The sequence below is a fragment of the Astyanax mexicanus genome, chromosome 6 (genome assembly GCF_023375975.1).
Source record: "Astyanax mexicanus isolate ESR-SI-001 chromosome 6, AstMex3_surface, whole genome shotgun sequence".
NCBI classification, from domain to species: domain Eukaryota; kingdom Metazoa; phylum Chordata; class Actinopteri; order Characiformes; family Acestrorhamphidae; genus Astyanax; species Astyanax mexicanus.
Genome location: NC_064413.1, coordinates 40,777,525 through 40,849,613, shown reverse-complemented (window position 1 = coordinate 40,849,613; position 72,089 = coordinate 40,777,525). Strand labels below are relative to the sequence as shown.

Below are 72,089 nucleotides of genomic sequence, written 5' to 3'. Positions count from 1 at the left end.
TAAATGAACACATGTGAAGTTATGTACTTAACAAAAAAAGGTGAAATGGTTTTCCAACAGTCTTGAAGGAGTTCCCAGAGGTGTTTAGCACTTGTTGGCCCCTTTGCCTTCACACTGCGGTCCAACTCACTCCAAACCATCTGGATTGGGTTCAGGTCCGGTGACTGAGGAGGTCAGGTCATTGTTTGTTAAGAACATAAAACTCCACATGTGTTCATTCATAGTTTTGTTGCCTTCAGTGAGAATCTACATTGTAAATAGTCGTGGAAATAAAGAAAACGCACAAGTTTCCACTTTGTATTTTATGTGTTAGGGTGGTTGGGTTGTGCTTGACGGACTCTGTCTAAGATGAAAAAGCAACAGGTTAACAAAGTAAAACAAAGTCGAAACTGTCTTTTTTTGTTATTTTTGGACATCCAGAGAAAACACATATGAACATGGAGAGAGCATCGTAAACTTTCCCCTTTATAATTTTATTAAGGAACAGTACATTGTGAATAAAGTCACAGCTGTGATTTTATGTTCAACAGTTTGTTACAAAACAAAAAAGGAAAGTAAAAAGGAATCAAATGTAAAAAGCACTGAATCTCATACTGAATATGCTTTAATCCAGTCAATTCCTTCCAACAAAATGCAGTTTCACAACACAACAGGTTGCACTATACAATGGTAACAATTGCCTAGCTTGCCTTAACATTATAGGCTACAAATTACTTGTAGTTTATGAGCCATAGAATGGCTGAAGTATCAATTTCAGTTTTTCAGTTTGATTAGAGTTGCCAGTGAGTCAAAGAGTTAATATTTTGTTTGTGTAAAAATGTCATATTGATGTTTGTAATAACAGTACAGTGTTTTTTGCACTAGAATGCTTCTTAACCAATCAGATTATGAGGTTCGAACTAAGTTTTGTATAATTATAGACAAACCAAGATGAAAACTAATTCTACAATTTGATTTATATATACATCAACAGAGACAAGAATAAATGGTATGATTATAAAATACTTGAGAAAGATGTCAATGCAAATATCATGTTGGTAATTACAGAAATATGCCATGTACTAATGAAAAAATATACAAATAATATGCTACTTTTTGGAAATAGTATTTTCTTATTTAAAACGTAAACAAGGACATTTGAATTAATAGCTGTAAGATTTGGAAACAAACTGTGGCACTTTGTGCTTTACACATCTCATCAGACATTCTGCTTAGGAGACAATTAGTCAAAGTTAATTTCTTGCAACTAAAGCCCTTCAATCAATATCAACTTAATTACTCAAGCTGAGCATTAGTAGTAATCTGCTTTGACTAGATAAGGCATTTGAAGCTACTGCAGGTTCGCATACAGCCAATTTTCCTACATCATATTATAAATGTTAAGATAAGAAGCACATTTTTATTATTCACTACATCACGAACATTAGAATGAGGCCTGTGTTAATAAAGCGTGGCTCTCATTCGGCCAGTCTGGCTTTAAATGTAGTACACAGAGACCTGTGAGCACAGGGGGATGGCATGACATTTCCTAAAGGCAGATATATTTTGGTTGAGTTATTTTACTTCCTCACTGAGGCACCCGCCAACGTGTAGCTAACTGTTATCCTCCGATTACGGCGGAAATCTGCGGCCAGTGCGTTCTCATGCAGAGAGGCCTGGTGTCCGGCAGAAGCCAGTGGAAGTATGTCCGTCTCTGCTGGAGATCTACAATCCTCAGCTACGTTCAACAACTACAGCTACAGCTCTGAAGTCACACACTCGGCCTGGGGGGAGGGGAGTGTTCAGGGCTAGATTTATCTATGTGGCCCACTCTCATGATGAGCTCCGACTAACACTGAAGTGAACTCAGCTGGAGGGTGTTGTACTTTGATAAACACAATCACCATTGCTATTCATGAGACAAAACACGACCGTGTACAAACAAGTTTTCTCAGCCCTGCAGAGCTGCCACTCACAAACAGCCCTCCAAACACAGAGTATGACAACACAATTATCAGCCTTTAATTAAGTTCAAAGCGCTCCCATCCTGCGCAATGGGTGCTGAACTGCTGGTTTGGTGTGTGTGTGTGTGTGTGTGTATGTGTGGTTTCTTCACAAACTGCTTAGGTAAGGTGAAGAAAATGCTGCTTTCCAATCACCGCACAAGAAAGGACTTGTCACTGGAAACATTAATGAGATGAGTGTTGCTCACTATCACTGCTGCAAACTTTCAGAACAAAGCAGAGAGAGAAAGAGAGAGAAAGAGAGAGAGAGAGATAGAGAGAGAGGGTTGAATGATATTTAAAGTCGAAAGAAAAACTCCAACCAACACCTGCAGGGCAGAATTAGGCAGATTTCCTCTGATTATAAACATACAAAAAAGATCCCTATATTTCTGGAAACACTTAAAGTCCAGTCCCCCAGAAACCATGCAGTTTAAAGCTCTTCAGAGCCAAGAACCGACCCCTGAAAAAAGGGTCTCCTCAGCCAGCTGGTTCTGAGACTTTCTGACCCTCAGACAGGTTCATCACAGCACTGTCCAAACAGCCCCGTCTAAACATCTCATCAGCTCGCTACACAGTAAGCGCAGCTATCTGGAACACTTAGAGAACCAAACCCAGAGCCAGTGTATAAGCTAGAATGCTTTGTATGATAAAAAAAAAACAGACTGGTACTCGTATCTCCTGACCGTCAGGATCCGTCTCTACTGTGGATCTCTGACCAAGTGTGTGGCCAGTGAGAGAGAGAGGAGAGTGTGTGGCCAGAGTGAGAGAGAGGAGAGTGTGTCGTCAGAGTGAGAGAGACGTGAGTGTGTGGTCAGAGTGAGAGAGAAGCGAGTGTGTGGTCAGAGTGTGAGAGAGGCGAGTGTGTGGTCAGTGTGTGAGAGAGAAGCGAGTGTGTGGTCAGTGTGAGAGAGAGAGGAGAGTGTGTGGCCAGAGTGAGAGAGAGGAGAGTGTGTGGCCAGAGTGAGAGAGAGGAGAGTGTGTGGTCAGAGTGAGAGAGAGGAGAGTGTGTGGCCAGAGTGAGAGAGAGGAGAGTGTGTGGCCACAGTGAGAGAGAGGAGAGTGTGTGGTCAGAGTGAGAGAGAGGAGAGTGTGTGGTCAGTGTGTGAGAGAGAAGCGAGTGTGTGGTCAGTGTGTGAGAGAGAAGCGAGTGTGTGGTCAGTGTGTGAGAGAGACGTGAGTGTGTGGTCAGTGTGTGAGAGACGCGAGTGTGTGGTCAGAGTGAGAGAGAGAGGAGAGTGTGTGGTCAGAGTGTGAGAGAGGCGAGTGTGTGGTCAGTGTGTGAGAGAGGAGCGAGTGTGTGGTCAGAGTGGGAGAGACGCGAGTGTGTGGTCAGAGTGAGAGAGAGGAGAGTGTGTGGCCAGAGTGAGAGAGAGGAGAGTGTGTGGTCAGAGTGAGAGAGAGGCGAGTGTGTGGTTAGAGTGAGAGAGAGGCGAGTGTGTGGTCAGTGTGTGAAAGAGAAGCGAGTGTGTGGTCAGTGTGTGAGAGACGCGAGTGTGTGGTCAGAGTGAGAGAGAGAGGAGAGTGTGTGGTCAGAGTGAGAGAGAAGCGAGTGTGTGGTCAGAGTGTGAGGGAGGCGAGTGTGTGGTCAGTGTGTGAGAGAGGAGCGAGTGTGTGGTTAGTGTTTGAGAGACGCGAGTGTGTGGTCAGAGTGAGAGAGAGAGGAGAGTGTGTGGTCAGAGTGAGAGAGAGAGGAGGGTGTGTGGTCAGAGTGAGAGAGACGCGAGTGTGTGGTCAGAGTGAGAGAGAGAGGAGAGTGTGTGGTCAGAGTGAGAGAGAGAGGAGGGTGTGTGGTCAGAGTGAGAGAGAGGTGAGTGTGTGGTCAGTGTGTGAGCAAAGAGCGAGTGTGTGGTCAGAGTGAGAAAGGTGTAGCGGGCTCAGTGGTTTAATACCTGGTGCTAATTGAGATGTTGAAATATTTTTAATTGGGCGCCAGTTATTAAATTAATTTAATTAGATTAATTAATAAATTAATTAATCAAATTAATTAATAACACAAGACATCTCAGGGTGTGGTTTCTACAGGTGACAGAAATTTTCATAACCAAGTTATCCAGAAAAACACACTGAAATGACAGGTTTTGTAAAATAAAAGTATTTATTAAATCACACAGATATGAGTAAATAATTCATTAAAAAGTCATAATGTAGCCATTATATATCAAATCATAGTGTAGAATAATAAATGAGAAATAAAAGAACAAACACGTTATAATGCTGACATGAAAGGAATAGAGATTAATAGAACTATTAAGTGAATATTTCTAAATAAGGATCTAAATGTAATGAGGTCAAACTAATCAAATGAGAACACTAAAATAAGTAGATAAGTAAGATATTTTACGGCCTACAAAGATCATCCCTTTCGCCAAATAACTAAAAATTAATCTATACTAAGAAGAGAGTTAAGAACAATAACCAAACTAGACTTGACCAACCAAAACACCAATTACTGAGAGAAATACCCAAACTGCCTTACTCTGAGACGTCTACAAAGGGGGGTCCCCATCGGTTCGGTCCGCTGTTTAAACCTCTTGTTCGGCTGACATCCTGCACCCCTAGAAGGTCCGGTGTGGACCCATCCGCAGGGTAAAGATGGTGCTCTGTGGGCCAGCGGCGCACCTGGACGACACCCGCTTCTAGTCTCTGCACAGGGAAGGCCTTCCCTGGGGCTGGCTAGGCTGGCGTACCCTCTCGGTGATCCGTCGGTTGGTCTAGTTGGTTTACTGAACTATATTAACTATCTTGGCAAACAGGAGAACTCCGTAGATCATAAAATAGCTTAGTTATTTAAACTAGGATAACTAATACCATTATGCTTGAAGAAGATTAAATGCACTAGTCTAAGAAAACTAACCTAAGATGACTAACTAACAGTTTATCCTTTCTTCATCTCTAGGCCCTCTCTAACCTCTCTCCTCTAACTTCTCTCTTCTAACTGCTTCCTTCAACCCATCTTCTTCCACTCTCCTCAACTCCAAACTGCTTCTCCTCCAACTCCTCCGAACTGAACTGAACTAAACTCTGAACAGGAAACTCTAAACTGTGTCTGCCCAGTTTAACTATTAGACTCTGTGGCCTGTTTGGCCCTCGAGCTATGATTGGCCCTGTGGCCCAAATGTCTTTGTTTTGATTGGTCTAGGAGCAATTTCAAACTTTGGCAGGGAAGATCTTATGCACAAAGGGCCATAAACCCCCCCCCTCACATGGTCAACATGCTTCAGCTAGTGGTCTATTTTTCTAATAGACCAAACCAAAAGAAAACTCAACTAAACAGTGGATCAAAATACATTCTTCAGCATACCAGTTTGTGAGGATAAATTCAGGAAACAACAATCTTACAATTGAATCACAATAAATGTAATATATATATATTTTGCCCACAAACAGTTTTGTAATATTCAAGATAATCTTAGAAATACATCAATGGATGGAAAGATGGAAAGAGATCAAGAGACATGTTATTATTTAAACCCAATTAAATCACTTAAAAGATAATACATGGTTAAACCACTGATAACCAAATAAAGCTAGATTATCAAATGCTAGTTAAACCTTGTTGATTCAGACTTGAATGTGTAGGAGAATTTAATCAGGACACATCCAAACACATATACCATATACCAGACACATATACCATTATTTAGTAAACATTCTATAAAACACATTTTTTATATAGTCAATATAGATGTATTTTAAGCAAAATCTTCTGAGTGAGAAATTCCTCTCCCTCTGCTGTGTTTAGATAAGCGGTTGGCGTCGGAATTTACGATGGTGGGGGAAGGTGATCTTATCTGCACCCCACAGAATTTGAGCCTGCAATGTTGAAAATGGAATCCCAAGCTTAGAACATTTCTCTTAATTTCATTAATCTTATTTCTAAGAAATAACTAGGCACAAACCCCTAAATTGGTACAACATTTGGTGAATTAACAATTTCCAAGGCATTAATTAAGTTTTGACACTCTCTTAAATCCGCAGTCCCGTCCTAGTGATGGTGTTGCAAATGTTCCAAATGTTTACCTTAACTCCGAGGTTTATGACTTGGAGGAATGTAAACAGAATTTTACCCTAAACTCGCATTTAGGGCTCTTGAGCGAGGCTGAGTGAAGAAATAGTCAGTAAATGTCATTTTGAAATTTAAGGTTGTTTGAAAAAAAAGATTACTCCAAGGTTTTTTTAGAGTGTTCTGGGTTCGAAGTTTCCTTATAGGCCGTAAAGTGGGGGTAGTGTGTGTTTGTGTCCAAGCAATGAAGAAATCCTCTGGTTAATCCACTACATTTCCCCCCCATCGATCGATGGGCCACTGGACGTTGGGTCATCGGTCGATGTCAACGTGGATTTCTGTAGACAGAGCACGTTAGGGTACATCTTTCATGCAATTGGTGTCTTGTTGGTCATGCTTTCTTAAGACAATCTACTACAAGGTCGCTGACAGAGTTTTTGGTCTAAGGGATGTACAATTTCTCTGATGATCAGTTTTTTTTTTTTTGTTGTAGCTATTGGCTTTTGGTTCTGAATAAAATAGTTAATTTAATGTGATAGGGTGGCAACAAGCATATGAAAGGGTCACAAATAGTTTGCTAGCTATTTGTTCCTTTATAACTTTATCAAGACAACCTACCCATAAGGTATGCTTCAATAATTAGCCACTACTTAGTCAACAATTGAGAACAATATAGCGGAACAAACGTAGTCAGAAGGGAAACAAAATATGTTTTGGGCACCTGAAGAGAGGAGAAAAAAAAAATTGGCACCCCCCCTTCTCCACGTATTTATTATACTGCTATGCTAATGGTTTGAAATGGTGATTCAAGCTCTAGGTTTAACAAAATATCCAATTTGTTGTGGGTTATGCTACTCGGATAGGTGAGTTCCAGACAATGAATGTGTGGTACGTTCTCAATTTAACAATTGCGTCAGGCCAGAAAATGGTGGACAATGAACACTCAGTGTGTGGCCCCGTATTATGATTTAACCTAGGGCATTATTGGTCCCGACTTGTCCCATGGGGCTTTTGCATAGTTTAATTGGGTTACAGTGAACTTGTTTGAGAATCAGTTTAATAAAACACTGACGATGCGGGATTTGGTTCCAGATGCGAGGCAGTTTGTCTGCCTTTGCCTGAGGACCAAACCAATGAGACCTGAGCTCGCGAATTGTTTTGCCAGTGCTGTGCTGGGACCTCACCAGTAGCTTGTCAGCAGTGTAGCACAATGGTTGGTATCCAAGCGTGCTTTTTCCCAGTTTTGGGTGTTTCCACAGTTCACCGCTAGAACGGTGAGATATACCAACACCTGAGAAAGTGTGGTTCAGCGAAAAAGTTGTGGCCTGAGCCATTTCAATAGGGTCTGGGGGACGTCCCCCCCATCTGGCAAATGCACCTGCCACAGTGATGAGATGTTTGTTCCTTCAGACAAATTTCATGAGTCTTTTGACCCAATCCATTTGTGGAATTGGCCATATACCACACAGATCTTCTGAAGATTGGGGCTGAAAACACACTAGCCTTTTTCCAACAAGTGGCAGATATGTCAATTGTGGGAATGCTCGGTGTGTTTCCCCCATCATTTTGTGGTCCACCCATGGGTGATCGAGGGCCTGGGCTAGGCTCTCCCCCCCATGGCGCTGAGGCACCACGAATGAAGATGAAGCGTGTGTATCTGGGGCATAAACAAACAGGCCCTTGAGCATCCTGAAAGACGCACAGTAAGTGGCAAGTGGATCAAGTTGAAATGCCAGTGTTCTGAAAGAAGTGTTGCCACATGCACCAATTGTCATGTTAACTTTCCATTTGATTTGAGCATTCCGAAAAGCACATCCATCTGTGTAGATGGTGGGAATGTTTTTACATTCATAAGAATCCAAGGGACTGTGTTTGTCTGGAACCACTGGTGCAGGAACAAGAAGAGAACAATCCTTTTGGTGCACGAACAGAGGATCACAGTTAGTCCGTGGCAAGGAACCTGCAGGTGTTCTGTGAACAGCTGACTTGTCAGCCCATGGAACAAAGATTTCACCGTTGACCGTTGTGTTAAGAGTGAATGACTTTCCAGCTTTTGGGTTGTACTCATCTACAGCCGTAGAGGGAGTCAATGCCCATGAACAGGTGTTTTGTTTTAGAATCATGGTAGGGGATTCTGAGGATGGTGGTTTCAGAACCCTGACAGTGAGCTTCTCATTGATTCCCGTGGAATTTGAAGGTTCAATGAGCTTGTGTGGCTCAATGTTGCTAGCAACATGATAGCATTGAACTCTATCCTGTGCCTTAGGACAGGGCAGGGGTTCGCAAACCTGTGCCCAGATTCTACGATGCTGAAAGTCAATCAATGGTTTGAACCGTTCAAGGAGGTCTTTGCCAAAGAGCAATGGGACGTTCTCCAATGGAGAAATGTGAATTGGATGGGTGAGGCTCATTGGACCGATGGCAACGTGCACCAGGGCTGCAGAATGCAGAGTGATACCAGTGTGCGAATATGGTTGAAGGTGAAGAGCACACTTTTTCAGAGGTATCTTTTTGTTGTTTCGGCGGGCTGTCACCCTCACCTGGTCAAAAAGTGAATTTGACATTAAAGAAATGTCTGACCCCGTGTCCAAAAGAGCTTCATACCCGAACACATCTTCCAGCCAGGTGGCTAGGTAGAATTTTGGTGTTGAACCTTTCTCGGTTAAGAAACCCAAGAAATGTTTAGGTGGTGGATCCTCCAGGCTGAGGGAAGAAGCTTCCTCAGTGTGGTTGTTTTCAGCGTCTGGCTGTACAACCAAGTCTGCATTGGAGTGGATGGATTTCGCACCCCCCCAAGCAGGTTGATCTGGAGCATGGACAATTGGCAAGAATTCAGATTCAGCATTGTCCTGCTTGCGTATTTTGTTACGAAATTGTCTGAGCAGACTGCCGTCTTTAGTGCTCAGGTTAGTTGGATATGTCTCATGCTTGTGCCCTTTAGGTGGACACCAACGTTTGTGGTGCTTTGGGCTCTTTCTCCTGAGCGGAGATTGAAGTTTGCTGGAGCTCTGTGCTCGAGCATGGTGCTGTGAGTGTTTGCCATTCCAACTGCGTTTTATCCTACCTTTCCTTCGATAGGAGGGCTTTTGGTCACTTTGCTTGGCCCAATGTAGGGACGAGCGACGCCAAGAGTGGAACACTCTCTGGTTTTTGTGGTTTAACTGGGTCTTAGGTGGCATTGGAGCCTTGTGTGCCCCTTCTTGCTTGACGTGGGAGGACTGCTCATTAATTATCAGGACGTCATTTGACTCTGATTTTTTATTAATGTTTTGTTGGAACTTAGCAAATCCTCTGAGAGCCAAATCACGCAGCTGCCGGCTTGTTAGCGTACGAGGGCAGGCTGCGACTCCAAAAGAGTGACTGGTGGAGGGATGGAGGTTTCTCACGAACAATGTTTTGAAAACTTCCTCTTCCTCCATTCCAGGCTCATTTCTATAGCCGAAATAAGCGTGCCTGAGGCGGTGATAGTACTGTAGGGGTGTTTCCTGGCGACTCTGCTTTATTGCAAGAGCTGCAGCAAGGCCGGTTTGAACAAGGTGGTTGGAGAACTCATTCTCCAAAGCCTTGCAAAGAGCAGGATAGTCTCTCTTAACCTGGGGTGGTTGGCGCTCAATGAAACGTCCAACTTCCCGACTAGAGGACACCTTAATGAGGTAGATTTTATCATCTACCGTGGCCTTGGGGAAACGGCGTAAGAAGAAGTCAATGTCGCGAAGATACTGGTGGACATCATTAGAACCGTCCGGTTCTGGTTCAAAGCGTGGGATGTTACGCGCAATTTTGTCCAAATCTCTATCAGAGGGTGCTTGAGGTTGCACAGAGGTCCCATGTGGCTGAGAACGCTGAGTGAACCTTGGTTCTACTGGCGCTTCAGCACCTTTAAGGGAGACTAGAGGGAATGTATTTGTGGATGGTTGTTGCTTAGGATCCGGAACCCCAGGGGTTCCTGATTTACCAGCTGGATTGATGGGGGAGTCTCCCTCCATCATCAGCTCAAATGTTAACTCTGTTTGGTCTCGAGTTAATTTGACTGCATTGTTAGCATGTGCTAAATCAGTTTGTAGCTCAACCTGCCTTGCAATAGCATGTTTTAGTTTTTCCTGTGACTGAGCTGCAAGTTGGGTAGCTATGTTGGCTTCCTTTTGAAGCAGCTGCACTTCGGTTTTGAGGTCTCTTTGGTTCATTTCAGACTGTACAGTTTTGTTCTCTAGGTCTGCAACTCTATCATTTAAAGTCACAATCTCTGCTTGGAGATTTTGAATGGTTTTGGAGGAAGCAGCAAGTTGATCCTGTGACAACAGCAGTTGTTTCCACAGTATTAGGGAAATCGGATCCACTTGTTGCTTGCCCTCAAGGATTTTAGATACACACTCATTGAGGCTTTTGGCAATTAGTGCATGGAGACCCCCACTGTCCATTTGTTGGACTGGGACGGTAAGTCCTGGGGGTAAACCAGCTGTAAGCTCTAAAAGAGCTTTTTCAGTGACACACATTTTGATTTACGTAAAGCACGTGGAATCAAACAATTTTGGTGACAAACAAGTTTATTTTATGTACGAGTTAATTAGCATTGTGCCTTTTCTAAGAAGAAAATCTGTAAAAGTGGGTGACCTAAGGTTACAATTAGTAGATTAATTTTGAAAGAATAGTTAGATTTGTTGTCAGTGGTGCTAGTGAACAGTTTAGTAACTGTAGGCCACTATACACAGTATGTCTAAATATGAGTATAGTTATTAACTATGTACAGGATGGGAGAATTTAACTATGTATTAAGCACAGGTGTGCTGGGTATATGGTTGAGTAACTGATAACTGGATAGGTTTTTTTTTTTTTTTTTTTAATGGTTAATTAATTAATTAATTTCAATCAGTTATTAATAATTGATCTTAATCGATCAATAATTAAGCTTAATTTATTTGAAGATGGTTGAATTAAATTGAAAATAATTAATTAACAAAAATTTTATTAACTTTACTTAATCAAATTGATTAAAATGACCAGTTAATTATTTTATGTTGTGATTAGTTACTCAATGGAGATAGCTATTTAGCTTGGTTCAATGTAACATAAAGAGTGATGTTTGAGAGAGCAGACCTGAAACTTAAATTTAACTATTTAATATAAACCGATTAAATGAATGCAGTTATTTGTTTACTTATTTAGAAACCATTTAACCAAACCACAATGCAAATTCCCTTTATTAACTTAACGAAAAGTTTGTTTGAAATTGGCACCCTCTGGCGACAGAAACTCTAAATGCACTCTACAGGATGATAGCAATTACACAAGTACAACACCAGGTGGCGACACAGCTATGTGGCTAAGTGGCTCCCTCTGGTGGTCAAACAAATGAAATGCACCTTTCTGCACTGTATGCAGTTACCCAAATCAAACACCAGATGGCGATGTGGCAGTGTACCCCCCCTAGTGGTGAGGGGTAGTAAAACACCCTTTGAGTTTGAGTGTAAATAGTCTGGCTGTCCACCAGATGGTGGCAGAGGCCGACTGGTGGGAGTGGTCACGCCCACTGATGATGCCACGTTAAGGACCGCCCCTTGGGTCTGGGACCTGGTCAGCAGATTTGACTGACTCAGTCGACTGTGAATAGCAGAGGAGAAGGACACGGCTGTCCGAAAGTTTAACACAGCAGCAACACACTGACTTCACAAGATGAGCAAAGAGGATTTACATCCTGGCGTGGTTAGTTTAATCACGCACACAATAAACTTCCTGCCACTCAGGGTGGTGTTACGTAAAAGTTAGCTACTCTTTTACGCACGTGGAAGTGTCCAGTACTGCAGGATTTTACGGATTTCGCGCAAAAACCGGCAGTTTTAACTGGAGCGCGGAGTCAATGAGCCGGGGATCCGCGACTCATAGCTGCGCGAAGGCCTTATCAGATCAACACTGGCAAAATATGTCTATTTTACCGGAAACAGTTCGAACTTTATGTAAGTACACACGTATATACACGTATATGCACCCGGGTTTAAGGTTACCCACACACGGCGGTGTGTCAACCAAGCTTATTTTACAAATAAGAGTAATGTTTTCAAGAGCGCTCGCATACCACACACACAACTGTACACGTTATACAGACACACAGGGGACCGTGCGCGCGACGCACACACAGCGGGGGACTGGCCAGTCCTGAATTGTAAACAAAAACACGTGTAGCACATGTGCGTGTGTTTCTAACACGCTGGGTTTATGCAGTTAACTCCAGCTAGGCCAGCTAGCCAGCAGCTAACGCATTTAATAATAACAACAAAATACACTTTATTCTGCAACTTACAGCGCTATTTTCTGGAACTGGTTATGAAATGTGTATATTCTGGTCTCGCGGCGGAGAGCCAATAATAATCCTGCCCCACGTTGGGCGCCAATTATGTAGCGGGCTCAGTGGTTTAATACCTGGTGCTAATTGAGATGTTGAAATATTTTTAATTGGGCGCCAGTTATTAAATTAATTTAATTAGATTAATTAATAAATTAATTAATCAAATTAATTAATAACACAAGACATCTCAGGGTGTGGTTTCTACAGGTGACAGAAATTTTCATAACCAAGTTATCCAGAAAAACACACTGAAATGACAGGTTTTGTAAAATAAAAGTATTTATTAAATCACACAGATATGAGTAAATAATTCATTAAAAAGTCATAATGTAGCCATTATATATCAAATCATAGTGTAGAATAATAAATGAGAAATAAAAGAACAAACACGTTATAATGCTGACATGAAAGGAATAGAGATTAATAGAACTATTAAGTGAATATTTCTAAATAAGGATCTAAATGTAATGAGGTCAAACTAATCAAATGAGAACACTAAAATAAGTAGATAAGTAAGATATTTTACGGCCTACAAAGATCATCCCTTTCGCCAAATAACTAAAAATTAATCTATACTAAGAAGAGAGTTAAGAACAATAACCAAACTAGACTTGACCAACCAAAACACCAATTACTGAGAGAAATACCCAAACTGCCTTACTCTGAGACGTCTACAAAGGGGGGTCCCCATCGGTTCGGTCCGCTGTTTAAACCTCTTGTTCGGCTGACATCCTGCACCCCTAGAAGGTCCGGTGTGGACCCATCCGCAGGGTAAAGATGGTGCTCTGTGGGCCAGCGGCGCACCTGGACGACACCCGCTTCTAGTCTCTGCACAGGGAAGGCCTTCCCTGGGGCTGGCTAGGCTGGCGTACCCTCTCGGTGATCCGTCGGTTGGTCTAGTTGGTTTACTGAACTATATTAACTATCTTGGCAAACAGGAGAACTCCGTAGATCATAAAATAGCTTAGTTATTTAAACTAGGATAACTAATACCATTATGCTTGAAGAAGATTAAATGCACTAGTCTAAGAAAACTAACCTAAGATGACTAACTAACAGTTTATCCTTTCTTCATCTCTAGGCCCTCTCTAACCTCTCTCCTCTAACTTCTCTCTTCTAACTGCTTCCTTCAACCCATCTTCTTCCACTCTCCTCAACTCCAAACTGCTTCTCCTCCAACTCCTCCGAACTGAACTGAACTAAACTCTGAACAGGAAACTCTAAACTGTGTCTGCCCAGTTTAACTATTAGACTCTGTGGCCTGTTTGGCCCTCGAGCTATGATTGGCCCTGTGGCCCAAATGTCTTTGTTTTGATTGGTCTAGGAGCAATTTCAAACTTTGGCAGGGAAGATCTTATGCACAAAGGGCCATAAACCCCCCCCCTCACATGGTCAACATGCTTCAGCTAGTGGTCTATTTTTCTAATAGACCAAACCAAAAGAAAACTCAACTAAACAGTGGATCAAAATACATTCTTCAGCATACCAGTTTGTGAGGATAAATTCAGGAAACAACAATCTTACAATTGAATCACAATAAATGTAATATATATATATTTTGCCCACAAACAGTTTTGTAATATTCAAGATAATCTTAGAAATACATCAATGGATGGAAAGATGGAAAGAGATCAAGAGACATGTTATTATTTAAACCCAATTAAATCACTTAAAAGATAATACATGGTTAAACCACTGATAACCAAATAAAGCTAGATTATCAAATGCTAGTTAAACCTTGTTGATTCAGACTTGAATGTGTAGGAGAATTTAATCAGGACACATCCAAACACATATACCATATACCAGACACATATACCATTATTTAGTAAACATTCTATAAAACACATTTTTTATATAGTCAATATAGATGTATTTTAAGCAAAATCTTCTGAGTGAGAAATTCCTCTCCCTCTGCTGTGTTTAGATAAGCGGTTGGCGTCGGAATTTACGATGGTGGGGGAAGGTGATCTTATCTGCACCCCACAGAATTTGAGCCTGCAATGTTGAAAATGGAATCCCAAGCTTAGAACATTTCTCTTAATTTCATTAATCTTATTTCTAAGAAATAACTAGGCACAAACCCCTAAATTGGTACAACATTTGGTGAATTAACAATTTCCAAGGCATTAATTAAGTTTTGACACTCTCTTAAATCCGCAGTCCCGTCCTAGTGATGGTGTTGCAAATGTTCCAAATGTTTACCTTAACTCCGAGGTTTATGACTTGGAGGAATGTAAACAGAATTTTACCCTAAACTCGCATTTAGGGCTCTTGAGCGAGGCTGAGTGAAGAAATAGTCAGTAAATGTCATTTTGAAATTTAAGGTTGTTTGAAAAAAAAGATTACTCCAAGGTTTTTTTAGAGTGTTCTGGGTTCGAAGTTTCCTTATAGGCCGTAAAGTGGGGGTAGTGTGTGTTTGTGTCCAAGCAATGAAGAAATCCTCTGGTTAATCCACTACAAAGGTGTGAATGTGTGGTCACATGTGGTCACAGTGAGAAAGAGAGGAGAGAGGGGCATAAAGAGAAAGTCAGGCAAAGAGAGACATAAAGACATAAAGAGCTAGGAGAGACAAAGAGAGAGAGAATGAGAGAGTGTGAGGGAGAGACAAAGGAAGAGAGAGAAGGGTGAGTTTGAGAGAGAAAGTAAGAGTTAAAGAAAGTGTAAAAGAAACAATGAGAGAGAGAGTGAGAAAGATAGGAAACATGACAGTGAGACAGAAAGAAACATAAATAGAAAGATACGAGACAAAGACAGATCAAGAGATACATAGAACACATGAGAGTTTGAGAGAGAGAGAGAGAATGAAAGACTGAAAGGGAGACAGACAAACACGCTGTGTAAGAGAGACAGACAGTGAGAGAGATAGAGAGAGACACACAGAGACAGAAAAAGCGAGAGAGATGACGGACAGATGGGAAGTTGAGTCCTTGACTGAACTGCAAAAGTGCTGACACAGGGTGCCACCAGTGAGCTGTCTATCAGTCTGCCTGGATTGCAACTGAGATAAACTAGCTTTCGCTCTCTAATGATTCTGAGTAAATGTGGCACGCCCGTGATAAAGCTCTGTGCGTCTCTCCGCTGTGCTCAAGTGACTGATTTCAGCTTCACAACTTCATTACCGGCACCAAGGACACACTTGCGGCCGGGCCCATACCTCTCCACGCGCTGCTCTCCGGCACGCAGAACTCTGGCCCCGGCACCTGACAACCCTGCAAAAAAAGAGCGGGCGCAGGCCATGCAGGCAGGCATAAAATACCAATCACCCTGCCAGCAGAACGTATGGAATGAATCTCCTATCGCCTCCTATTTCATCTGGGTGTTTGCAGCCAACAGACACCGCCGGATGTACCGTTATTGGTGGCTGCAGCCGTAGCCGAGGAGAACACAGGCTCACAAATTTTGATGTCACATCCACTTTTGTTCATGCCACTCTGACCCAAGGAGGGGCCTGTAAACCTGCCTGTGCTTCTCTTGCAGAGGAAATATTAATTATTAATAAAAAACTCTTATTCTCTAAATTTTAGATGCCCTAACCCTCAAAAAATAGCTCACTTTCATAAGGAAAGCCAAGTTAGCTGCACGCAATGCAAAAGTTTGGTTTGACACACCATAAAGAAACTACAGGCAGAAACTGAACTTAAATGACCAGTTCAACAACACAATATGTCCAAGAGTATCCAGACACATTTAAAAAAAAAAAAAGGTTGCAAACATTGCTGACACAGTAAAGTCAACTGCCACCACATCAACACATCAATAGAAAAACACATATCCGTAAAAAAACAATGCTAATAGAAAGCAGGGCTCTAGAGTAGCCACAATTGAACCTAAGGTTTCCGTCCATCCCTGCAGGCACGTAGCAGTATTAGCCGTTATACTGACCTAAACCTTTTGTCATCTGACATTGTGACCAACATTTAACCTGAAATGAATGTCTATTGAGGTTGGTGGCCAGCTGGGATGCTCAATGTTGACTAGACAGCAGCTAGAGGAACCCTTAGCATTGAGCTTAATCCAACACATATTGAGCTGTTAAAATAAAACATTAAGTAGCAATTTATCTAGCAATAGCAGCTTTAAAATAATTTTAATGGTATACTTATTTGTTATAGTGAGAACGAGATTTTTGTTATTACCACTCTGAACCTGGAATGATGCTATTGCAATATGTAACTTTAGCAGAGCTGCTCAAAACCGCTCACAAAAACTGCATAAAACTACATAAAGCAAGTCATATTTGTATTACATTATGTAATATTACTGTTCTGCGTCAGTCCATATGCTTCTTTCACTTAAGATGCCAATTTGGTCAATTATAGCTTGCCCACGAAAGCACATGCGCAGCTGTCCATGACTCAATGCATGATTACTGCAATGTAGTAAAAGTGAATTGCACTCCCCACCTGAAGGAGGAGCCCAGAGCCAAAAAACAATTGCTGAACATGAAAATAAGGTGGTATTGAAACAGGTACCCCACAGTTGAAACTGTGTACGAATTACTAATGCTTACTAATTACTAAGTATCTGAGAATTTAATATGTAGTATAGTTTTAAGTTTTAAAGTTGAATACATTTAAATATCTGCAATACATACTCAGATCAGTTGATATGTGGGTTTGTGGTGAGTGTGGTTACAATGGACACTACCTTTTCACAATGAAAACAGAAAAGGAGGAGCTACTCACGTCTGGAACAAAACCTTTGGATAACGATGCCAGTGCAGAAGCAACGGTGGCTGGAGAACTCTCAAGGACGTATGTTGTCATAGCAGAACTTCATCACTTCCTGTTGGTACAAATCACAGTGGAACATTAATATTTTATGTACTAATCTACCAAACATGGACTATTAAGATTATAATATAGTATATAAACCTTATAATATGAGTGTGGAGTATTTAATTAGAACACAGACACTGATAGAGGTAGAAAAAATCTTGTATCGCCATTTTATGCCATTTTAATTTTTTTTAATAATGTGAATGTGGTGCTTGTTTTTCTCACTGGTATATAATTGGTATTTAATTTAATTGGTACTCCTTTCATATGGTAAATTTAGGTTATTCATCATTTGGGGGATATTTATATGGTTACAGCTCTATGATGATTTTTTATGTAAAAATATAACAATAAAACAATAGGTTGTGTCATTTTAAGTTACTAAAAAAATACACATTGTGATTTTTGTTTTTGCACAGTTCTCAAGCAGGTCCATCTAACTGAAATTTTTTCATAAAAACATATAAGTATATATACAGTACTAGTCAAAAGTTTGGACACAGCTTCTCATACAATGTTTACATTTTTTCATTACATTGTAAATTTAAAGTAAAATCAAATTTAAAGTATTTAAACTGGTAACTAGGGGTGGGCAATATTATATCGTATACAATATATCGTGACACAGAAATATTGTGATATTAAAAATCCATATCGTGATAATAGAGATGTTCTGTCTTAAAAGTAGTCTATTATTTACTGGGAAGCTTTAAGTGTTGTTATTGTATAAATGTTTTAGTTTGCAGTTTATATGCATGCACTAAATATTCTGCAATATTTTTTGCTGCATTATATTATTTTATGCTTTATTATTTATTATGCCACATTATGATTATGCTGTTATACTCTTATACTATATTCCTGAAATTAATTATTTTTTTTCTGTTTTCCTATATCGCCAAGTATATCGTTATCGCTAAAATACCCTGAAATATCGTGATATAATTTTAGAGCCATATCGCCCACCCCTACTGGTAACTATGCTGAACTTTTGCTTTTTCTTGCTCTTCCTTTCTTTGGTTTGCCCTGATGAGAGCCAGTTTCATCCAGTCTGACTTACATTCATTTCTTAAAGTTTTTTTTTCTTAAAGCTCTTGCCAATATTATGGATTAGAACATGACTCAAACAGGGCTATTCACTGTACACTTTACAATTGATTCTCTCCAACACATTAAGAAGACAAAAAATCAAGTAATTAACTCTTACAAGTTCAGCACAGCTGTTAACTGAAAGCCAGGTGACTGCAGGTGTCTCTACCTCATAAAGCTCCAGCCAAGATGTGCTAAAACTAAAATATAAAATATTGTGGGATTGTATATTGTTTAACACTAATGTTTTTTATTTTGTTTGTTTAGTTAATAATTCCTTATTTTCCATTTTTTATTGACTGATAAGATACTGACAGTAATAAAACACATGAATAAGTGTCTGGGGGTAGATGCTACAGAAAGTGAACAATAGCTAGTGTGTTATTTACACTACTACTACTCTTCACAGTGACTGTGTGAAAGGGTGCCAGCTCATGTCTCACTCCCATTGGCTGAGTTTCGTGCACTCCTCACTCCTCTCTCACAACCACAGTTCAAAGTTTTGTAGTGAGTGCGGAAACAGAGCTGGACTGCGGTGGAAACAGCGCCTGTTGTCGACGTGGAGGAGAGCAGAGAGGCGCTGAGTTAGGAAACACCGCTGTGTCAGACACGAGTGTAAGGCTGAGGTGCTCACTGTACAAACAGCGATGAACTGCGGCAGGACGCGCTCCTGACTCCTGACGGGGCTTCGGTTGTTATTCCTCTGTGTTTCTGAGTCAGTATGGCTGAGAAGGGCGAGTTCGGGCCTTTAACGCGGAGCAGGAGACGGGCTACTATCAGCAGCAGCAGCAGTAAAATTGAACTCCTGAAAAGCTCCAATGGAGCTCCTTCAGCCAGCGCCAGTAAAACCAGGTTAAAGAGACAGGACTCTCACAGCAAGGACCCGGCGGAGGAAACACGCAAACACAGCCGCTCTGAGAGCCTGAGGTGAGTCTATGAGCTGCTGAAACACAACAGGGCTTCCCTAGTTTTACCCCCAACTAATTTAACCCTGCTGTGTAACTTCTGTAACTACTGTACCCTTAAAGCAGCGTTCACACGCACCCAAACATCTCCCTCAGTTTATGCAGACTGCAGATTCCCATTCACAGTCTGTGCTCAATTCTACCACAGGTTACTAACATCTTTTTATTGCCCCAGAACTAACTGCAGAAAAGAATGGTCACCTTGAACATATAGTTTAATGCCACCAATATTATGAAAAAAAATTAAGAACAGTTAACTTTTACTTAAAGGTTTGGGATAGGTAACTTACACTTTTTAATTCTTAGTCCACTCAGTGTGTATAGAGTTGTTGGTGTTGATGCACTGGTCATATGTTCATTCATATAAAAAAAAAACATGCTAAAAAAAAGTCCTTCAGGTCCAGTCAATAACCAGAAATTCTACAAGATCGAGTGGACAAAATGTTGTAGTAAACCACTTCGGCCTTTAAGGATTACAAATGAACTAAAAACTGCAATTTTAGTACTTAAAGAAAAAAATAAACAATTCTCCCAAATTCCAAATAAACATATTTTCAGTATTTATTTGCAGAAAATGAGAAATGGCTGAAATTAAAAAAAGATCCAGAGCTTTCAGACTTCAAATAATGCAAAGAAAAAAAGTTCATATTCATAAAGTTTTACACACTGCTTTTGGATAATTTATGCCATCCCTTGTGCAATAATTCAAGCAGTTCAATCTTCCTCTTGATTATATTTCAGAGGTTTTCAATTTGATTAAAGGTTTACTGGTTTACAGCTGGTAAGTAGGAAATGGATTTGGAAAGGAAAATGTACATTTACAAAGGCCTTTGTCTGTAGTAAAGCAGTCTTTGAACTGATTGTGTAACTGCACTCTCTACAGCAGAATTTACACACTTACACACAGCACACTTTCATCATAATCACTAGTAAAAGACACAGAAACACAGAGAACTCCATAACTATTAAAAGGAAAACATTTCTTCAGAGAAATTACAGAATAAACCAAAGAGCGGAGAGAGTGTCCTACACCTACAAAAGACTCTTGGAAACGGGAGAAAACTGGTACAGAAAGTGTCAGGTCTGGCTGACCCACATGGCAATGCCTTTAGCTCAGCTTAACACTGGACCAAGTCTCCGTTTCCGTTGGGAAGAGAAGACTTGAAGGTCTGACAGGTGAAGTTCAGTAATGAAGTCATTGCTAAGATGATAAAATAAAAAAGCAGCTTGTCTTGGCCATACAGCAGGGGTGTTCTAAAATGTGTGACCACTAATGTAAGCACAAAACAGCAAACCAAAAAATGAGTTGTTATATAATTAAAAAAAGTCTTAAAAACAGTCTACAATGAAAGATAGTTCTATAGTCTGATAGTTTATATATTTTTTTATCTCTGAAAAGTAAAAATACTAATAAATCCACACCTGCAGTTTATAACCTCCTCAAAATTTTTTATCATCATTTGCAAATACTTAGAAAAGTACAAATCAATTAAACATGTACTAAAATACTTGGGGCTGAGTATTATCCCATCCCTAAACAATGGTAAAAATAAACACTTTAGAACCAATTCGAGGCTCAATGCTAACATGTGGTGTCCTTTTCATACTGTTTATCCTATTACATTTCAACAATTTAATCAAGTAAGATTGAGGTCTGTTTATTATTTGGACTGAGCTGAATAAATATTGTATAGGACATGTTTAATGCAGTTTTATTATGGTATGTTAACTGTTAATGTATAATCCATCTATTCACTGTATCCACATATGTGACCGTTTTTACTGATTGCTTCACTTGCGTCTTTCCACAGTTGCCACAAGCTCCAGGAATCAATGCTGAGTTCTGCAAGTAGTTTCAAAAACTACAGAGGCATTCTGAACTGGTGTGTTGTCATGCTGGTAAGTCAGCAGTATAGCAATATAAACAGTTACATACACACACAAATCAATATTGTAAATAATCTAGAGAACAGGAAGGAGCTCATTTGCCAGTGACAGTACCTGGATCTACCTGAAATGTAAGAGTAGAAATCCCATCTGCATGTAACTACCTGTCACTCCCTTCCTGCTGTAACAGTGTCAACATACTCGTACTACTATTGCCTCATTCCTCAACATGAGTCACAGAGTCCCTGGTTGTAAAGCTGTGGCCACTGATACGTGAGCACAGACATGAACTTTTACGTCTCTTATCTTGTGATGATGAGACTGTGCTTCTGAATCATACAGCTTCCAATATCCACTGTGGTTCTGTATTGGTGGCTAATGTTGAAACACGTTGTTTGATATGCAATATGCCAAGACACATACACACTATAGGGACATAGTGTAGGCAAGGTAAGTTTATGGCAATTTGTGCATGGCTTACACACATTTTATGTATTTATATATTTGTACACATATTTAAAGTGTCTTATTATAGTGTTTGTCATTTAGAGGAGTCAGCTCCAAAATGTGTCAGTTCAAGTGTCCCAAAATTAATTAGACCTGAAATGATTTGGAGTCATCAATTCCAATGATGATTTATCCAGCTTTTGTTGGATTACTTTAGTCTCTAAAGTACTATTAAAATCATAGAATTAATCTATACAGTATTGCAAAACGTTGAGATATTAATACTTAAGAAACAGGAATATTTTTATTTTTACATTTTTACTTTTTCATATATATTTACCACTATTATCTTATCCATCTGGAAGTGCTGCTATTTTGTATGTTTACATGTGTTCTCTTGAGCACAGGGTACTTTTTAAACACAGAATCAGGAGGAAAAACAAAAGTACACTACATTACAATTTGTGCAGGGTGATATATTGTCTATATCAACAAGGTATATATCAAAATTATACACAATCTTTTAAAATATAATTATAATAGAAAGCTAATAGAACAGGAACCAGTGCAAGTTTATTTTTTATTGTGCAATATGAAGATGTTTAAAATTTTACTATAGATTATTTTCAGTATTCAGTTTCAGTATTATTATTATTATTATTATTATTATTATTATTATTATTATTATTTGTTATTATATTCGTTGTTATTTCATTTTTAATGTTTAAAAAATGGAGTAGACACAATATAAAGGCTTTTTTTAACATGACCCAGAACAGTGAGTAGTACAAACCATTAAAACTAAACACTGTGATACACAATGTGTATAAGCTTTATTCCCATCCTTAGTACTGCCCTTATTTCCATAGTCAGTAGTGTGAATGAGGTGTAAATGGTAAGAGCAATAGATCACAACAGATAGCAACAGATCCCACATCATTTGGAAGTGGCTGTGCCATAAAGCTGACCTGTGCAGTACTTCCAGCCCAGCTGAAACCAAGACTGCATTGGAAAACATTTTATTAGAAACCTCCCAAAGCGTTTTTGTGTGTGTGTGATGTGAACAACATAACGAGTTGCTGAAGGACTGACATTGCTCAAATCCTGAAGGATTTTTCCGCAGCTCTGCTAGAAAGAATGATGTCAGCTGCTCTGACACATTCTGACGGATAGATGCATTAGAAGTTTTGCAGCAATGTGTTTAAAGTTAAAACATTTGGAGATTAAAGTGTTTGTTGATCTCGCTGAAGTAAATGGCAGCGTATTCACTTGGCACTTGATGAATCATTGTTCTGAGTGTCTTTTTGGGGGACACAGTTAGTGCCAAGTGACACCTAAAAATAGATCGCCTGAAACACTCCACTGTCTGAACCTGAGCTGAAAATGGAGAGACGCTAGCCAAGTTCTTGGTTTCAAACTGTGAAGGATGCATTAACATTTTCTGCACAGTGTTGAGGATAGAACAAGGGTATATTTATAGTGTGTGTGACCTCTTTTAGTGATGAAAGTTATCTATTAGTGATTTTATGTTATTACTTCATGTTTAACCTTGTGTCTATGAATTAACCCTCATATTTTGATTGTGTAACCCTGAATGTGTCCTTTATTACATCAAAATATGATGTGCCCAGATCACATGATCAGCTAAGAATTGATAGTGTCTATGAAACTACAGAAGATTTAAATACATTTAATACAGTACAACCTTATCTAATGTCTTAATTCTGGTACACCATGGGAACCTCTTACCAAACACCTGAGCATCCAACTCCTTTTTATATTACAACCTAATAACACCTTAGCAAACAACAGCTAAGGCTGAGCAATATGACTTAAAAACCTAAATCTTAATTTGCCTTAGACAAATGCTGATATATATGATGCAATAAAAACAATACAGGTTTAGTATATCAGAGGGATATCAGTGTAATCCCTCTGGAAACCAAACAATTTCCATAGAAACGGCCGATGCACATCCCTTTTTTGAATATATTTGCATTTCAAAAAATGGTAACCTGTGTAGCAGACACCATATTAGAGTATGGACGTTTAAAAAAAAAAAAAAAATCTTAAAAACATCATCTAGCCCTATCAAGAGTTCTATAATAACACAGAGCTACATCTTAGCAGCAGCCTAACAACACCTTTGCGACCACATATTATCATAACAATCACATAGCTATAGTACAGCAACACCAACTTCAGCATAACTTTACCTACAGCTAGGGGTGGGCGATATGGCCCTAAAATATTATTACGATAATATTACGATTATCATGGTATTTTGGCGATAAAGATACTTTTGGGGATTTGACAAAACACTGAATAAAAAAAAATCAAGAATACACTACTGCAACAAATTGAAAATTTAATTTTATTATTGAATATGACATGATATGGCACACCCCTAACTGAGATATTAAAAAATACAAGAATTTTATCAGATTTGTAACAGAAGTCGATGATCCAGAATGTTATGATACTAAAAATGCACTTCATATATCTCCATATATCCAGGATTAAAGTAAAATAAATAATACTAGACAGATATAAGCTGTCTCTAGTAGATATAATTTTCTTTTACTAAAAACAGCAAAAAAGTAGTACCCTGATGTGATAATTAGTGGTTGGTGATTTGACACGACAATGTATAATATCGTTCACGATATTCAAAGATGTTGGCAATATTATTGCATTCGATACGATGTGTCACACCCTTACATACAGCTATACCATAGCAGCACCTTAGCAACTAATACCTATATGTTTGCAACACCGTACCAACCACCTAGCACTGACTTAGTAGCAAACAAGCTAAAACAACTATATAATAGCAACACCCCAGCAACCACCTGGGATATCAAAGCAACCTGTTAGTAAATATGGTAGTTACCTGTGACAATTTCTGTTCTATTAGTAAAACTTTAATAATAATAATAATAATAATAATAATAATAATATATCATGTGTTTATTTCACATCACATTGATTCGTATGTTCCTCTTCTTCTTTCTGCTCTGTAGGTCTTGAGCAATGCACGTCTGGTACTGGAAAATCTACTCAGGTATGTAAATGTTAAATACAGGATCAGTTTACAGGAGGAGGATTGCATTGTCTATAATCATTCTCACAGAAAGAGATTTGCTTATGGAAAACACTTGTGTGTTTGTTCTAGTTCTTGAATGTCTTAACAAACCCAGCTAAGCCTTACCAGTGAGTATTAAGTGTATGAAGCTTTATGTTTGGAATAGCAGAGATGATCGGACTGCCTGTGTGCCGGAGAGAAGAGCTCACAGGCCCAGCTCTCAAGCTCTCACACAGTGGAAATGCTGAACCCCATGCTGAGGGCACCATATGCTGCCATCATGTTATACACTGCTGCATGCAAGCAGCCAGTTTCCAGCTGCCAGCTCGAATCGCAGCCATGTGCAGCGCTGTGAACGATTTCATATGCAAAACAAACATTTATGAGGCGCAGTTCGAGCAGATGTGCAGCAGAGACAGGTACAGACAGGTAGTGCTTTATTCTAGAAGACAGAAGTAGACACAAGCAGATGTCTGAGTCTGGTTGAGGAAGGAGACTGCAGTAGAATAAACATGAACTAACTGCTGAGTGTAGACGAGTGTATTAAGAGAAATATTAGATACAGCAGTAAGAATAGTGAATGTACTGCATGAAAATTCATTATAGAATCTCATACGAAAGTCTTGGCACCCCTATTTGGTCAAATTACCTGTCCTCACTATCGAGCAATTACCTTGTATCTACTAGTGTTTTAGTACATGAGTCCAGTTCTTGTCTGGAATTGGTATTGTCTCAGGGTGAGGTGGAAATTGTTGTCGAGTCCAGCGCTTCTGTCTGAGTTAATGTTAATTTAGCTCACAGTGTTTAACCCTTTAACAGGCCTGGATTTTTGTCACTTTTTTGTCTATAAAAAAAGTCCAGTAAATCTGCAACTGACAAAATAGAATTAATAAAATAATAAAATTGTCTCTTTCCTGAACTTAATTTTGAAATCAATACAAATCCTAAATACAAATAAAACAGCTCACGTTAGTGCTTTGCGATATGATGATAAATATCGTTAAAACAGTAAGTTCATCAATTATTCATGCAAATATATAAAGTAGGCTACGATAAAATGTATTGGCGTGGTCACTTTGCATAAACTCGGTTTATATAATGATAATAAAGTAATCTTCGCAAAAAAAGCTTCATAATGTGGTTTTGCGACATGACGCTGCTTTACTTTTTTTTGACGGACACGCCGGTTTGCGACATGCTTTACGTTATTAAACTCATGAGAGCTGAATCTCCATTGGGAGACGCATTGTTCTTTTGAAAAAATTAGCTACTGCATCTACCTCATCTGTTTCCATTAGATACATATATATTGCTGCACTAAAAGGTAGTAATTCTCATTTGTGAAAGTTTGGTTTAATGTCACTTTGAAATAAAGTTGGAAAAAAGTAAGCAATGATATTATTTTTATTCGAAGAATAACTGAAAACATACATGGTATATGATTTTTCCCATATCGCCCATCACTAGCACACGTCCTCCAAACCTTTAGTTTTGTTATGTTTTATTACATCTATTTTCAAAAATGCAGAATTTGGGCCGATTTCTGTTACTGATCTGAAATTATTAAGTGAAGTAGAGAGATTTTCAGAATGTAAAAGTTATTTTACTGCAGAAAAAAGGGTATTTTATCACCCACACCTGTAGCCTGTATACAGGACAAGGCATATTAATAGGTTAATTTGTAAGAAAAGCCCATTCATTTGAAAGATCAGAAATGTCAGCTTTGTTTAAAAAAAAACAAACAGTGGATTTATTTTATTTACAATTTATTTATATAGACCTTTTAAGCATTTTTTCTATTTCAATTTCAGTGTCTAAATATCCTTAATAATTCTGTGGTAGTGAACTGTTACGGTGATATGGTATATTGTAATTAGTATTATATCAGTGGCATAACATTACAATAACATGTATAGACAATTAATTGTTTTAAAAAATCTGTTATAGTGACCGGCCTAGGTGGAGCACCATCATACAGGAGAACCCCGTGTTCCAGTGCTCCACCACTCAAGACTGTGGGATTTTATTAATTGGCACTGGCCATTGTGACCTTTGTCTCCTGTGCAGCTGCTCCAGAAAGTCCCATTCTGTTGCCAGTACTTGTGCAGATTATACACAAGCTGTGTATGTGTACAGTTGACCACCTGTATCATTGATGGATGCACCTGAATCTGAATACCACTCTAATCACAGACCTATATATAATATAAGATATATATGTTATATATGTTACAGTGAATGTCTAATGTCTATTCCTGTTTGCTCCATGTTACATTGTTTAAAGGTACGGCATTCTAGTGGACCCCATTCAAGTGGTGTCTTTGTTCCTGAAGGACCCCTATAGTTGGCCTGCAGCGTGTCTCATTATTGGTATGTCAACTATCATGCATTATCATGCAGCCCAGCACATTTTGAGATTATTTAGAGGTTATAACCGGAATAAAGGTTATCTTTTTTGTGTTTTAGTTACAGCTAAAAACGTTTAAATCTTTGTCAGATAAAATATTTTAAAAGAAGTTTTAGTAATGCATCCATATATTTAGAGCAGTGTTTCTAAAAGAAGCTGTTGTGTTTCAGTAATGTGGTTTAGAAGAAGTTATTCTGTTTCAGACTGAAGGGTCTGTAAGTGAGTTTAGAAGTAAGAGACAGTGTTTCTGTTTTCTGCTTATCTTTATTCCTCTTAGTCTTTGCTAAGCACAAACTTCCCGATCCCTGCTTGTCTTGGCTTACAGCGGGTGCTCTAGTGATGTTCTGTGCAAGTGCTTGCCACTCTCGTAGTGTGTGTGTGTGTGTGTTTGAATGGGGAAGTGTGATCCCTTCTGTCTCAGGGTTCATTCTGAGGGCAGAGGTTTGACTTAGTTTTATTGGCAGTGCATTATATTATATTTCAGGTCTGTCAAACATTTGTCATTTATTCTGTGCTGCTTTATAATGATAATAGCAATACTAATAAGTGTAATTGATATAGCACGTTTCTCAAATGCAAGAAAACAGCAAAAAACAACACCCAAATGATTCATTAGTTGACCCTGATAAGAAGCATTATGAGTAAGGGAAAGCTCAAGCTTAAGAGGTCTCAGACAGGCAAAGTGCAGTTACTATAAGCCATCAGGAAACACCTCAAAAACTATGTATTCTTACTTTATGGAAACCATGGAAACATCCAACATCCAAACCACGGAAGTAGAGTCACTCCAGCTTTAGGAAGATACGGTTCCAAAATAATGTCACAATCTTTCAGGGTATTTTTGCTATAGCAAAACACTGATATGTTTTATTTATTTCAAGTATATACTATTGAAACAAAATGTGGTAAATGTTAGGTTTTTGTAATTATGTAACTTGAAATCTGTATGCATTTTGTCTCTTTTATCAACAATAGTAACTTAGCAAGACTCTGATTTTGTATAAAATAATAATAATGTAACAACATATATAATGTATTATAAAAAAATGCTAAAGTGCACAATATTGAGTACATGCATATAAACCGCCAACTGAAAGCTTCACAGTAAATAATTGACTGCTTTCAGGACAGAATACTGATATGGATTTTGGTAATCACAATATTGTGTATTGTCTACAATATGATATGGCACATCCCTAAACAGAGCTGTGATGTGAGGCTCTGCAGGCCTTATAGCTGCAACATAGAAGTACTTGGGCAGGCTTTACTAAAAATGCTTTTTGACTCTCTTTAAGTAATAACATAGTTCAAATCTACCATACAAATGTATATCTTGTCATATTACTAAAAAAAACACAATGTGAAATTGTATGACAGGAACATGAATATTTGACAGTGCAAACTTCATAAATTTCACAACCTTGTTTATAACTAATATATAATACTCTTTCATATCTTTGTTCCAGTTTCAAATGTGTTCATACTTGCGGCGCTGTATACAGAGAGGAAATTAGCCATGGTAAGTTACACTCTCCCAAACTGAGACTATTATACAAGCAAAGAAATGTTCCATTCATGTGAAAAAGCATTTAATCCACTGGGATGCACAAGGTTAACATATAGGTATAGGTAAATAACGATATACAGCGAAGTAAAAATGGAAATATATTAGTTAGGATGACTACAGATTAATATAAGGAATGACTAAATGTGCTCTTCTGATCACATTAAGTGCTTTCTGATCTTTTTTACACAGGGATATTTTAGTGAGCGGTTTGGCCTGCTGGTTCACATCATCAACCTGTCAGTGGTCTTGTGTTTTCCAGTGGTCATCGTGCTCATGGTGCCTTCTGTAACACCAGGTGAGAGGTGGACACTTTTTATATACACAGACGCTGTTACTGGCACTGTCACTTTCATTTGGTCTTTTTGTATAAAGACTACATTTTGTAAGTGTCCTGGTTATAGATTTAGTCAGTTTACTTTTTTTTTTTTATACCAATGCTTATTATCCTTAATTAAATGTAAATCTATGCAACCTGTCTGAGTTATTCTGCAGTTATCTTATTATATTAAAATAATAATATATTCTTAAGCTGTTGGGAATTTAAATGTATCAAGTCTGAGTGGAACATTTGAAAGATCTAAATTAAATCTTCCCCCAGCAAATCCATCCCTAATCCATCAGCATGTAAACTCCAAACAATGTGTTCTTTATACTGTACTGCGTAAAGGTTTGTATAAAGAACAGTGGAATAATTACAAATAATAATAATCTATAAAGAAGTTGGTGGTTTGAAATATGGCACTGTATATATAAAATATTTCCAAAGCTCTTCTTATTATTTATAGTACTTAGTTCAAACACTTAACATTTTTAGGTATATCAGTGATTAAGGATTGTAAATCAGGTGAGCTAAATTAATAACTCACAAAACTATATCACTCAGAATGATTGTGACTTTGTTCTGTATGTATCTGCTTTAATATAATATGAAGTTTTACAAGCCAATTCACTTGTATTTCTCAGATAAATGGTTTTAAATAACATGTTTACGAGCAATACTTCGGTACCTCTAGTAATTGTATGGGCAGTAAACTACACTAAGATTAAACTACACTTGAAAAAGGTCTGATAGTTGGTTGAGTGGAGGTGTGTATATCGTCGCTGTCCAATGAAAAACACTTATCTCCATTTTTGTCGATTTTTAGTTTACTACATAATTTGAACAGACAGATTTGAACTGTCCCTTACAATGTGCCACAATTTCTTGATGAATGGACCAATAGAAACTCTTCAAAATAACCTGAAATAAACTCTTTTTAGATTGACTTCTATTGAAAGTTTACAAGTTTTTTTTCTCTCTCCTGTAAAGTTGCTTTTTTGGAGATAAGAGTTTTTAGGGTTCAAGCACCGAAGGTGCGTAGAACCCTATTGTTTTTGCTAAGATTTTTCTTCTTCTTATTATTATTATTATTATTATTCTTTTTCTCCTGAAAAAACAGTTGTGCAGCCTAAACCGTAAGTCATAGAGAAATGAAACTTGGTAGGTAGATGTAGGATCAGTGCATCTCGGTGGACAACAAAAATGGCACCGATTGGTCAAGTGGTGGCGCTATAAACAAGGAAATTCATTTTTCACAATTTTCTCAATAACTCAAAAACCATAAGACCTACATTCAAAATTCTTTTTTTGATGGATTCCTTGGGTCAATACCAACAACTTTCCAATTTGGACCATGCACGTCCGTCTATATAGATTTTTTGCTAATTTGCATAATATGCAAAACCTACTTTTGCAAACTAGTCCTAGGAATTTTGACCAATCCTGGCATGTTTGGTATCAAAACACTCGTGAGAGCATGCGCTTCAATATTCATTAAGAAAAAGTTGAAATATGTAAACAATATGGCCGCCATATGCAAATTAGTCCTTCCGGATATATGCCCCATTCACTTCAAGAGGTAAATTTGGAGCACTGTTTCTCAGCAACCGTGCAACCTAGCAAGTTGAAACTTTGCATGCAGAATCTATCATACAGCCTCTAAAGGATGTTCAAAGGGCAACTTAATCAATCAACATGGCTGAACACCATCAGCCAATCAGCATTCAGCAGACATTTTGGCAGGCTGAATGTTGCCCAATCTGGATGATATTTGGCAGTTATGTTCAGGTGGAGACACTGTAGTGACCTGCAAAGTGCTGAAACAATCCGCCCACTGGGGGGCGCTGTTCCAAAAAAACGAGTATATGTCAATCATGCTGTACTATTTTGACATCTAATTGTTTTTGCCATATTTAGTACAGTGGCTCTGACAAATTTCTCAATACAACTATGTTTAAAAAGTGCTTTGTTCATTCATAATTGCTAATTGTTTGAAAATAGCTATATTGAAACTACTCTCTGGATATTTGGCCTATCACCTCCATTTCAGTCTTGCTGCACACTGTAGAGTCTCTAGGTAAATGTTCATTAAAAACATTTGTGAAAATTTCACATTCAATACTCTCCAGGCATCAAGCAATCTGTGCGTCCTTGGAATTTCTAACCTAAATTGCTGTAACTCTGCAGTATTTGCTGTAATCTCACAATGTTAAAGACCTCTGTACAATATCACTCTGATGAAGCGCCATTTAATACAGAACTAGATTAAGAATAACTTGACATTACATGTCATATCAGAACATTCACTCCTTTGTGCCTCTTCTCAACATTAATAACAGGTGAAAGACTTTTGATCATTTCTAAATGTGACAGAATGTCTCCAATTGTGTTAGACCTTCTTACACATCACCATCCTATGCTCTAGTAGGCACCATTGTGCTAGTTGGTGCTTGATGAAGCGCCATTTAATTCAGAACTAGATTTATAATAACTTCGTAATTACATGTCATATCAGAACATTCACTCCTTTGTGTTAATTTAAACTTGTTTGGTCAAACATTCAGCTTGTTCTGCAAAGGTTCAAAGGTCAATCTGAACTACCACTTTGTGAACATTCTGGTTGAAGCCACCTGATCAATACCAATAACATGTAGACACCTTTTGACTAGTTCTAACTCACTTAATGAATATCCTACAAAGTTCACTAGATTTACATGTGAATTTAAGCACTGATCAGGTTGAAAGGCCTCTGCTCAACATTAATAACAGGTGAAAAACTTGATAATTTCTAAATGTGACAGGGCATCTCCAATCATATGAGACCTTCTTACACATCACCATTCAATGCTCCAGTAGGCACCATTGTGCAAGTTGGTGCTTGAACCCGATGATTGCCGCTTGCGGCTATATTTTTTTTTTATTATTGGCCAGCGACGATATGTTCTCAGTACATTTGGGACCAGACACAGATCTACATCTATACCTATATGTATCTGAATTTAATTACTGTGTCCACATCTGCTGAAAAAAAGAAAAAAACTAAATCTGATTCAGCTGGACTAAAAAGTGCAGGTATTAAAAACAAAATGTCTACACTATCCTGAATATCTATACTAACACTCAACCAATAACCAGCAAAGCACACCATGTAGATCACACTTCAGTTTAGTGTAAATGAGGGAAAACCTGAGCTATGTTTTAAAGTACTTTTCTTATGGTAGTGCATAAGATAAAAAGTGTATATTCACTGATTTAGAGGCTCAACGAATTGTAGATTATTTCAGGAAAAGCCTGAAAGCACAGCTCCATCCATATCATTAATGCCTGATTGTTTTGTGCTGCATTTACAAAACATCATATCAAGCTAATATCAGGACCTCCTGCAGCTAGTCTAGTAGGGAATGTACTGCCTCATTTCCTCTGGTCCATACCTTTCTCTGGCGCTCCTGTTCCTTCTCATCTGTTAGCACGACGGGAGGTGACAAAGACACTCCATCTGTCGGGGTTTGTGCCGTGCACCACCCTCCTGTATCAGACAGTAAGGTCAAGAGAGAGGCCACCGGGGCTGCTGCTGGCATTACAGCCCAGCCCCAATGACTCTCTCTGGGGCAGAGTTGTCCTCCAGAGCCCCTGCACGCACCATTTCCACCCAGCATATGGCTGCTATTGATAAAGCAGTAGTGGGCCACATGTATGTGTGCATTGCCAGGAATGGGGATGGGGAAGGAGGTTTAGTTTCACAGGGTTTTGGGAATGTTGATGGTGTTAGGAGTGTTTTAGTCTTGATTCAAGCTGTCTTTAAGAGTTCTGCAGTGTCTAGTTGCACTTGAGTTTTGCTGTGTAACTGAGCAATATAAAATCGGATTAGTTTCAGGATTAGACTTTAGTGCCCACGGTGTTCCAAATTTCTGTATGTGATTAGCATTAGCTTGCCTTAGTCACAATGGATGGCATTGCACCTCCTTAAGAGAGCTCTGCAGCTCAGATTCTTAGTAACTGTTACAGTGTGTTGATTTAAGTACACAAGTTAAGTTCTAAGGTTTTCTGCTCTTATATTGTCTTGTCTGTTTTTGGTTCTGCCCCTCCCTGTGTGTGTAGTTGGTGGAGCGATCGCATTGGGAGTCTACACCATCCTGTTTCTGAAGCTGTATTCATATAAAGATGTGAACAGGTGGTGCCGAGAGAGGATGCAGGTGAAGGCCCGCAGCCTGTCCAGATCATTGTCATGTAAGTACACAGAGTCTCCTTAAAAACTAAATAAAATAAAAAAATACACCTGAACACTCTGCTCTAGTGACAGCACTGAGAACACCACTGACCTTACAGATCAAGTCATGCCTGTTCCATATTTCAAATTACTGCAAAATCAGATAAGATTGCACATGGATAATGCATAAACGGGGGCATGAAAAACTCAAATAGTTATTGTACCAAACAGCTAAGCACCAGCTTTAGTGGGGTCACATCTCAGTCTTGCTAGCATGTTTTTAATAAGCTGTCTCTTCGAGTTTTGTCAAGTGACACCTGTGACCCAGTTTTATTTTTTCAGAATATGTTTGTCCAGAGTTGCGTATTTTCAATGTAAACTTGTCATTCAGACGAGTCAGTTATATTTCTCTCTGCAGGCTAAACCTGCCACTTCATTTCATACAACAGAGGTGATCAGCCAACATTCGATCTTCACTAACATTCTTGCTACTGAAAAAAAATCTAGTAAAAAGTTTTCCTTGGACAGAAGAGACACAGTTACTTCAAAAAGGCAAGATATATTTTTTTGAACAGGATTCAGAGGAAACCGGGAATGAGCAGGTGTCCCAATACTATTGTCTGTATAGTGAAGACATGTGGAAAAAAGTGTTGGCCTTTACTGTAGGGATGTGCCATATCGTATCGTTCGCAGTAATATCTCCAACAATTTTAATATCATAAACCATTATTATACCCTGAAATATCGTGCAATATCACCCACCCCTAATAATCACATTAGAATACTACTTTTTTGCTGTTTCAGTAAAAGAAAAAAATCAAACTGTTCCCATTTCCCATTATATATCTACTAGATACAGATTATATCTGTCCAGTATCATTGATTTTACTTTTATCCTGGATATATAGAGATATTTGGAGTATCATGACATTCTGGATCATTGAGTTCTGTTACAAATCTAATAAAATTCTCATTTAGGGGTGTGTCATATATCATATGCAATAATAAAATGCAATTTTCATTCTGTTGCAGTAGTGCATTTTTTAAAATATATATATTTTTAAATTCACTGTTTTGTCATATCGCGAAAATACCATGAAATATTGTGATATTATTTTAGGGCCATATCACCCACCACTACTTCACTGTCACAAAAATACTGTTAATCTGGAGATACAGTGAGAAAAAAACCTTCTTTACTTTTATTTGTGGACAGTGTAATTTTATTAATTGTTTTTATAAACTAATTTTGGATCATTTCTATTTGTTATTTAAGTTATTCTAAAAAGAGTTATTTTAAAAAGAGACCGGTATTCTGTGAATGGGCACCAGTCAGACTAACATATTACCTTGTCTTAATAAGTTGAATAATTATGGATAATATGTTTTACAGCCTGCGTGACTTAATAGACCTTAAATCAACATAAAAATCAAAGTATCTTTAACCCCTTGATCTCTTTGGAGCAGCACAATGATGTTGAAACGTTTCGAGTATTTCTTAAGCAGCTAGAATTATGCCCATCCTAACTGAGCCAGTACCACCCACACTTCTTCAGAGTGACCCGGATTAAATTAATTCATTTCTATTAATTTGTGCTTGTATATGACAGGTCCATCTCCTCCATCGACCGAGGGAGCAGTGCATGTATCTTACCCTGGAAACCTCTCTCTTAAAGGTGAGTAATGTGGCTTTCTGCAATCTTAGAGAACACATTTTTCTGATGATGTATTGTACTGGGGCAGATGGAGTCATTTAGTCTTTTTGATCCTTTTCCAGATTTGTTTTATTTTGTTTTTGCTCCCACTTTGTGCTACGAGCTCAACTTTCCTCGCTCTCCGTCTGTGCGGATGAGTTTCCTGCTCAGGAGGCTGTTTGAGATGGTATGTGTGAATACTGTAGGTGATATTACAGTACTGTCAAATGCTTATTTTCTTCCTTAAAGCAGAATTATGTCGTAGTTTTACCTGTACAATTACACTACCACATAATTCCATATGTGTGTGTGCCTTAGCTTGTAAAATGCATGTGCAAAGCTTGTCCTTTAGTGACGGCTCAAAGAAAAACTACACAATTCATAACTGCAAGGGAAGAAATCTCAATCCTCACGTTATGCTGCTTTAGTGGATCAAAAGATTCTGTATCCCTAATGTCTGTATGTCTGTTACAGTTGATCCTCACTCAGCTGTTGGTTGGTTTAACACAACAGGTATGTATTTAACCCACCCATCTTCTAACTTACTAATGCCTTTATTCTCTGGGTGGACATGAGCCCAGCAATTTAGTCCCCAAGAAAATGTATATAATTACATTTTAATAAACATGTTAGCAAAGTTTATTTGCCAGTTCCTTAATGTTTTTTGATTAATTGTCAGTGGTTCTGGCATTATCATAATGTTATATTAGTATTATATAAGTATTATACTTATTATTGTAAGTATTGTGTTGTTAAGTTAGGGCCCAAAGTGAAGGAAAATGTAGAGAAAGATTATAAAACTGAATATCATAGTGACCTCTACATTATTACCACTTAAATGTGAATAAAATATTGATATTTCTCATTTTTATGCCAATAAAACAGCCTTAATAAAACAGACATTGAAAATTTGAAATTGAAAACATTAAAACATTTTATTTTTTATGTATTGTCTACATTAAATTAAGAAAAGACAACAATATGAATCACAAAACTAGTGTTAACCATTTTTTCAGGGACTTTAAATAATAAGTGGGGTCAAATTGACCCCAAAGATAATAGGAGGGTTACACATTTTGCTGCATTGTAAGGAAGTAAATTTGGTTTTATACAGAGTCTGGCTGGATCTCAAGTAACATTGTTTTTTTTAATTGTAATGTTTTTTTTTTTTTTTGCTGTTCTAAAGTGGATGGTGCCAATCATACAGAGTTCAATGAAGCCACTGCAGGTATGCTGTCCTGTTTTGATTGTTCAGTTATGTTTCTCTGTTCAGTAACAGCATGTAGAGCTTTTAATTAACCCGCATTTCCTACACCTTGATATTGTAGGAAATGGATTACTCCAGAATGATGGAGCGCCTGCTCAGGCTAGCCGTGAGTACAGGACTTTGTTTTGTGAATTATATTTCATAGACATTTACAACAGCATAAGTAAATGAATGAAGTTATGAAAAAATATGTTGAAGATTTTCACAACAGAAAATATTCTGATTAACATTGTAATGCATAGCACAGTGATTTTTATTATATTTACTGCACATCTTTTAATTAAAAATCACTCTGTAATGAAATGTGCAGTTGGATCTGTGTCATTTCAGCACAGATGGCATTCTCAACATGTTTTAAAAATATTATTTCTGATAAAATAAAAAGTATGACTATATGATAAAATAGTTATATTTTAGTTGAATAAATTAAATCACGAATGTATGAATACATAACTTATCATCCTCCTTCTCAAACCTCAGGTACCCAACCACCTTCTTTGGCTGATATTCTTCTACTCATTTTTTCATTCATCTATGAACTTCATGGCAGAGCTTCTGAGATTTGGTGATCGAGAATTTTACAGAGACTGGTGGTAAGTGAACTATTAGTATTGGTATTATTATTGCAGCAGTTCATTTGGGGTCTGTGTAATGTGGTGTGGTACTTTTTTCTGTTTAAATTCCAGATTTACTTAATTTTATGATTGAATGTGTGTATTGTTGCCGTCACACAAAATCATTATAGTCTTCAAATTGCAGCTTTTCAAAAGAAAAGCAAAAACTTCCTTAACTGTAATTGAAGTCAGTGTAAAAATATATTTTATTTAAGGTAATATTGGATTCGTATTAGCATTTATATTGGTCCATTAATGATAAACATTTGACCAGCAGATTTACATTTGCTGCAACGCTGCAAGGTAGGCTGCAATTCTCGGTTGCAACATCAATAAAGCTTCTTCCAAAGTAAAGAACGCTTTGTGTATAGCTGAGAAATGCAGCCAGAGCTTTTGGAAGATGTTGTGTACTTTATGCCCCTTTCTGGCACGGCACAAAAATTAGGCAAAAAAAATAAATAATTAAGCCTCTGGAGTAGAAATGGTGTTTTTTTTTTTTTTTATTCTGATTAATTTCTGTTATAAAATGAAAAAGCATGCGAGTTTTGCACTGCTTTGTCCTCAGATGACATTTGTGCATTATTTCAACAAAAAGCCTGTTTCTTATGTGTGACCAACAGGCTACTTACTGAGTTTTGGTATCACGGACATACTGAGGACCCACCGGACTAACATAACTGTTATGTTAAAAATTGCATAATGGGTTTGGCGTAACAGTAACAATATGCTTATCTGGTCAAAGCTTCAAAGCAGGGTTTTGAAGTCTTTATTTCAACATAATTCCTTAAATTATGCCCATTTTTCTTTCAGGAACTCAGAGACTGTAACATATTTCTGGCAAAACTGGAACATCCCTGTTCATAAGTGGTGCATTCGGTAAGTGACTCAGGGCTTTGAAAGCAGTGGAGAGAGCTGCAGAGAAGCTGGATAAAATACAGCGCAGTGAAGCGCATAGAGACTGTAATGAAGAGACACTATAATGTGATCTGTCTGGCACATTATGTATGGTTATTTACTGTGTAGACTGACTGTTTATTCTCTCGCTTTCTCTTCAAAGACATTTTTACAAGCCCTTGCTGAGAAAAGGAGCCAGCAAGTTAGTGAGCCAATCGGCGGTATTCTTCGCCTCAGCTTTTTTTCACGAGGTGAGCTGTGCACAAATCAAATGTTGTTTGGAATATTGAATCATATTATTTCCATTAAAGTTAACACATTGTGCAGGGTGATTTACTTGGGTGAAAACTGTAAGGCTCGCAGGATGTGTAGATTATCAGCAGGATGGCTCATATTCTTTCACTTAAGAATATTTTTATCTTATGTACATTAAAGAAACATTAAATGCAGACTATTGGCATAAATACAGAAAGTATTTAGAACTGTGGGGCACATTATATCATTATTTCTTTTGAAAAATGGACTTGACACAGTCGCTAAGGATACGTTCACATTACAAGCCACATTGCTCAAATCCGTTTTTTTCTTTGCCCAGACTGGTTTTTGCCGTCTTGACGGTTCACATTCACAAATGTAAGTGATCTGTATCTGTGTGTAATGTGAATAAATCTGTCCCTGAAACACCTCACATACATACACTTATACATGTATAAACGTCGCCTTCTTCACCAACAACAAAAAACGTCTTTTGCTGGAGTGAAGAGCAAACAAGCTGGTCTGAAGTACACACTCAGGTCTAGGAGGTGAAAATAAATTCAGGCGGTTTGCTTTTGCTGTTTTTGCAGCTGTAGCTCCACGACTACACCAAGTGATGTGTGAGTACGACAGAGAAGCTCGTAGCGCATAGGTAAAAACAAAAAGACACATGAATTCTGATTTGACTGTTGACATTCATGTCGCATGTTTGGCACACAGCCATGATCTGATCAGATCTGAGCCACATTGAGCAAAAAATCTTATTTGAGTCACTTCAGCCTGGTAATGTTAACGTAGCCTAAGACCCAGCTTACTTCTGGTCAGTTGATGTGTCTTAATTATCAAGCCAAGCCACATACAAATGCACATTTAAGATAGATAGTAGTAATGCACTGAAATTTATTTTTTGGGCAAAACTGAACAAATTAAAAGTTTGTCTGAAGGCCGAATACTGAACTGAATAGTTTGCTTTAAAAAAAAAAAGCAATTACAAAATGGCGGTTTATCACATTTTTATTGAGCAGTCATACCAACATAGCACAACGCAGTGTTTCTTCACCATACGTTTTACAGTGGTGGTGCTCACAATTACAAAACTCTGCAGAGGGCTTTTAATTTGAATAACTGGGTGCAGACACAGCCTAAGCCGAAGTGGTTTAAGCACAGTTGCTAACAGCCGGGTTAAAACAAGTCAATAATGCTACAGGTCTAGCAGAGTTGATGACAGACCAAAGTCCCTGTGTTAGCTCAGTGTCTATATGGAGCTTTCCTGTTTGTTGATAGATTTAAGCTACATCTGGTGCTCTTTTATACACTGTAATGTGGTTTAAAAATTGTAATTGATCAATGTAAATTATTCTGTATTTTTTTAAAGGCTATACACACAATGTTCTTTTTTTGGGGCTGATTTTTATACTATGTTTATTCTCTTTAATCACTGTACATAAATGCCTGTGTCTGGAAAGGGTTAAGTGCTTCCACTCCTGAGGCTGTGTGTCCCCTGAGGCGTAGAGACAGGTGTGTGCAGTACTTGGCTGCTATCTGCTGCTCTTCAGCGCGGGTGAAGGTTAGAGCGGAGGGATGTAGTGGATGAGGAGCGGTGTAATGCAGCGTCGTATCACACTGCTGCTCTCCGAGATAAGCGGCGGTTTGAAAGCAGCGGACAGGAGAGCAGAAGAGAGGGTGTCTAAGCTACAGGTGCATCCAGATACCACAAGAAGCGCGCAGGCCTATTCAGAAGCACTCACCTTCAGAGGACATTTCACAAACAAAAACAGGTAGCAGTGAGTGGAGAACTTGTAGTAAATGGGTTCTAGAATGTCTTGAAGGTCTGCAATGCACCACAAGATGGATTAAATATAGGACAGAGGCAGCAAGGGAATGTATTTCCAGGTACAAGCAATTAGATGGGAAGTAGAGAAGATGGATTGCTTGAGTTTGGATTGGGGTGGTCAGGAACTAGGACATGACTGAATGCTGAATTGACCGTTGGTTTTTATGTGCTGCCATGTTTTTGTGGCCTGGTTGAGCCAACTGGATTTATTTAAAAGAGCGAGTGTCTGTTTTGCCTCTTTGTTTCTTGGCACTGAACGCCTGGTTTAATTCTTATTGCTGATATTTGCTGTATGTGTTTGTGTGCTCATGAGCAGTATCTTGTCAGTGTTCCTCTGAGGATGTTCAGACTGTGGGCATTCATGGGCATGATGGCTCAGGTAAGAACTCGCAGATTTTCTGTACAAACATGTTTTTTTGCATTTGAGATCTAACGGATATTATTTGACGGAATGCTCATATTTATGCTGCTATTAGAAGCACTTGTGACTACAAGTCTGTAGTCATATAATATATTGGGAAAGCCTTGTCCATCACCCTGATAATGGGATATGCCTACAGTCCCCCAATACCCTGGTTAAAATGATTAAGTCTGTGCAGCTTAGCTGATTTCTTTGACTTGTAGGAAAAGACAATGTTAAGAGTAAAGAAAGTATAAGTGTAAGTAGATGTTGGGGGTGGGTGAGAGGATATTTAAGACAAAAAAAAAACACTTCAAAATATTTTCATTTATTACAAAAATATAAACTACTGCAATGAAATCAATGTTAGTTTTATATGGTTTATCAATTTTAAACAGTAGAAAAAAAAAACTGAAAACCTTTGTCTATTTAGTAAATGCCAACTCTGACTCTAATTTTTGTATACAATTTTAATAATTATGTAACCATAAATAAATATTGAAAGATAAAAATAATGTAGCAAAACAAATCTATTGAAATATTAAAAAGCTAAATATTTAATACATGCATATACAATGAAAAGATAAACAACTATACAAAAAATATTCTCAAAACTACACAGTAAATACTAGACTAATTAGACAGAATACTACTATTGTCATACGATTTTGTTTTATATGCAATATTACTGTATCACAATATATTGTGTACAATACAATATGGCACACCAAACATTTAAAAATGGACAGTTTGAGTGTGTTAATCTATCAGTCATCACTAATAATTAACAATCATAGCAAAGTTACTTGAAACATTAACTAACCACACATTCACACAACAGCCAACTATGTTAACAGGCATAGTCACATAATGTTAAAGTCTTTATATTTCCATAGAATTGGTTAGAAATCTAGCATGATTTATCAGTAAAGTGTAAATCATTGTAATATGCAAAGAGCTTTAATTTATTACGTAAGTTATAAAGGGTGTCCATGTCATTTTGCATTTTTGGGAGCAAAATAAAATAAAAAAAATACTTTTCTTTCCACCTCTCCCTTTACAAATATTTAATTTATATATGGCGCACCTCTAATGGTTTAACTTAACTTAAACGGTCTTGGCACAATTCATTTTTAAGTAGGTGTGTGTGTGTATGCTACAAAATGTTACATTGAAAACTTTTCTGTTTGTTACAGATTCCATTGGCGTGGTTCGTGGGCCGATTTCTCAGGGGTAATTACGGAAACGCCGCGGTGTGGCTGTCTCTCATAATAGGCCAGCCAATCGCTGTTCTAATGTACGTCCATGACTACTACGTCATCCACCACCTAGAGGAAACTGCAGACCCTGGAGCGCTGTAGAGCTGCAGCGACGTCACCCTGACATTCATCGTTTCAGCTGACTCCTCTAAAAAGCTGCACCTTTTTAAGGACAATTTTCTTAAAAAAAAAAAACACTTTATATAGGGAACAAAAATCCATCCGCTCTCTAAGGTTTAGAACTCACTGAATTTTAGGACTTAGTGATGCCTCCTTGAGATTACACTGAATGTACTACCATATAGATGTACTGTATCTTTTTCTTTGTGGGGGTCATAATGTTTAAATGCATAGATCATTATTTTTTTAAAGAATGTTGTTTTAGGGTAATTTATATATATATATGAGGTAATTTTTAAAGGGATACATCAGGTAAAAAAATATGCTGCACACAATTTGCCATATCTGAGATTCTTGTGATATTTTTATGTAAAAAGAAGCTGGTTTTATTGATGTGTTGATTTTAAATGGGATGTAATATTGTTGTTTGTTTACCAGTGTAATGTGCCCCACTTTGAGCACATGTGGGTGTGAAGTGAGGGTTTACATGCGTAATTGTATGAACTCAGCAAAGTCTGGGAGTGCCACCTACTGGTGTCTCATGAGACATATAAAGCTTGTGAATGAAGCTCTTTGGCCATGTAATTATTCCTTTATGTGGAGACATTCATCAAACATAATTATATTCCACAGAATACCGGACGCGCTGTAATCTCCGACTGTGCTATTTTCTGCAGATTTGGTCCTTTTGGAGCCATTTGTTTTCAAGATGATGAGGGTGCCAGATCCAGCCCAATCAGTGCAAGTTTGTGATAAATGGCTTTGGAGATAAGTCCTATAATAGCTGCTGGTTGTACTGTATAAGCTTCCTATCAGCAGCGCAGTGACGCAGGCATGCTTTAAGACTCAGTGCTATCTAAAAGGCTGATTGGACGCTACAGCACCATGCTCTGTTTAGAATACATTGCCATAGGCTCGAGGAGCGCAGTGTTGGAAGAATGATTACAGTACAAGGAATCAATGCCATTGATGCAGAGATGCAGTTTATCTATGTAAGCAGTAGGGCTATGCCTTACATCAAGTTTATTGTATGTCCTAAAGTTTTGCAACTTGCAACTATAACTCTGCCAAGTACTGCAGGTAGAGTAATATAGGGCTATAGAAAGTGTGTGTGTGTGTGTTTAGAGTCTCATTAAAAGGCTATTATCTGTGTTTTCTTGGTATAGTTGAACCAAGAGAGTTCAGCAAGTGACACACCGTGACCTCAAACACTAGCTAAAAAAACTGACCCACCCTACATTTATACCACCCTCAGGTTTTATTATATTTATGCCCACAAAATTTACACACACCAACAACTGAAAACAAAGTAAAACACTGCGGCATATCGTGTTTAATTTTGCAGAGCAGCTTATCGCCTATGGAAATATGAAGTTGCTACACAAACCAGACCTCATGATCATAGCTTCTCCTGTTCTAGTGTCCACAGAAATAAGCACAAATGAAGCAAAAACTGGGGAACAGAGAGATATACTAGGCTAAAAGCTAACATCTGGATCACGTTCCGGTCCCTCCAAAGTAAGCTTGGGCTAACTAAGCTAACTGGAGCTAAACACACTTCAGGGGCAAAGCCACAGTCTCTTTTTAGCTTGCAAACAACACATTAAACTGACAAGTCACAATGAGAAGACTGCAACACTATCCGGGCAGAATAATTACAGTGTTTCTGTTACATTTTAATAATTAGCTTTTATATGCAGCTTTTTTTACTGAGTAATCAGTGCTGGAAATCATTCAAAGAAGTAGAATTTTTTTTTTTTTTCATCACTATAAAACAAATTACTCTCGTATAACAAGGCTGGAAACTAGCTTGTGCCTTCACATCTTAAATCTTTTTATTATTATTATTATTTTTTTTACACATCAAAGAACAACTCACAATATTCAGTGAATGCATTCTTTGGCATCTGTGAAAATGTGCTGTAATGTGAGAGACAATACATAAGTGCCTACGTCCTTTTTTTTTTAATCTTTTTTAATGTCCACTTATGACCTTAATATGGCTTATGTGACTGTTTTCCAACCTCAATTGTACTCCAGGCTTTTGTTTCCCTTTAAAATTGATATGATTGCCCTGTACTGTGCCTCTTTTTAGTGTGGGTGGGGCTAAATGGTCAAGCTAAATAAGTGAATATATGTAAATGAGCCAGTTATGACATTAGAGACAAGCCGCATTTGCAGCTTAGTTTCTATATATGCATTGTATTGTTTGATGAGTGAATAGTATGTTTTGAAACCAAATTGAAAACCTCTGGAATATAATCAAGAGGAAGATGGATGATCACAAGCCATCAAACCAAGCTGAATTGCTTGAATTTTGGCACCAGTAGTGGCATAAAATTATCCAAAAGCAGTGTGTAAGACTGGTGGAGGAGAACATGCCAAGATGCATGAAAACTGTGATAAAAAACTAAACTTTAAAATCTTAAAACTTTATGAATATAAACTTTTTTTTTTTTTTTTTGCATTATTTGAGGTCTGAAAGCTCTGCATCTTTTTTGTTATTTCAGCCATTTCTCATTTTCTGCCAATAAATGCTTAAAATTACATTTTTTAATTTGGAATTTGGGAGAAATGTTGTCTATAGTTTACAGAATAAAACAATGTTCGTTTTACTCAAACATATACCTTTAAATAGCTAAATTAGAGAAACTGATTCAGAAACTGAAGTGGTCTATTTTTTTACAGAGCTGTATAAAACACTATTTTGCTTAAATAAATAAAGGGAAATTCAGTTTTTCATGCTAAAAGGCATTTTGACAGTGAAGAAAGCTATTGTTGGCTGCTAACATCCTTTCTGTCTGACATATAAAAGTAAGAAAAAATGTATTTGTTCTGAAACAAACGCCACCTTGTAGTCAACTTTATGGTCTTTGCCTTAGAAGCTCTTCTAAACATCCTGATGGCTCTCGTAAGTTTTTATCCTTTCCTGTTCAGAGCGGAGTGTGTCATTGTGTTGCGCCCCTATCCCCAACTCGACAAAAAGCCCTTCAATTGTAACGTAGAGTTCTCCCGACTGATGGCGTCTATAAAAAATAAGCTTTAGTGAGTCTAGACTCACTTATACTGCACCAGTGGTGTGAATGGAAGAGCCTAGGTCATGGTCACGTCTCTTTCCCCTCAATTTCTTTCAGTGTGTTTATTCGCAGGCTGTAGGGTGAGGGTCTGCTCAGGATGCTGTCTCACCTGCCAGATCCAGGTCTTTAACTGCACGGCGCTGATGAAAAGCAGAGCACTGGATATTCACTTTACTAAAGTGGCTCAAGGAGATGGAGTAATTTTCCGCTCTGAAACTGGCACCCCGAGGTCAGCCGAGTGTCGTGCAGTAGTTTTTCATTCCTTTGCATTAGAAGGAAGTAGTGGGTATTTTTGGGTGGTGGGGTGAGAGGGGGAACTGTATCCTATCTATCAATAGTACAATGAATCAGATAGGTGCATAAATAACACATGCCTCTGTTAAGGTCTATAGAATCACAGCCTATAATAGAGAAAACTATGTAAGCAAGGTTCCCTTGAAATTATAGAATTACGTAACGCATCAGTTGACTTGCATATGACTTAAAAACATGCATTCAGCAAACAACATTCAGTTCCTCTTTTTCACTGTGCTTAAGTGTGACTATTGATTTGTAAAACTCATGTCATTTTTACAAGTGTTTCATTTGGAGATGAAGACAAGATTAATATGAATATCTTATTTCTCCGTCTAAACACAACCTATAAATATACATGTAATTTATGGGCTTACACTGACATGCCAAAAATCATGGAACAGGAACTAGTATTGTGTCCTGTTACTTTTGCCATGTCCCATGAAAGCTAAATAATGCTGCACTGACAATATATTATATATGGATATGATTTCTGTGATTTTTTCTTATTCTGCAAAGTGGACATTTTGAAGATCTGGGGTATTTACATGCAACAGTTTTAGATCATATATTGTTAAGTATGTGTGCTACACATATATGCATATGTTATATATAACATACGCAATATAACATATGCATATGGCTAAATATGTCTAATATTTTAAAATGTGACAAATACACTATATGGACAAACATATTGTGCAGACTGTCTATATATATTTTTTTTTCTCTTCGCAATTTAGCTAGGCCAATTGTCACATCCACTCAGCTGCTACTCAGCTGTATATCCCCATCACTAGTAATGCCCCAACACAAGGAGGGTGAAGACAAGCACATGCCTCCTTTGATGCATGTGAAGTCAATCACCATCTCTTTTCAAACCAATTGTGCTCTCTCAGGGCTCTGGCAGCTGATGGCAAGCTGCATTACTTAAACCAGCGATCTCTCGAACATAGTTGCAGCACTTTAGACAGCTGGACCACTCTCTTTCTAATAAGCTAACTGGACATTGTGGAACTTTAATAAGATGACACCGCTGCAACAAGTCAGATAATGACATTTCTTCCCTCCTAGATTTTCCACCATCAATAGTGGAAGCATTTCACAACCACAGCAACTCAGATACTTAGAATCAGAGCAGTTACAGAGTTTTACAGTTTACTACAGTGTTACAGAAAGGGGTTCTCACTGTTTGGGGGTTCAGTGTTTATAGAACCGAGTCATTGATGACAAGGTTCTGGGTATGGTACGCAAGTTTGGTGCAACCTTAAACCCAACCTGCTCCTATCAGTCATCTGTCCTCTGAGTGTGCTCACTAGTATGTATATGGGTTAAAGGTGGAGACTAAATTGTGTATCTGTGTCGAGCACAAGAATGGTGCACGTGGTTGTTTTGCTTGTCTTGCAGAGAAGTCTTGAATGCTCTGCTGACTCATTAACTCTAGACCTCCAAATCTACTGTTAGAGCTGTGAAGGCAGACCAAGTACTTATTCATGCCTATAGATTTAGATTGGGATGTCATTTGTAAGTGTAATGTGTAAGAGTCCCTGTATTTTTGTATATATTGGGGCAGTTTCCCAAACAGGGATTAAGCATAGTTGTGGAATAAACAGCATTTTCCATTGAAATAGTCTTTGTCAAAGCTTAATCGCTGTCTGAGAAATTGACCCATGTGGTATATGTTAGATATATGAAATTGTACGTATTCTATAGTATAATATTTGAAATCTATACATTACCATTTATCAGATTTCTGTATGGAAAGTCTCTGTATATCCGTAACTGTGTAGTTAACATCTCAATGTCGGAAATACATGTTTAAATCCTTACGTGCTGCTATTTGTTGGTAGGCTATGGATATAGACCGCTCTGCCGGAGCATTATTCTCGGGAGAGATGTATCAGGAATCTCTGTGCTTTGTCACAGTGACATAGTGTTTAATGTGGTTTAGAGTAAGGCAGCTTTAACTGGGCTACATCAGGCCCGATCCTGTCCTTCCTGGGAGCAAACAATGGCTTAGCTCTCAGAACAAAGCCTGCACATTTGGGGTGAAGATCTGTCTGAGTCTGAGGAGAACTGGCATTTTCTAAAGCTCAGGTGAAGTCACGTGTTGTCTTAAGACGGGTGCTTGCCATTTTCAGGAAGTGAATTTCCATATTTTGGGCCTCTTTCTTCAAACACAGATTAAATCTCGTCTTAGACTAAAAGATTTCTCAACTGCCAGCCTGCAGTGTCTCACAGCTGTAGCCTATAACTAAACTGTGCATTGATATTTTGTATTTAAGTCAGAAATGCCCTTTAGCTGTAAATGAGTTTGCAAATCTAGCAATGTGTTTTTCTATCTGAGAAGCATTAGCAAGTCTTATATGCCTATACACCCAAATAGCTAGTCACCAGCAGACAGAAAATGATTTTGAACACTAGTGTGCTGTTCACACCAGTCATACCAGCATCAGGCCAGCATAAACCAGTACATACTGTATGCTATGATTACAATGATTACATTAAAATGTATTTTCATTGATTAAAATGACTGCATAAAAATTTGCACTCCCTTTAAAGTTTTAGTATTTTCACAATGAAAAGTTAAATGATGATTACATGTGTCAGTAACTGTGGATAAAATGACTACAGAGTATTAAAGTACTAATCAGTATTTCTTGCTACAAATACACCAATAAGTCTAAAGAACACAAGGTAAAAAAGATTATTGAAATCAGGGGAATGCAGTTAAATTTGTCATTAAGAAACACATCAAAGAAAAAAAGTTATGTACTTTAATGTTACTTTTTTTTCCTCTAAAAATAAGAAATGGCATGATTTATCTGTACTGTTTTGCTAAAGCCACACTCAGATTTAAGAAATGCTGAAAACAAGGATTAGAGGCAGGCAATATTTCATAAAAGGCATTGTCAAAGGTTGTGTTACATTGTATTGTGGGAAAATAGTAAAAATATAGTAATAAATAATAATATAGTAATAAATAAATAGTTTTTATTTTAACCGCTAGGCCAGTTTAGAACAGTTAAATTTGAAAATAGACATTTATTTTTTAAAGGGTAATTAAATATATTTACTGGCCTTTTTTTGGTGCCGCAGATGCATTAATTATGTGTGCTTTAACCCTGTCCTGCCTGTTTTAACACACCCACTGCAGCTTGTAAATGCTTGTTAATGAGCTGATTAGTTGGATCAGGTGTGTTAGTTCAGATGAGGCCCAGGATTGAAGAGCCCTGCTTTAAAACTTCTTTCTGTTTTATATTTTTTAACTTGTTTTTTTTTTATTATTGTATTGGTTTATTATTTTAATCATATACTATTTGTGTTGTTTAGCTTTATTTTATCATACTTAATTAACTCTTAATGTAGCACTTAAAGCCGCTGTTACAGAGGTTTCGGGAAATATCAGATCGAGTCTTCTTGGCAGATGGAGACAGATTAGTTTCCTGTCAGGATATGTGGAAAACAGTCTGAGCCATCCATCAGGATTAATGTATCCTGTGCTTTTGGTCCAAATCGCTGTGATTATAAAGCTTTGACATCTTCAGACGACAGTACATTTTTCTAAGTTACAGCCTTTTACATTAAGGAACTCTGCATGGATAAAATCTCTTAATTGAATTCATAAAAATAGCTTCAGCGTGGTATGAGTTGTACATATGGGTACAGTACATTGTCTATATATATATATATATATATATATATATATATATATATATATATATATATATATACAGCTGTGGAAAAAAGAGACCAGTTTCTGAATCAGTTTCTCTGATTAGCTGAAATAGATGCAGAGAAAAAAAGATGCAGAGCTTTCAGACCTCAAATAATGCAAAGAAAACAAATTCACATATATAAAGTTTTAAGAGTTCAGAAATCAATGTTTGTTGGAATATACCTTGTTTTTAATCACAGTTTTCAACAACAGCTCTGCTGCTGTTTTAGCATGAATTAAAAAAAGCTCAGAACAAAAGAAGGGAAATGCTGATCTCTTCAGCATCACCTCACTCACTGGTGTATTTCTGGTGAGTTCAGAAAGGGTCTAAGGCCAGCTGCTCTTCCTGTTAGTGTAGGCTTTTATGGTGGGAGGAGGGAGGGATGTAGAGATGGGAGAGGGAAGATAGAGTGACTGCATTGTGTCTGGGGGCAGAGCAGCAGACTGAGGGGTTGAGGGGCGAGAGAAAGAGAGACAGGGAGGCAGGGGTTTCCTCTAGACATTCAACTAGTGAGGATATGACAGGCTTTCTCTATATTTAGGAAGCAGCGGAGAAGCAATGTATCCTTAAAATGGACTCGTTAAGATAGTGAAGTTAAAGAAAAGTTCAGATTACCACAAAGAGGGCCTCGATTCCATAACCTGGAGGTGCATTCCTGTCTTTTGAGCCATTTTATACTGGATAAAGACTACTATCACATCTTTTATCTTTTAAAAGATCAACCCAAAGTCTTCTAAATGCACAGGTACGTGAATCCGTCAAATACAGAGTTCCCCAATGGTGGAACAAACTACCTTCCACTACCAGATCAGGAGAATCTCTCGCTATCTTTAAGAAACTCCTGAAGACAGAGCTCTTCAAAGAGCACTTACTCTCTTAACACCTCTAACTAACTAACTACTTCTAACCTCATTTCCTTCTTCCCCTCCTTCACTCCTCTATCCCATTATTTCCCTTTGACCTCCTTTAGGCCCTATATAAAGATGTTTTTCCTTTAACTTCTATTACTTTTGTACGTCTGCCAAATGTAATTGAAATGTAATGTAAAATTTAAATTGGTTACAAAAAGTAATCACAAGATAAGAAATACAAATGGTTACCATCTTTGTCATTTTTGACCAGTTGTGTTGCTCTGTTTGTCATGAAAGGTTTACTCAATATAAAGGACAGCTACTGTTTTTAATGGATATTCTAATTATACTGTATATCGTCACTGCCCAGGGAAAAACACATATATCTATTTTTGTTGATTTTTTAGTTACTACATAATATGAACACACAAACCGCTTCTTACATTGTATCAACATTAATTGAACAAATACCTCAAATAAACTATTTTTACATTTTGTTCCATTCAAATTTGAGAAGATTTTATCTTTCTATTTGCCATTTTGGAGATGTCGACATACATAATGTGAAAACAGTATGACCACTTCCATGTCCCTTTTCTCAGCTTCACTGGGCATATAGGAGTTGTGTAGATCTATAAACACAGACTGTAGTCCTGTATCTGTTTCTCTGTACACTTTATTATTATCCTCATTTCACCCCGTTCTTTAATGGTCAGGACCCCACAGGATAAACCACTACAGAACAGCTATTATTTGGGTATTGGGTCATTCTGAGCTCTGTGGTAACACTGGCATGTTGGTGGTGTATATAATAATAAAGTATGCACAGAAACAGATATACAGATATAGACCATCAGTAATTATGGAACAGAACTACCAAGAGCTTATAAAATATTATCAGTGGAGCTGATAAAATGGACAGTGAGTGTAGAAACAAGGAAGTGGTCTTATATAATATTCTGATATGACTGTATAGTATAGTTGATATGGCATTGATATGGCAGCAATAATAGTTATCAATGCTCTTATCTAATAATAATGAACCGTAGTAAGAAATCAAGGGTATTAACAAAGAGTGTATTCCTATTTTGCTGCAGTAAAGCTTTTATTGGTATGAATTCGCAGTAGATGTTGGAACATTGCTGTGAGGGTTTGATTGCATTCTGCCATAAGAGTCTTAGCGAGTGCAGGAAAATAAAATCTTTTTTTTTCCCATTTTTTTCCCAATTTACATGGCTAAATACCCAACCCACTCATTAGGACTCCCCTACCACTAGTGATACACCCACACCAGTAGGGGGAAAATTAGCACATGTCTCCTCCAATACATGTCAAGTTAGCCTCCACCTCTTTTCAAGCTGCTGATGCAGTATTGCCACAGCTCACTCGGAGGAAAGTGCAGCGACTCGGTTTTGATAAGCCTTGTGCTGATCAAACTCACCCTTTTGAGTGATGTGGGGAGAGAGCGCCATCTTCCCACCCAGAGAGAGCAAGGACAATTGTGCTCCCTCAGGGCTTCGGTAGCTGATGGCAAGCTACATGAACAGGATTCGAACTGGAGACAGAATCCGGTCAAAGTTTATCCAGATACTAATGCCAGGTGTAAACAGGCCCTGTGAGTTTAAAGTTAAACACCTGTTTCAGCCATAGGTGCCCCTTATTTAAATGCAACTGGCTGAATCCACTTATTAAAAAGACTGTCTAAATACTTTCAGCTGTACTGTGTAACTCATTCACTGCAGTATAAATGTCCTGTGGTAAAATCAGTCTGTTTTTACACTTGACTAGAGCAGGAACACACTGCCACTGCTAAGAATCAACACCAGAACGCTAGAGACATCCTGTCTGCATCAAAGCGCTGATGGAGTCAGTTATTTATTTGGAGAGCATTAGAGCATCTCTGGCTTTCTGAGCCAGATCACAGCGAGTAAACAGATATATTAGTTTTTCTGTTGCACTCCGAGCATGACCCCTCTCAGGAGTCTCTCAGAGGACGGTGAGTCAGGTTATACAACACAATCAGCTGAACGTAAGCTTGCGAGATCTAATGAGGTCACAACCTCTCTCACAAGATGATTGGCCTCTCAGTTTTCTAACTCTCTGCTGGGCTGGGCTGTGAGGAGTGTGGGTGGCTATGGATTTGTTAATGGTTGTGGTTTTTGAAAGAGTTTAAAAGGGAATGAAAGTCTACAGGACATCATATTTGATGTATTTTTAGCATCCTCTAAACACTGTTGGTGGTTCTGATGTGAACGCCAGGTGATTCTTAAGAGAGTGTTGCTTTTCGTTGAGATGCCAAGAGGAGCTTGTTTCATCCCACCCCCTGTTTTGGGGAATTTTGGAGGCATTTTTCAGAACTTCGTTTCCCATCTCCAGGCCTTGTTGATCATTTTTGCCAAGTAAATAAACTTTGGGATCTTTGTATTCTTTCAATTAGGTCGGAAGTGAAATGGTAGCCAGGGTAAATAAATAGCCTACAACACAGAGATACCCACATATCCACGGCTCTACTCACTGCAGGGAACCAGTGTGAGTGGTATATTTTTATTGGTGTAATAGTGGGACGGAAACTTATTCTCACGAGTCTTTAAAGTCCTCTAAACAAACTTCTGTCCTCCCTAATTCTCAGCCAATATCACAATGCAGCCAGCTTCCGTTTGGAGAAATGCCTCCATTCATGTATGAATTATAAATTCATTTCAGAGGCCTGTAGCTTTTTAACAATCCATTATAAATGTGACACTAATTTAACTGACTGCAAGATCAATATTACATTAAACTGCTCTTGCAGTTGCCCTGAATCCATTAGATGCTTTGAACTGAACGACTCAGAAGAGAAACACAATCATTATCTGCTTACTTTGCTTACCATAAACAATACAACCCTAACAGCCAATAACAGAGCATATTAAAAGCTTTACGTGTTAGTCTGGGGGTGCTTTAAGTACTGCTTATGTAACATAGAAAATAAATAACTTAAATCATTTAGAATATGAATAATTTAAGATGTAAATAACTTTGTCAAAAAGAGCAGTTACCAAGAAAAGTACAGCATGTTCTTCATGTATTTTTTCAGTACAATAGATTTGCACATTTTAGGATGCACAATATAGAAATTCATGATTCAATAACAGACACACCTTGTCATGAATCATCTTCCACTGTCAATAAATGTGAGTTGCTTCACAGCCAGTCGAGGCAAAAGGTGAAAGTGCATCAATTGCTAGGTTCACCAGTTCAGGAAACTCTGACAGGGCTATTTGACTGACAGCCAAAACGCTGCAGTGACTTGAATCTAAAGCCGTCACTGTGGTTTAGCTGATCGTTATCACACTCTGAACTGACAGTGACTATGGCGAAGAAAGTCAAGGCTTCTCATTGAATGTTAGATGGTTTGTTGTTGGTGTTTAAATGCCTTAATAATTTCAGAGGTTTTAAGGTGTCGTTTGCAAGTATTTCTGAACATATAACACACTATAGGCATTTTTTTTTATTTAGTATGATCATTTTAACTTTGTTTACTTTTATCCTTTTTTTTTTTACTTTTGCTAGCCACTGGTCTATTTAGTCTATCTAGTCAAAAATGAACCCCCAACAAAAAAAAAATTCTATGAGGTATATACAGTACTATATACTGATCTTAATCTCTTAGCATATATATCTTAACTAATTTTGTTTCATTTCACATTGCATTTTGGCATGATAGTATCCAATATCACCACACTTTAACAAAAATTCAAGTTAAAAATCTTCAAATTTTGGGCTCCCTCAGAAAACCTTCTTTTTTTGGTATAGACCCATTGAGACAAAATAGGTAATGACAGTACCCATCAGCCCCACAACCTGACCAACTTATATCCAATCAAGGAAAATATACCACAGGATGATATAAAACAGGATGACCACTTCTTCTGGAATGGTTGCCCCAGAAGATAAGAAATTTCAGAGGTTCACCACCAAAAATGCACAATCATTATTCATTCCATGATAATTCCATAAGCATTATGATTTATTAAGACTTCATGCTTTATTCTAAATATTTAAAAAAATTATTTCATTTCAAATTCCAGTTCTGGACAAAACTAAAAACCTAGAGCAGCTCATATGTTACTGTGAGAAATCATGTGTACAGTCCTATGAAACGCAGTTAACCAGTAACCTTGAAACTGATTACAAAGATCACCTAGTTTTCTTCTCTTGTGTTTCAGGCACAATTCCAGAACCATGGAAATGACCAGAACTGAGGGGTCATTGTCTATGAACGTCACTTCAACTTTAACTCCACCACTCACCACTAACAGTTCTCCACCCATCCGTGAACCATACCTGCACAGACTGGCCCACTTGGATGAGGGACTCTATAATGATTTCTATTTCCTGTGGATTGCCCTGGTAGTCATCAACACCCTGATCTTTATGGTGGGAATGGCTCTCAACAGCTTGGCCTTGTATGTTTTCTGTTACCGTACGAAACCCAAGACCACGTCTGTGATTTACACCATTAACCTGGCCGTCACGGATCTGCTGGTCAACCTGTCCCTCCCGACCCGCATCATACTGTATTATAGTGGGGGCAAGTGCCTTAACTGCTCCTATGTGCACATTTTCAGCTACTTTGTCAACATGTACTGCAGCATCCTCTTCCTCACCAGCATCTGTGTAGACCGTTATCTGGCCATAGTGCAGGTGGAGGCCTCGCGAAAATGGCGCAACCCCAATGTAGCTAAAGTGGTATGCGTGTGCATCTGGCTCTTTGCCATCATCGTCACATACTCCTTCCTCACCACAGCCCTGAAGCACTCGGCCTGCTGTGTGTCCAAGCTCTTCGCTCTCAGCGTGTTTGAATTCTTCGTGCCAATGGTGATCATTGTGGTGTTCACAGTCAGGATCATGTGCGCACTGTCCAGCCCAGGTCTGATGCAGCAGAGCAGAGACAGACGAATGAAGGCTGTGCAGCTTCTCACAACAGTACTGGTTATCTTCACCATCTGTTTCACACCATTTCACGTTCGGCAAGTCCTGGTCTACTTCCACCCAGACCTACCAAACCATGTAATCGTCTACCATGTGACTGTCACCCTCAGCAGTCTCAACAGCTGCCTTGATCCTGTGGTCTACTGCTTCGTCACCACCAACTTCCAGTCTACCATGAAGAGGTTCTTCCGGAAGGCAGAAGCAGAGCAGACCAGTGGAGACATAATCAGCATGCAGAAAAGCTCCAAAGGATCCGGCACTGTTTTTGCCATTGCTAATAGCATGATAATGGCAAACATGAATACTCCTCAACATGGAGGCCTTCCAGGATGAGGCTGTACAGTATGGACTGAATGAATGAATCTACTAAATTAATGTAATGCCCATTTTAAAAGGGATCTGATGGACTGAATGATGGGACAAATTGCTCTTTCAGTTAAGAGCAAATGAACTTATTCTTATTTTTGTCCTGTAAATAATGGATTGGCCAGATATATATGGAGAAGAGTGGATGTGATTTATGATTTGAAATATGTGAAAATTATTTGTATTTGAAAGACAGTAGATGCTCAGTACACCAAGGATTATTTAAAAACGATGCCAAAATAGCTTCAGCTTTAGTCAGTCAATGCTTACCATTTTACCCCATCAGACATCTGAGCATTTGTACTGTATGCATAAGTCATGATGACAGTTTTAACGTGCCTTGGTATGGTTTCTGTAAATATCTGAAACTGTAATAGAGATCTGAAACAGCATTCCAGGAACAAAAAGATGTTCTGCTGTTTTTTTATGATGGTGGTGCTGATAGCTGTCTAATCTGTGAGTTCACAATCTCCCATGATCCTTCATGCTCTATACTTTGGGGAGTGCCATCTTAAAGGAGACCACTACCATTAGGACCAAATAAAAATTTTCGAAGCACAGGAAATCATATTTCTGTAGAAATTAAACCCTAAACACAGCTTAATTAATGCAGCATCTCCAAAATTCTGTCCTACCTATACAGCTAAACTCAGATATTACTATAGTCACAGTTTCTACTGAAATGCTAGCCAGCTGAGCTGTCTGTGTGACTGAAGCTCCTGCCATCTGTGCTGTACCTCATGCAGCACACCTGCCTGAAAGCATCTGCACTCATTATGTTTCTCTGCTCATTTATTCCATTTTTGTCCTTTAATTTGTCACATTACAGAAAACTAGGTTAGAAAAAGAACATTACTCACAGACAGTGACAACTCAGCACTGGTCAGGAAATGGGCTCCAGCATCGACTCAGCATTTATCCTCACCCCTTACAATTCTGGCGTCTGTTTATTAAAAAAATACAAACATGTTACAGTTTGATTTACTTAAACTCAAAATAATAAATGAATATACAGATGTCTAAGCAGGATTATTTGATCACTGATATTTCTTGCTTATATTTCTATTTATATTTCTTACTTTTCTGAATGGATGTGGTTGTATTTAGCCACACCCATTTGATGTAGCATAGTGGATAAAAACACTCAATCATGTTTGTAATAGAGATGTGCAAGTCTGACACAAAGATAGGAAAATATATAAAGAACCTTTAACTGATGCAAATGATCTTTAAAATTTCACACATCTCTGTGACCAACACTCTTTGTTCTTTATGATGTAAATGTATTTTTATTTATCCATCCACTATAAATTTGGTGGTTTTTCATTATTATTAGAATTTCTTCATTGTAGATTAATATTAAAGGCATCCAAATGATAAAGAAAATATATTTTTTTGGTAAACAAAGAATGTTCAACAAACCAGAATATGTTTCATACTTTAGATTATTTAAAATAGCACCTATTTCTCTTTCTCAGTCAGTTTTATGAGGTAGAGCCACCTGAAATGGCTTTCAGTTAGCAAGTTTGAGACTATCAGTTGTTATGTGAAGAGGTATAGATGGTATACATTGAAAACAGTGAGTTACCAACCTCAGAAACTGTAAGTTAACAGCATCCCCAATAAGAGCCACATATATCCTTCATATTTTTGTATTTTGGTTTGTTTAACATTTTTACGTTTACTACATGATTCCTTATGTGTTCTTTCATAATCTGGATGACTTTAGACTGACTACAATGTTGGAAAAAACATTAAATGAGAAGTACTGTAGATATATTGCAAACGTAATGTAAGATGTGACCAATATTATGTAAATTATTCACAAAAATAAACAATTTACATCAAGCTCATTGATTACCTGTTCAAAAACATAAAAAACATTTAAATATATAGGATTATATAGGATGTCTACAGCATTATATTTATCATCACTGCAGGAATATAACTTTATCCCAGAAATGGGAACTTCACAGGGAAAAGGAAAACATCTTACATTTCTAAAGTTAATATAAAAAAGCGTTAAATTATTTTATGTCAATTATTTTGGCTGAATTACATCAGTTTTAAACTTTAATCATTGTCATTAATTATATTTACAGTTAACCAAAAGATGTTTAGGCAAGATTTGGCTGACATCTTAGATTTTAAACTAAAAAGTTTAAACTGGTTTAGCTGGTCTTAAGCTTGTCTGGTGTGTTGTTTTTTCCCTAGAAGAACAGTATAAAGGGTATCCAACTTTTTGGGCTGTGTAAATGTAAAAATGCATAGAAATGAAGTATTTGAAGGTTTCCTCTTGTCAGTGAGCATATACAAGATTTATATTGTGTTAGTGTGGTAAATAGTAATTAATACTAAAATATTACACAGAAACACACCTGTACACTAATTTAACAACTTAAACAAACATATTAACATGTCCAGCAGTTAAGCTAGCTAGTTAGCTAATCACACAACGGGCAATGCTAACTCTAGATTGATATATTTTTTTTACCTTCCAGTGTTTCTTAAAACTAGAGTGGAGTGTTTTGAAGCTGAGAGAATATTTAGTGGACGCTGATAATTTAAACTGTATTAGCTAGATGTCATGCCATTTTAACAGTGTTAAACACCTAATGTGTGCTTTTTTTACACAATTAAGCTTAGCTAAGCAATAAGCTGCACATAATACTTTATATATATCATTTACCTAATCAAAAATGCTTTAAAGTGTCACACAGGTAACACACGTTTTGAGCAGGAGTCTACCTGCTGTTGAATCTCTCTCTCTCTCTCTCTCTCTCTCCCCCTTCCTCCGACGCAGCTCCTAGCCCCGCCCATTTATTAAGCCGAACCAATCACCTTGCACCAACTAAGCTCAACATAAATAAGTATGAGCACAAATAAACTATTGTACAAATAAATTTCCTGTAAAAAATCTTTATTTATATATTATGTAAATCACTGCTAAGTAATCTAACTGCTTAATATTTTAATGCATCTGTAAAGATGTAAAAAACATGTAATTAGTTACTATCCAACCACTGCTTACTTCTATAGTCGTTAAACTCTGTAGAAGTCCATTTACAGCCCAATGCTGTAAATGTAAAATATATAAGTATTTAAGTACTAAGTGAGGTCATGTGATTACCAGATGGTTACAAATAATTGATGGTGTTTAGAATACTCAAAAATAGACAAAATTATCATTTAGGAAATATGCCCGTTTATATATATATATATATATATATATATATATATATATATATATATATATATATATATATATATATATATATATATAAATAATAATTTTCATATCTTTTAAATATATAAGCAATTCTCAAATACAATTATGATTTTTAGCTTTTTTTCTTTAAAAAAACAAACAGCATAATTTAAGGTGATGCTCGAATTATTGTTTACATTTAATTTATATTTAATATATTAAATATATATTTTTTTTTGTAAGAATAGTTAGCAGCTCCCTCGAACCTTGCATTGCATACATGCAGCCTTTGTTTTAAACATGGTGCACACATCTTAACCTTTATAGTTTTCAGTTAAGGACAAGTATAAAATATGAAAATCTTTGCCATACATGGCATACATTCTATATGTAAATCTGTGCAATATCGTTTATTCTACATCAATCAAAATCACATTAAAACAGTTGCTAATTCTATTAATCAAATTAATTCGACTCGGTTAATCTCCCAGCCCTACTTTAAGCATCTCCACGGACCTCCTATCTTCTCTCAGCAACCATAGTGATGATAGGTCTGTTTGTCTGGAGGCGGGGATTTTGAGAGTAGAGTGACTGGCAACCCTCCCCAGCACACAATAGAGAGCAGCAGCTCGTAGGTTCTGGAGCAGATGTGGGAGATCTAGGTTAGCTAACCTAGTGTCTGACGGATCAGAGAGGTAACAGGGCATTTATACCACTAGAATTAACGTGTCCTCGGGGTTCTTTAACAGAGGACGATGTGTTTACTGGGAAGGGATTATGTATTTATGTAATAGACTGATATCAGAGTGAGAAGTGTGAGTTTTTCCTCTTGTTTAGCTCTTAGAATACAAACGGTCTCAGACCTTCTGCTCGCTGTTATCAGAAATCTCTGGCTAACTGTTATTAACGCTCGCTTGTTTAGTACGTGGTTAACTCATTTATTAACGTAGTTTACTAAGAACTAAATTAGGAGTCTTTGATTTACATATTAAGAGTTCAGCTTAATGATAAGCACAGTTTCTAACTGGAGTCAGCAATGTTTGCAAATCCAGTTCCAGAAAGTGTAAATCCGCCCCGGGATTTTGGTACGACTGTCTGGACCGCTGCAGGCCTGGCCTCGTTTGCAGCGGAGCGGACTAGGCAGTCGTACCAAAATCCCGGGGCGGATTTACACTTTCTGGAACGGGATTTTCCATTTAAATTTTAGCTAACCTGAAGAGGATTATTATGTGTTTAAAACTCATAGATAATATGAAAACATAGTTTAAGAACTCAAAAACCCTGTTTTTAGACACATTTGGACAATTATGGACAAATTACCGATTATTACAGTATCTTTTTTAACAGTAACTAGGGATGAACAAATGAACAATATAACACTATTTAGACCAACTCTAAATATTCATGTTTAATTGGTTTAATTGGAACATGAATATGGGAGTGCATTGTTTGAGATATTATTTGAATAGTAGTTGAATCTAATAAATACAAATAAAACGACTTATCATACAACAAACAGACATGTAGTATTTGATAATTGTGATATCACCTATTGTTTTAATTGTATGTTTGTCTGTGTTGTGTGTGTATGTATGTGTATATATATATATATATATATATATATATATATATATATATATATATATATATATATATAAAATTAAAGTCATACGATGACCAATACCTGTGATACCTGTGAACACAGTGTTTACTGCAGTAAGTAAAGAAAAAAATATGTATTTCCCAATTTTTGGGAAAAAAGTTGTAGTTTTTAAAGGGTATGTTTGCTTTGTTGTGCTATTCTTTTATCATTATGTCAGGAGCATTTAATATTATTGTTCTAAAATGACAATATTATCTTTTGATTGATTTTGTGATATAAAGTCTTATTGTGACATGCTTGTTTGTAAATGTAATTATTTTTTTCCCCTACGTCTTTTATCATTGCTCATTAAAGATGGTGAACTAACACAGTTAAGCATTCTTAGTGTATTGAAGATACACTTTAAAGAGAGTTTAACTTCAGCAGGTGCACAACAGGTTAAAGCAAGTGCACAGAGGGTTAAAATGTTAACTATTTGGACTAGGTTAGCCAGTGAAGCAAAGGGAAAGCAGTGATTTGTGAAGCATGACTATCTGGACTTTTGGGCAGTCTTACGGCATGTCACGTTTTTTTTTTTTTGCCGAGTATAAAATGTTGTATCTTTCCTGTAAGTGCTCTAGTGCTCTTGTGTTTTTTTTATAATGTGTGAATCACCTCTCAATAGATTTCTCTTTTTGCAGTGTTTGGCTTCAGATAAATGAATGAATAGGAATTGGCAGATTCAGGTAAGTGACATGTCTCTACACAGACGTTCTATTTATGTTTATGTGGCTAATGATGAGGGATATTAGAATAGGTGGCGATGCATGGATCATAATTTGCTTGACCATGTAGTGGTGTAATTTTTGGAAAATCTATAGTTCTATTTTGCTTTATTTTTTTAAGTTCTGCTCTTCTAGAAAGCTCCCATTGTCACTTTAGATTGACAGTGTTACTGTGAAGGATAATGATGCAATACCAGTCTCTAATCGACCTTTGGAATGCAACATAATTGCAGTTTTGGAAAGTTTATTGTTTAGTAAGCATAAATCAATTAGTCATTGTTTCACTGCTCAGCCTATGTATGTATGCCTGTTTACTCTAGATTATATGTAGCATTTCATTTTCAACTAAAGACCTGAAAGTACTCAAATAAGAGTCAGATTTCCAAATTCCTATCTGATCAGATTGATCTGCGTGTTATAGTATTTATTTTTTCTCTTTTTCTCACATCTAGATATCATCAGCAAATCACTCCATGGGGATACACAGAGAATCGTGTACCTGTGCTGACCTCCCACTTCTTCTCCCTAATTCCATTTTCACTCTCTGGGAAAACATGACTTATTGCTTGCCCGAACAGGGTCATATATGGATTTGTACTGATTACAGCAGGCGGTAAACCTCTCAGTAAAATATATGTGGAGCGACATGACTTCTGCTTTAAATACTGGTTAATGTATCATTAGCTGAAACTGTGGTGGAATATATGTGGATTGTCCCTGTGGATGTTTAAAGCAGAGAGAAAGAGCGTGAGAGAAGTAGGACTTGTCCTTTGGGAATAAGTAGAGCCCCATCCCTGTATTAGTTGAATCCCCCTCCCCCACCGCAGCTGCCTTTATGCAGGTGGAAATGGCACCCAAGAACGCCGACTCAGAGGCTATACGAGTGCTGGACATGGCAGTGGTGCCCACTAAGGGTCCGAGTGGCAGGATGAGTGGAGAGAAGGAGGTGGAGGTTTCTGAAGAGTCGGCCAGTGAGGGTTCTGTGGATCACATCCCCAAGCGACTATGGGTTATGCATGGAGCTGTCATGTTTGGTCGTGAGTTCTGCTATGCCATGGAAACAGCCCTGGTCACACCTGTGCTGCTGCAGATAGGTAGGTGGACATTATTGCAACAAGTGTATAGCAAACAAAAATTGTCCTTTTGTTTTCTATAAAATGTTTGTAAATTATTTTGTTCAATATTCCAAAATCCTCAGTGTCTGATGGATGTCTGAAATAGAATTGGACTAAACACATGGAAAGGGTCATGCAGCGGTACCTCTTTGTAGTAGCATGTAACAGAGAGGCCGTTCCTAGTGATGTTTGTATTTAGTGCCGGGTAACAATGAATGCCACTGAGCTTGGCTGGAATGAAGAGAATGTGTGAGTCTGCACATTTCTCTCCCCCTGTTTTCCCTGCATTTTCAATGAGCGCAACTTCAGAGAGCCTCTAGAATTAATACAAATAAGAGAAAAGTAAGCATATAAAAAGATATGCACCTGTTCTGAGAAGCTAATGCTTCCCCTTCATTTACCTCAGATATTGGAGGATGCCGGAGCTGGGAATGACGTCACACCCCAGTTGACTGTTTAAACTGTTTAAAGTAGACCAGTTAAACATTCACATTCAGATAACTTAAAATTTTACACTTTACAATTTAAAGCAATTCCAAGAAAAAAACGTTAACTTAGAACTTTGGAGTTTACCCCAACTTGTTGGGGTAAAACATTTACCAGAGTTTTATGACGAGTCCAACCAAAATATGGCTCACTTTTATGTCCCAACATGGCTAGTGATTCCAGTTGATAACGCATTGTACAATATTCTGCACATTCAAACGCTGTGGAATTAGGTCCACAGATACAGTATTACTTAGATATAACTGTATGTATGACTGATATTACTAATGAGGCACAAATAGAAGTGCTTATGAACTGTATAGTATAGTGCCTTTTATAGTGGGTGGCTCTATTAACATGTGCAGCACATCAACAAGTATGTGAACAGTTACATTCATTACATGGCCAGTGGTCTACCCAAATAGAAAAAAATGTATCAATAGCCTTTAGCAAGACTGTGTGGATAATCTCTCTTGCTCTCTCTCTTTTTATTTTTCTATATACTAGTGCATCTTAAAAAAATATATATAATTGAAAAGTTACTTTACTTCAGTATTACAGTTTAAAATGTGAAACTCTTATATTATACATATGTATTACACAGAGTGATTTATTTTAAGCGTTTATTTCTCTTATTGATGTTTATGGCTTACAAGCTATGAAAAACTCAAAAAACAGTGTCTCAGAAATTTTATAGGTTTGGCAGTGTGCCAGGTCCTACTGGAAAATGAAATCCACATCTCCAAAAAGTTGTCAGCAGAGATTTTCCTGGAAAACCCTGCACTGACTTTGGACATGATATAACACAGTGAAGCAACAACACTTCATGTTTCCCTCTGCTGACAACTTTAATGGAGATGCAGATTTCATTTTCCAGCAGGACTTGGCACACTGCCCAAAAGTACCAGTTGGTTTTATATAATTTTTTTTTTTTGAGACACTGTGATGAAGACAATAGTTATCTTCATCACCAGCGTTGATACTTACCTGTATTACTTACTTTTTATACCTATTGATACTTACCTGTTATACTTACCTTTTTATACTTTTTTTTGTCTCTGGGGCAAGCTGAAGGGCCCTCGGCTACCTCAGGGAGGGGTAAGGGGTAGAGTAATTCTTTAAAAGGTAACATCAAAAAGTAATGTTAGCATTCATGTCGACATTTGTAAAATCGTTCTTTTTAAGGCCTTATGTAAATATTATAATTTCATGTCTTATGTCTGGAACCTCTGAAGCCTAGCCATTTTGCCCCTGTATATCTAGAAATGGTGTGATCCATTAAATTAGGGGCGGGGCTAATTGATTAAGAGGGACTGGGTAAGCTTTGGTGGGGAGGCTGGCTCAGTGATGGCTGACCTGATGCTGAGAGGGGGCACAGGTGTGGGTCGAGCTGGAACCGAGTTGTGAACCTATGGCCTTGCGGCCTTGGTTTTTACCTGTACTGAAACTAGTCAGGAATTTTAACTGCGTTTATTTTCCGTTTTTGCACAGTTTTTGTTTGTATTTTTTCACTCGCACTGTAAATAAAAGCTCACCATTTGAACTGCTGGATTCACTGCATTTTTTTTTCCCCTTGGTCACTACCTACCCGCTCACTTCGTGTCCCTGAGTTGGGGATCGGCGAGGCAGCGTCACAGACACTGATTTTTGGGTTTTCATTGGTTGTAAGCCATAATCATCTGGAATAAAAGAAATAAACACTTAAAATAGATCACATTTGGTCATTATCGTACCAATGTCGATACTGAGTATTAAAATTAGAAAAAACTTCATGTAACCCACTATCTACTCTACTGTCTACAATCTGCTATCTATCCTACTATCTATTCCTCCACCACATGCTCCTTACTGCCAAGAGGATGGGGAAGCCTATATTCGGACAGAATACATTTTTCTTATATTAAAATATAATGAAATTTGCACGCTTCTAAAATGTCCCTGGTTTTAAGCAAGCACTATTGAATGAAATAAATACTTTTTGACTTTCACGTCCACTTCCCACCACCTCCTCTAATTATTAATTGAAATATCTTGGCCAGCTCAGAGACCTTTTCTTATACTGTGTTTCACTCAGAAAAACAGAAAGTAGCAACACAAAAGGAAAATAGGTTCTGACTTCTGATTCACGTTCCTTTTAACTCGAGGCAAAAATGAAACTGCCTGCCTTGTTAAAGCTTGTAGTCTTCCTCACCGTGGATAGGGATGTGGAAGTGAAAGCCTAATGGCCTTAGGTCTGCACAAAAGCACAGCCAGCTACCTGCTGCGTAAAGCATGTTTCCAGCTTCTCTAAAGCAGAACCTTTTGTGACTCGTGATTACAAGACAGGTTTGGAAATTCTTCCTGGATCATCAGCCTCTTTTATTGCTCGTTATTGCAGCGATAAAAATAAATGCATCATCTGATGAGTAGTTAAAGCACTGGAAACTGTTTCTTCATAAATGCTGTGTGGCCTATGAGTGAGTTATAGTGTTGTAAAAGGCAGGTTCGTGAAGAGTAGGCATGTTTAAACAGGTCAAGATACATTTCACTGACCCTGGGCGGCACACCCAGCGTATACGTGAGGCCTGCTATTGAGATTCAGCAGTATTGACTTGCGCTGCTACGCGCTTTTCAGGAATATGGAGCCAAAAGTAAAAAAAATTCTAACTGATGTTTCCTAGTTTCATTGTCACGAATGCCAGACACGGGTGAGACACACACGAATTAGAATTAGAGAATTTATTAAAGATAGTAACAGTATCACAAGGAGAACCAAGCACAGGTGTAGCTAACATCAGTTATTAAGCATAAACAAACAACATATCAGAGTGATTGAAGCAGAAGATCATACACAGCAGATAAACAACACTAACCATGGGCAAGGCAGAGAGCAAGGTCCAAAAGCAGGCATAGGTGAAGCCAGAACACTATCATAAACAGAAGGGGTTACGCTAAAGCAGTACTCAGGAAACAAACAAGCAGAGCTCTTTTTTAACGAAAGGCAGAGAAGATGGAGAGAATTCGAGGTAGAAGAGCTGGAAACTAGATTTAATACCCAACAATGGGAAACAGAAACAGGGGTATTTATACAAGGGGAAACAGGAAATGACAATTAAAACAGTCACGTGATCCGGAGAGTAGAGCGCAGATGCATACTGGGAATTGTAGTCTTTAGAGCAAGAGCCAGAGTCCCGGACAGGCAGACAGTGAGCGACAGGACTGACATTCATAATCAAGACATGATCTTTAAAACAAATACTTTTTATATACTAGTTCTTCCTGTAAAAAGCTGAGAGTATTGATTTAATAATAAAAAAGTCAGAAATTTGTAAACTACAAATTTTATTGTTAAACCAAATCTTTGTCTTTTTTTTAGGTCTTCCAGAGCAGTACTACAGTCTTACATGGTTCCTTAGCCCTATTTTGGGTTTAATCCTCACCCCCCTGATTGGCTCAGCCAGTGACCGCTGTACGCTCAAATGGGGTCGAAGAAGGCCCTTCATCCTGGCTCTCTGTGTAGGAGTGCTGATAGGCGTGGCACTTTTTCTTAACGGATCTCTAGTGGGTGAGGTTCTGTTTGATATTTTCTGCTCATGTTTATCTAATTATGACAGATGGTAACAACTGCATATTCATTGTGTGCTGAAGTAAACTTTTATTTTTATTTTACTTTTATTCGTTCACATGTTCAGTGTACTATTCAGCTGTTTCTGTAAATGTTTAACTGTCACTTACTGTAAAATCATTTAATCAGTCTGGTGGTAGTAAGCTTTGTATCAACACAATGTTATAAATACAAAAGGGACTTTAAAATATATATATATAAAAAAAAAATAAAACTATTATTTTTTTTAATGTTGCCCTATTTTTACTCGGACTTGTAATTGTGTGTTAGGCCTTGCTGTAGGGGATGTGCCTGGTAACCAGCCCATCGGAATAGTTCTCACTGTGCTGGGGGTAGTGGTACTGGACTTTTGTGCTGATGCATCAGAGGGACCAATTAGAGCCTACCTGCTGGATGTGGCTGATACAGAAGAGCAGGACATGGCCCTCAATATTCATGCCTTCTCAGCAGGTAATGTACATGATGTAGTAGCTTTTTAGAATATACAGAAATTTAAATACTTAAATGAATGAGTAGGTATACCAGGGATAAACTATATAGTCGGTCAAAAAATGGCAAAAAAGCTATTTCTGTGTTTCACCAAATAAGTAAATAAGACTGAATAATTTACTTTGATTTACAAAAAAATCTACAGAAAGGCATATTGTGAACTGTTGGTATGTCTGCAGGATTAATAAAAATGTTCAGTCAACCATAGTAGTTAGTTTACTTTGAAACGCAAGACATACATTTAGGCTGTTTAATTTATGCTGTGGTGAAAAAGGGCCAGAATTAATATAAAAACATGTTTAGTTTTGACTAAAAATATGAATTTCAGTGCATATCTCTTTACTACCTCTGCTTTATTAATACTTGCTGTACAGGCATAAGTGATTTACTCTCTAGAGGGGTATCCAGTCAGTGGTGTTAAAAGTCTTTACTCTGCCTCCACCAAAATGTGTGATAGTTTTACATATTTTAGAAATATGTGAAATACTGTAAAAATGTTTAGCGCAAAATGTTTGGCATCGAGTTGAACATCGAGCTTGCAAAATATAAATCATGTGATCTGACCAGCTCTCAGGATCAGGTAAATCATTGTCCATATTTTGTCTCAAAATCGTCCAATGCCAGCCATTTGATCCCTCCATTTCTAGTTTCATTGTAAATCAGGAAGGTGTACATTAACATTTTAATTAGCATATTATAGCATAAATATTTAAATAATTGCTTTTGCTGACTCTTACCTATTTGTCTCATTTTCTTTCTAATTATATGAACAGGATTGGGAGGAGCTGTGGGCTACATGCTTGGAGGTCTTGACTGGACGAACACTGTTTTGGGTCGTGCCTTCAGGGCCCAAGAGCAGGTTCTCTTTTTCTTTGCAGCCATCATCTTCGTCATTTCTGTGACCCTTCACCTTTTTAGCATTAAGGAACGTCCCTATAACCCTCACCAGCAGGAGGCACTTGATGCAGAGGATGTGGACAGTTTATCTTCTGCTCAGTTTAATGGAGCCCTTTCTTTCCCTCGCCCAATGGCCCACCTGGACCTTATCAGCGAGGAAGGACCTTTTGATACCTTTGAAGACGAACAGTCTGATAGACATATTCAGATGGAGTTCTTAAACGTACGAAGTAAAAGTGACTCTGTTCTTGCTGCACCAGACACTACTATTGAACTTGACCCAGACTTGGCTCTGGATCTTGATAATCACTTTTTTAGTGACATACAGCCAAATTTATCTCATGACTGTGATGAGGCTGAAAGGCAATTTGATCACTGCCATAACAGCACGTGCCACCCTAGTCTGTGCTCCAATCCCTCAGTCCATCATGTGGATTCTTGTAAAGAAGAATGCCCCTTTGCAACTACCAAAGCCATCAATGGAGACTACACTGGTGCCAGCAACACAGCAGCTTTCACAACATGTGCCTCAAGCCACCATAACAAATCAGGTGGACGTCATCTCAACACCAGCACAACAGTGAGATGCCGACACCCATCCTTCTACAGGCAACCTTCCTTTACCTTCTCTTACCACGGCCGCGTGGGCTTCCTAAGACCTCGCCGGCGCATTAACGGCGCACACCCGCTGAAATCCTCACGTAGCCTCAATGACCTTGATGCGCTAACGAAGCGACAGCAGCGACGTAAGCTGCAGCAGAGTGGCAGCGCATCGTCCGTCCCTGATGAGGAAGATGGAGAGAGTGAGGAAGGAGAAAGCGGTACAACAGTAAAGCTGCTGTGGCTCTCCATGCTGAAGATGCCTCCACAGCTCTGGCGGCTGTGCATATGCCATCTTCTTACCTGGTTCTCCATCATCGCTCAGGCTGTTTTCTACACTGACTTTATGGGTCAGGTCATCTATGAAGGTGACCCAACGGTAAGAGGAGCTCTACTTTCAGTAAATGCATGTTGAATGTTGAAATGACTTCAGGCAACAGAAGTGACGCCTTTCCCTCCCTTTTACACAGGCTGCTGCGAACTCGACCGCTCTTCAGAACTACCATAAGGGTGTGCAGATGGGTTGCTGGGGGCTAGTTATCTATGCTGCTACTGCTGCCATCTGCTCAGGTATGTTTTACATCCTTTGTCTATATTAAAGCCACAAAAGGGAGCAACCAAGTTTAAAAACTTGGCTCTGAATTTCTTAAATGCTAGTGTGGAGTTTGGCATGTTTTGTTAATTACATTACATTACATTACATTTGGCAGATGCTTTTGTCCAAAGCGACAATAGTGAAGTACAAAAGTAATAGAAGGTCAAAACATCTTTAGATAGGGCCTAAAGGAGGTCAAAGGGAGATAATGGGATAGAGGAGTGAAGGAGAGGAAGAAGGAAATGAGGTTAGAAGTAGTTAGTTTGTTAGAGGTGTTAGGAGAGTAAGTGCTCTTTGGAGAGCTCTGTCTATAATAATAACACAGGCTTCAAATGCATGACCCAGCAGGGGAACGAAAGCAGCACCAGTGTTGGAACATTGCAGTAAAAAAGCATATTTGTGTTTGGCGGTGGGATAGATTGATCACTTTTGTTTAAAGCACAACTATTGGGACACCCTGCTCATTCATTTTTTTATTCTAAAATCAATGGTATTAAAAAGGGTTTATCCTGCTTTTGTCCATAGAAGGCTTTCTACTCTGTTTTGGGGCATTGCTGCGAGGATCTGATTGTATTTAATGACATGAACGTCAGTGAAGTCAGGATATTGGATTATCACAACCAAACTCATCCCCACCTCATCCCATCCAGTAGGTTCCAATAGGTGCCAATAGGTTAATGTTTATTTTCTTCACCTTTAGAGTCCTATTCTATTGGCAGTAGTTCTCTGAACAAACTAGACAAGCTGTTTCTCAGCAATAAGTGCAACTGTAAAGTTTCAAAGAAGGTGTCCACGAATATTTGGACATATAACACTTTTAAAGTATATAAACTGTATTTGAGTTCATAACTCTATTTGTGAAATGCTTTATAAAAAGGAAAGCGAACATTCAGAACTTGAAGTAATGACCCATGTTAAGAAAGCATTAGCATCGGTAATAGACAATAATGAACTCCAGTACAAATGCAAATTGACAGCATGCCTGCAGTAGAGACAGAAGTGATGTGTTTCCACTTCAAGTAACAGAAGTACAAGTGTGGATTTGTGTGCAGTTGTTTAGAAGCCTCATTAGCAGCTCAGTCAAATGTTGTAAAATAGCTGCTCACACACAATACTTCACAAGCCTGTCTCTTTGTGGCTTTAATTAGACCCTTATCTGCTGTTGCCAATTTGCATGCTTTTAAATTTGCATCTGCAGGTGTTTTCTATGTGTTTGTTGCAGAGCGAGCTAAATACGAGAGTAATAGATTTACATGAATGCATTTCATTTTGAAGTGGTTGTTTTTTTTTTGAGAATTTTATCCATATTCTGTCATCACAAGCAATTGGACAGGTGACGATTAATAAAATAAAGTTTTAGATCATTACATTTCGGCCACTAGAATCAGCCTTTAGTTTGTGCTGAGGTTATTTTTATGTTTTTTTATTTTTTATTTTAAAAAAAACTCATCCATGGAATGTGGGTTTCCTGTATATGCACCTGGGTACCCAAATTATAAATCAAACCCTTAATAATAAAAGCTTTTAAATTGTAATTTTGGAAATGAACAATTGTAATTATATCAAATAACATAATTGTGTTTTTTTTTTTTTTTTTTTCAAAGCTGTGCTTCAGAAGTACCTCGACAATTACGACCTGAGCATTAAGATCATCTACATGCTGGGAACCTTGGGCTTTGCTATAGGCACAGGTGTAATGGCAGTCTTCCCCAATGTCTATGTTGCCATGATATTAATCAGCACCATGGGCATCATCTCAATGAGTATATCGTACTGTCCTTACGCTCTGCTGGGACAGTATCACGAAATCAAAGAGGTAAGAAAAGTCAATCGATTATTATTATTGATGTTAAAATTTCTTCCAGTGTTCTTTAATAATATGTGAATTATATACAGCTCTGGAAAAAATAATAGACCATTTCAGTTTCTAAATCAATTTCTCTGATTTTGCTATTTATAGGTTTATATTTGAGTAAAATGAACATTGTTGTTTTATTCTATAAACTACGGACAACATTTATTTCAAATTCCAAATACATTTTTTGTCATTTAGAGCATTTATTTGCAGAAAATGAGAAATGAAAATAATAAAGAAAATGCAGAGCTTGCAAACCTCAAATAATGCAAAGAAGTTTCTATTTCTATTCAAAAGAGATCAGAAATCAATATTTGGTGGAATAACCCTTGTTTTTAATCACAGTTTTTATGCACCTGGCATGTTCTCCTCCACCAGCAGACACTAAATTTTAGCCACTCCTGGTGCAAAGTTCCAAGCAGTTCAGCTTGGTTTGATGGCTTTTAATCATCCATCTTCCTCTTGATTTATACTCCAGAGGTTTTCAATTTGGTAAAATCAAAGAAACTCATAATTTTTTAAAAAGTAGTCTTTTTTTTTCCCCAGAGCTGTATCTTAACCAAATGACTAAAGCATTACTACACTTCCAACCAAAATGATTCAGTTTTATTAACAACATTTGCTAATATATTGTTTTGTTACAGTATATTCGCCACAGTCCTGGAAACTCTCGCCGAGGCTTTGGGATCGACTGTGCCATCCTGTCCTGCCAGGTCTATATTTCTCAGATTTTAGTGGCTTCAGCTCTTGGTTCCATGGTGGAAGCTGTGGGCACCGTCCGGGTCATCCCTATGGTGGCTTCCGGAGGATCCTTCCTCGGCTTCCTCTCCGCTGCTTTCCTTGTCATTTACCCCGACACCCTGGAGGATGAGGATGAAGAAAATGAAGATGAGCAAGCCAAGTGTGATCCCCTAGATGGAGGGAAAGAAATGGACCCAGGCCGCACTAAATGTGCAGAGAAATGCTAAAGTTAAGAACGTAGAAAGTTTACATTGGATGCTTAATAACTGCTATACACTTCACTTGACTGTGCAGATTTGGAACAAATAAATGTACCGGTTCTACAAAATATGCTTTTGATCTCAGGTGACACTGCCTTAAATTAGTAGTAGTTTTACTACTAAAGGAGAGGCTGGGCTTTCAGTAGCTGTGCCTGAAGCTCAGCTTGGTGATTTCGGTGTGTGACTGATGACATTATATAAGAGTGTTCAGCACACCCCAACAGAATGTAAAGAAAGAAAAAACATTTCATTTTGAGTCGATTGTGTAGATTTGCATATTTTTCTACACTGTTATTTATTTTGAATGAAGGGTACAGGAAGGTAAAAACCAGTTTCATCTCATGTTAAACTCTCAGGTGGGTTTAATACACTCAATAACAGTTTCACTTATTTTAAACTTTGCTGTCTTACTTTACTGTGATGTTTGCACATTAACTCTGTCTTTTCACTATGCTGGATTACCGTTAGTGCTTGAAAAAGGAGCACTCAGGGGAACTTGTTTGAGCTGCTGCAGCAAAGCATTACATGCTTACTTTTCTACTGTCTTAATTATGCAAAAACTTTTAAATAATCTAATCTTTGTTTTTGTGTAGATTTGAGTGACACATTTTGTTTGCTTGTGAAATATATACTTTAATAATTGCATTAGGTGAACAATGGAAACCTCAGAGGCCTTAATAATGATAATTTTATGTTCTAAGGTTATCGTCTTGACTCTGTTCAAACCTGGTCACTTCATATAGCAAGAATCTGGATTGTAATCCTGTTTAGATTTTAACCAGATGTATTTACATTTGGTAGTCAAATGCATCTCTGGTTACAATTGCTGTGTGGTATGTAATATGTAAATTTGCTTATTGTACAGCAATTATTACTGGTGTCTTAGTTATACTGGGAGAAGTTTGGGGTGTCTTACTTACTGCTTGGTCTTTAGTTCTGTGTGGCTACACCTCTTGAGGCATGACACTGATTTCAGACCAGCTTTGTTCTAACTTTCTAGGTTTTATTTTTAAGGTATTGTTTAGTTATTAGCAGCTGGATTTAATCAGGTTTTGGGAATCCCCAATAACAAGCTAATGAGTTGCTAGACTGGCTAATTACCAGTCATAGGAACCATAACAGTATTACTGTGAAGTGTTTTTTTTATTATTATTTTTTTTATTATTATTAAC

At 37.8% G+C, this 72,089-nt stretch overlaps 3 protein-coding genes across 5 annotated transcripts; all 3 read left to right on the top strand.

Annotated features, from left to right (window-relative positions):
* The first annotated feature begins 18,701 nt into the window (after window positions 1-18,701).
* On the top strand, window positions 18,702-41,987 carry dgat1b (diacylglycerol O-acyltransferase 1b). 3 transcript variants are annotated; one of them, XR_007439585.1, is made up of 17 exons: window positions 18,702-19,125; window positions 20,975-21,062; window positions 24,521-24,561; window positions 26,867-26,952; window positions 28,456-28,508; window positions 28,746-28,851; window positions 32,974-33,102; window positions 34,693-34,758; window positions 34,860-34,963; window positions 35,251-35,289; window positions 35,963-36,004; window positions 36,105-36,149; window positions 36,524-36,636; window positions 37,468-37,533; window positions 37,715-37,802; window positions 38,397-38,458; window positions 39,957-40,019. XR_007439585.1 is itself a non-coding variant. In XM_007249714.4 (17 exons), exons 1-17 carry the CDS (start codon window positions 18,920-18,922, stop codon window positions 41,399-41,401), a joined length of 1,500 nt encoding a protein of 499 aa, XP_007249776.3. In that variant the 5' UTR covers window positions 18,703-18,919; the 3' UTR covers window positions 41,402-41,987. The 3 variants fall into 3 exon arrangements, 2 of the variants coding, with proteins under 2 accessions (XP_022529272.2, XP_007249776.3); XM_007249714.4 differs by lacking the exon at window positions 38,397-38,458 and adding an exon at window positions 41,237-41,987 and having other exon boundaries at window positions 18,703-19,125; XM_022673551.2 differs by lacking the exons at window positions 38,397-38,458; window positions 39,957-40,019 and adding an exon at window positions 39,273-39,950.
* A 7,002-nt stretch (window positions 41,988-48,989) lies between these two features.
* Window positions 48,990-56,496, top strand: gpr20 (G protein-coupled receptor 20). Its single transcript, XM_007249715.4, has 2 exons — window positions 48,990-49,254; window positions 53,569-56,496. The coding sequence occupies exons 1-2, from the start codon at window positions 49,247-49,249 to the stop codon at window positions 54,665-54,667; spliced, it is 1,107 nt and encodes a 368-aa protein (XP_007249777.2). The 5' UTR covers window positions 48,990-49,246; the 3' UTR covers window positions 54,668-56,496.
* A 2,004-nt stretch (window positions 56,497-58,500) lies between these two features.
* slc45a4b (solute carrier family 45 member 4b) lies at window positions 58,501-71,617 on the top strand. The gene is made up of 9 exons (XM_007249716.4): window positions 58,501-58,603; window positions 60,192-60,236; window positions 60,728-61,369; window positions 65,232-65,420; window positions 65,751-65,930; window positions 66,743-67,845; window positions 67,937-68,036; window positions 69,666-69,877; window positions 70,561-71,617. The coding sequence occupies exons 3-9, from the start codon at window positions 61,111-61,113 to the stop codon at window positions 70,882-70,884; spliced, it is 2,367 nt and encodes a 788-aa protein (XP_007249778.3). The 5' UTR covers window positions 58,501-58,603; window positions 60,192-60,236; window positions 60,728-61,110; the 3' UTR covers window positions 70,885-71,617.
* The last annotated feature ends 472 nt before the right edge of the window (window positions 71,618-72,089 follow it).

Excerpts from the sequence above, each read along its gene's own strand:
- dgat1b (XM_007249714.4), top strand. The coding sequence starts at position 18,920 with ATGGCTGAGAAGGGCGAGTTCGGGCCTTTAACGCGGAGCAGGAGACGG. Across the intron at positions 26,953-28,455 it reads TGCAGCGTGTCTCATTATTG|TTTCAAATGTGTTCATACTT; the intron begins GTATGTCAACTA and ends TCTTTGTTCCAG. Across the intron at positions 36,150-36,523 it reads AGCGCCTGCTCAGGCTAGCC|GTACCCAACCACCTTCTTTG; the intron begins GTGAGTACAGGA and ends CTCAAACCTCAG.
- slc45a4b (XM_007249716.4), top strand. The coding sequence starts at position 61,111 with ATGCAGGTGGAAATGGCACCCAAGAACGCCGACTCAGAGGCTATACGA. Across the intron at positions 65,421-65,750 it reads TCTTAACGGATCTCTAGTGG|GCCTTGCTGTAGGGGATGTG; the intron begins GTGAGGTTCTGT and ends ATTGTGTGTTAG. Across the intron at positions 68,037-69,665 it reads TACTGCTGCCATCTGCTCAG|CTGTGCTTCAGAAGTACCTC; the intron begins GTATGTTTTACA and ends TTTTTTTCAAAG.